A 71,765-nucleotide genomic window follows, 5' to 3' on the forward strand; every position below is an offset into this window, starting at 1 on the left:
GTAGGGTTTGGCGCTCTTGAACGAGGAGCGAAGTTGTTGGCGTCTATGGAGGCGGCAGTGATGGACGTCTCACCGAAGTCGCAGTGAGAAAGGGGCTCTCGAACCCGCGGAGTAGAGAGGGAAGCCGCCTCACGTCGGTCAAGCTCTTCGCGCACCACTTGCCGAATAACTGACGCAAGGTCGGATGGAGTTGGGACCAGGTCAACACTGGCGACGTCAGTTACATTGGCCAGGCGGCCGAACTTCGGTGTGATACGCCGAGCTTTCAAGGCTTCAAACGTGCGGCAGTGTCGAATGACGTCGCTTACGGAGTCCAGACTGTCTTTGCCGATGAGGAACTGGTACACGTCCTCGGCGATCCCTTTTAGAAGATGACCAACTTTGTCCTCTTCTGTCATCTGAGGGTCCAGGGCCTTGCACAATTTCAGGACTTCCTCGATGTACGTCGTGCATGTTTCGCCGGGAACTTCGGCTCGCTGCATTAGGGTTTGTTCCGCACGCTTCTTTTTAGCTGCCGGATCTCCGAAGCACTTCTTGATTTCATCTACGAACCGTTCCCACGTCGTCATGCTTTCTTCGTGGTTTTCAAACCACACTGACGCGGTTCCCTTGAGGAAGAAGGCAACGTTGTTAAGCTGGGCGGTGGCATTCCAGCCATTGAACCGACTTGCGCGTTGGTAAAAGCTGAGCCATCCGTCCACATCTTCCCCGGCTTTTCCGGCGAAGGTTCGTGGTTCGATGTAGGGCTGCCATTGGGAGCTGGAAGACGGCGGCGGGTTGTCGCCGTCGGAAGCCATCTCTGGTGGCAGACCGGCAATTCGGCGACTTCGGCGAAGCTCCACGGATTGCACTTCTGCGGGCGGTTGGTCGTCGTTGTTCGGGGACGCCGTTGTTGTACCCAGCACCGTCCACCAAAACTGTTACGATGGGGTGCGTTTATTTTACAGATGAATTGATGATAAGGGGCCGCGCCGACACCGAGCCGCTACCAAGACAAGCGCACTTCGTTCTCCTCTTCCTCCGTCCTTGCCGTAGCTTTTGCGTAACAATACATTTAACGCACATTACACGGAGTCTTACTGATCTATCCGCAAACCTGGTTTCAGCATAGGATGAGAGATAGCGTTCGGATTATTGAAGTTCATTGACCCCGGTGACTGACAGTTGCCGCGCGACCAGATTGGTCTCAAAGGGACTAGACGCAAATTGTCGCAAATGTTCGCTTGTCTCGAGAAGGCATCACCGGTGTGATTGAGCCTTTGTAGGTCCAGCAGAGAAAAAAAAGGGTGGTAGGGCCATTGGACCGTTCCACAGACACAATTGCCAGTGAGAATCAAAATTTTGGTAGGCTAGAATCCAGAGGCATGGGCATAATCTTAAAAAATATCCGGCTTAGACGCACTGTGGGAATAGGTGCAAGTGAACCTTTGTATGCTGTTCGCATTGATTGACGGTAATTAGAACAAAGCTGTATATTTATTCCTTTATTTATTTAAAAATACCTTACAGGCCCAAAGGGCATTGAGTAAGGGGGGTTTACTTATTACAATGAAATCACAAGCAAACTAGTATGAAACAGGGTTACAATGCCAGTGAATATCAAAACGCAACGCAACAGAGTAACTTACAAAATGCAAAACAAGTTTCCAAAGCAATTGAAGAAAAAAAAACGCAACACATCGCAAAATAAACGCAAGAACTTAAACGACGAGACCATGTTACAGCACTATTTAACAAAAAATATGTACCTCAAGCTTGTGACGAAATGTGTTCAAGTTATTATCGGAGGTGATATCATCGGGAAGATCATTCCACATGCGGATGGCTTGTGGAAGTGCGGATGTGTTAAAAGCGTTCGTATTGCCAAATATGCGCGTGTAGCTGAGGTGATTATGTAGCTTGCGTGACGTGAAAAGGGGGCGTTCAAGGTGTAACGAGGCTATTTTATTGCCGTAGACGTCCTTGTGAAACAGGCATAGGAGAAACATTTGACGACGAATGGCCAATGGTTGAAGGGAATCATCAAGTTTAAGTTTAGACACACTTGAGTGATTGTCATAGTTCTTTAAAATGTAACGGGCGGCTCTGTTCTGAACTGCTTCAAGCATGTTAATTTCATAATGAGCAGAAGGGGACCAAACAGATGCGGCATATTGAAGCTGTGTGCAGACGAAAGTTAGATAGGATAATTTGCGAACGTTTGAGGCGCAATGACGGAGGTTGCGTCGTAGATACCCTAAGGTTTGTGAGGCTTTCGCGCACGCAACAGCGATGTGTTCAAACCAGGAGAGGCCTGGTGTAAGGTAAACGCCAAGATATTTGTAACATGATGCCCGGGACAGCTTGTCTTCCTGTACGTGGTAGGAAAAATGGAAACGTCACGCTTACGTACGAAAGAAAGAATTTTACATTTGTTAGTATTTAGGGTCATGAGCCAGGTGCTACACGAGATAGAGATAATGTTGAGATCGTCTTGAAGGATCAGGTGGTCGTCGGAACTGTTTATTGCTCTGTATAACATGCAGTGATCAGCAGTGATTCTATCACTTGATGATATGTTATTTGGCAGGTCATTTATATAGATCAGGAAGAGAAGCGGGCCTAGGACGCTGTGCTGTGGAACGCCAGAAAAGACGAAGGAAGAGTGAGAGGATGTATTAATAACAATCGTGAACTGCTTGCGAAGTCAAAGAAAATTCCAAAGCCATGATAAAGTGAGAGAATCTAATCGAAGGACAGATAATTACGAAATAAGGCGGCAATGGGCGATACGATCGAAAGCTTTGGCAAAACCAAGAAATATGGAATCGGTCTGTAGGCCATTCATGTTAGAATTCATGTTGGACTCGTTCATGTTGGAATGAAGGTCAGTGGTCAATTCCAGTAGCTCCGTTTCGCATGACATGCCCTTCCTGAATCCGTGCTGGTTTGGAAAGAAGAATTTGTTAGTCTCCAGGTGATTGTAGACGTGGGCGGCTCAAGAAGTTTGCAGCAGATGCATGTGAGTGATATCGGACGGTAGTTTTCAGGTAAATTATTATTTGCGGATTTTAAAATTGCATTATTTTAGCAATTTTCCAGTCGTCTGGTAGTTGTGCAGATGACAGTGACTGTCGAAAGATGTGGTATAACATTGTGCTGGACATGAAAACGGTATTTTTAGCATTTTGGAGTTAATATCATCGATACCGGCTGATGAGGATGCCTTAAGCTGACTAATTTGACATACGATACCATCCACCATGGGCTGCATGTAATAGTAGTTGTGCTCAGGGAGATATGGCACGTCAGAATGATCTTCCCGAGTGAATACAGATGAGGAAAACGTATTAAATGTAGACGAGCACTTGGAATCTAAGAGAGGAAGGTTGTTATCATCCAGTAATGATAACTGGTTTGTGCCTTGGTCAGGAGATATGAAGTGCCAGAATTTCGTTGGATTATTTTGCAAAACGGAAGACAGATCGGTTTGGAAATATTTATCTTCGGCATTGCATATTGCAGAACAGTAACTGGTCAAGCATTGTTTGTATTGTTCCCAAGCAGAAGATGTGACAACGCGATTTGCAATACAGTACAAGCGTTTTTTTCCTGTTTCTTTGTTTGCGAAGGGATTTGTTGAACCAAGGGTTTGATTTATGGTTAGAAATTGTGGTAATTGGGATACATTGGTCAATGAGAGAGGACATTTTATCTCTGAAAAGTGCCCAGTTATCATTTACAGACCGACTGTCGAAAGACGGTAGTAAAACTAGATTTAAAAATGCTTCGAGCTCTACGTTCATTTTGTTACAGTTCGCTTTGCTGTAGTCCCGGATTTTCTTTTCTGATATTCCTTTGAATGGTAGAGGCAAGTCCAATGGTACTTTAATTAAATTATGGTCAATAAAGCGTTTTGGCAAAACACTGTCTTAAGTGTTTCCGGAGCGTTCGTCAGTAACAGGTCTAACATGTAAACACCACGGGTCGGCTGATCAATGACTCGAAACAGGTTAAATTCTAAGGCTAAGCTGATGAATTCTGTTGAAAGGCTACATGGCGACGATAAATTGCTCCAATCAATTAGCGATAGATTAAAGTCTCTGAAGACATAAATTATATTTGTGGGACAAAGATTTTTGGCATTAGTGATACTAGCACGAAGTTCATGTACAAAGGTATTGCTAGAATCCGGCGGACGGTAGCAAATCCCAATTAGGATTTATGCCTATTTAGTCACACAGACTATCCAGATGATTTCAAGGGTCGATTCCAGATTTAGCGCGTACGAAGTGAGCGTATTTTTTACACCAAGAAGGACACCGCCACCTCTTTTGTCGATGCGATCTTTGCGATATATGTTGTAGCGTTTACTATCGGCAAGAACCTCGGTATCTGCGATTGCAGGGTACAACCAAGTTTCTGTGAACGCGAGTATATTGGAATCACTGTCTTCTAGTAAAGAGCAGATGGCGTCGCGCTTGAAAATTATGCTTCGAATGTTCGTAAATGATATCAGAAAGGAAGGAGTGACCAGAGGTGGTGTGGGCCCTTGGTGGTGCTTTCGCGCACATGTGTTAGTTGCGAACTATCTTTCCAACAAAACAACGGCTTTGCTGACACGGTCCAGTATATAAGTTTTGCGGTCTATGCGCATTCTGTCATCTGAGAGTTTAAATGGTTTCTTTTGTGCTTTAGCAAATTCTATTAGCATTTTCCTTGCCTGTCGTGTAGCCAGGGAAAAATCTTCTCCGATCGAATCTTTCGATCCCTTAAGTTTTGGAGCAGATGCCAGGACTTGCTGCTTATCCTTAAAGAAAGTGAGTTTGGCTATTATGGGTCTCTGTTTGCCGTCTGTGAATTTACCTAACCTATGCACACGTTCGAATTGTGCTCCAGTCATTGAAACATTCAATTTTTCGGAGCAGAACTTCACAATTTTTGTTCAGGTGCTGCCCAGCCCTCGCTAGGGTCATCTTGTAACCCGAAGAAAAGCAGGTTTGATATTCTCTCTATATTTTCATCATCGTCGCACCTGGACGTAATTTTTGTCAAATGCCCTGAAATTTGGTGCAAGGCATTATCAGCCGTACCGGTTTCTGTTGCTGAGCGCGACGTGAAAGTTGATTGAAGCGTTTTCAATCGTTCAGTCAAGCGAGCAACTTCGTTGGCAGAGGCTGTCAGTTTTTCAATGGTGGCGCTCAATTGTTCCGACAAGGCTGCATGCGCCTCCTCAAGTTTCTGTATCGTTGATAAAGCCACAGCGAAAGCATCAGCCTCGGCCTTGCTCATGGGCCCCGGGTTCGACTCGACATCACTCGACAACATAAGCAGCATGTTAAACATCAGCAGGCAAAGGCGATATAATCGCGACAATGAGGGTTTCAAAGCATCACACCATTCGGCTGGGCACGACACCGCAATCAAACAGTAATTGCTCCACCTAACACAATTAAGTAACGCCTTTGTAGTCACTAACCTGCAAAATCAGCGGTTGAAACTCATGCATATTTGGTGCGATGCCGTGCCCGAGGCGGTCTGCTGCTGGCTGGCTTATGTATCCCGCGTCGGTTCCGTCAGGCGTAGTTGCCGATGCCCCTAGCGGCCAGATATGCGTCCAGATTGGTGTGTCTAGCGTCGGTGTGGAGAGCGTGGAAACAGGCCAGAACGGAAGCCTGCCCTCGGAGACCCGTTGGCACGTGCCAGCAGAGCAGGAGCAAACTGCCCAGGTAATCGCACCCTGCAAAATCAGCGGTTGCAACGCATGCATGTTTGGTGCGATGCCGTGGCCGAAGTATTCCGAAGTATTCGTCGTATAGTATTCACAGGAGTACTCAATGAAAGAAATTTGAGTACAGCTGGTTAAATTTTCCAAGAGCAGAAGACATGCCTAAAGGCAGAGTCGTTTGCAATATTTTGGTGCTACACAGTATTATGTAGATTTTCGGATGGGGTCAGCTGACGTGCCGCTTTGCGCTACCTTGTGCTTGGTAATTTTATTGGAAAAACAGGAATTAAACAAAATTTAGACAAGTTCTTAGAGCACTGAAATAAAGTGGTGGGAAATTGAATCAAGAATATTTATCCACAAGCTAAGTCATAAATAGTGCAACTCGTCACTTGTGTCCATTATTCTTCTAAAGTATTTGTTCAAGCGAGCGGAATCTTCTGCCGAAGTTTTTCACACAATTAGCCCAACTACTTAAACTTGAACTTTAGGTGTCCACTGTTCTTAAATAAAAATTTTAAACCTATGTGCATGCTGCAAAATTTTGGAGCCTTGGTGGGATAGACTCGAAAAAGAAAAGATAACGCAGAAAATTCTATTCTCTCGGCGCATTTTTAGTGCTATTTTCACACGTAAAGTGGCTCAGTCGTCACGTTCACAGTCTTGTATATGTTGATCTAGCACTGGATGGGCTCCCTGTGAATTTACTTGAACATATAAGCACATCATACAGGAATTTGACGAAAAAAAAAACTACGTTGTCTACACCGTGCATGCACGGTACTTAACACTATGCGTGATTAAACAGCAGACAGAGTCGCTCATATGGCGAAAAAAAAAAGGCTACCTAAATGGTCCCTAGAAAAATTTACGCCATCATAATGAAGCCGAGTAAAGTAATCAAAATGGCATGTTCCATGTGACAATATGATTGCACATGAGCGTTACCCTTGCAGGCCACTAATCTTTGTTTAATGAAAGACGCTTGTAGTGGGCGCGAAAAGGGTTAGTCCTACAAGGCAATATACCAGTGTATTTAAATTTACATTCGCACCAAGCTCATTGGTTTGAGTTCCACCACTGTACATCGATAAGCTTACACGAGATTCGTAAGTGAAATGAAATGACCAGCGGTGTGTAAAGGAGTATAGTCACATGTGCCATCGCTACATATTGCTGCGAAAATGTTTAGAAAGGGTAGCATGGCCTTTCATATCAAACTTTAAAGCATGAGCATGGTGATCAAAGAATGTACTTTCGTTTTTGAGGCGCAACTCCAGCGGAAAACCTGACCAAGTAAAATGGCCTCTTGCGAATAATCTACAACTTCTTTTTTCTTATATACTCCTCCCTAAAAAGTAAGCCGGCATTATGCCTCTCTCGGTAGCATTTTCCAGCTTGATCTCTCAGTATTTTTCTCTCTGCCAAATAAATACGCGGGTTATGAAATGAAATGGTTATGATTCTCACATTTACACAGTAGACAGGAAGAGCGGACGCAGAGCAAAAACTGCTTGACACTAATTAAAGCCCACCCGGCGCCCTTTGGTCACTTGACAGTATCTTCAGCATAACCAAGAACTCGAGCTTCGTTTAGGCTCAATAGCTAATGGGTCGAAACGAACCTGCCGGTGTGAGGCCAGGTCGGGCCGGGCTTGAATCTTTCAGGCCCTGGTCGGATGCGGGCCAGATTTTAAACCACCGGGCCGGGCTCGGATGGGCCAACTGCATGGCACTTTCGGGTTCAGGCCGGGCCCAGGACTGACAAAAACGGGCCGAGCAGTGCTCTAGCCGGAGGCAGGCATAGACACATTGATGCAGTGCGCAGTATAGTTTTCATTGTACCTTTGCTTGTGTCAATGTCTTTGGCGCTGTTCCCAACCGAATAAAATGAATACCACGTACACCAGCTTAAAGAGGAGAAAAGCAAGATAACAAAGGTGAAAGGAAAAAAAAAAACCACCGCCCAAGCACGATGTTTATCCTTGGGTTACTCCCGACGGCACATTAAAGTCTTTCTGAATTACTGGTTACGTCTTTGTGTTTCTTAAGAAGGTTACACACACGTTTGGCTGCGACAGAGAAAGCGACGTCACTGACGGCATGCCTGCAGTCCACCGTTGTCGCATTGCCAATTGCGATTCTTCAATATTAAGTTGCTTCAAAATAAAATCTGTTCGTCTAGTAAGATAATGAATGGCTCATAACCGTTTAACCAATGTCTCATATCCCCGTAAACGCGGCCTCCACCTTAGGACGATATAAAAGTGAAATTCTACGCTGGAATAATGAGCTAAAAGGAATACAAATGTCGCTAAGCGTCAAAAAAGTGCAATCATTGTTTTTCCCTTACATTTTCCTATCATTGTCGTATGGCCAGGACATTATTCCGCAGGTACAGTCTTTAAAGTATCTGGAAATGATTTACAGAGAAAAGCTTTATTGGAGAAACGCATAGAATACATCGCATCTAAAAGAGCACGTACTGTTGGTTCACTACGAAGAGTCAGCAGCAATCGTTTCGGAATGCGCAAGGCGACCTTGCTGATAATTTATTTATGTATGGCCGCTCTATTCTAGAATTTGGATGCGTGTTCTTTCCTCGAAGTCCTACTTATAAGTTACGGCCTCTGGTTCTTTTAGAACGCGAATCACTACGTCTACGTCTCGGCCTTCCAAAATTTGTTGCGAATAATATTCTTTATCGTGAAACTCACCTGCCTTCTCTTGAAACTCGATTTCGTATACTGACAGCCCAAACATTACTGAATATCTATGCTTCTCCCCAGAGACGCTCCTACTATATGTTTATTCGAGAACCGACTGCATTCCTTGCGAATCAATGGCCAAGACTGCATTGTCCCGAGGTTGTTCTTGTGCAGAAGCTATTAGAGCCGTTACAAATATCAATCCGTGATGTGGCTTTTCAAAATTTACCTATTGCGACAGTAAGCGTTGATTTCGATGATATATTTCCCAATAACGCTAAGCTCCTGCCTATTCGATACTTAAACGTTTTGTTGGATGACCACCTCGAGAACCTCCAAATAAATGCAGTAATAGCCACAGATGCTTCTGTCACTTAACAGAAGATAGGAGTGGGCATTTTTTCGGTATCATTACATTGGTCTTTTTTTCTGCGACTACCCGACTTTACGCCAATATTTCAGGCAGAGTTATTGGCGATCATCCTAGCTCTACGACAACGTCCCACATCTATTTCTTCAGCCGTAATCTTAACCAACTCCTTGTCTGTTTGCTCTGCTTTAACAGTGCCCAATTCATCTACCATTCACCGATAATTGCATTCATCCATCCCCCAAAATTTAGGCCTCATCTATCTGGTATGGGTGCCGGGGCACGTGGGGATCACTTTAAACGAGTCAGCAGACGCACTAGCAGCGGCATCTATTAAAGGCCCGGTACTGAGGATCCCAAGACCTTCGGCCTACATCACTTCTGCAAGATTTAAAAAAGTTTCCGTCCAAGAAGTTGCAAATTATGTCTAAAAAATAACACCGATTTTCAGCACCTTAGATTTCCTTGGAACTGCACATGATGTTCAACAAGAAAATTTGAAGTTTCATTTACGCGAATACGTTGCCGAATACCAAGGCTTAACTTCTATTCCCATAGGTCTGATTTGGCACCTTCTCCTCAATCTTTTTATTGTAATGAACCTGAAACTATAGATCATTTCTTTATAGAGTGTCGTAGGTTCATCGTGCATAGAAAACGACTTCTAGATGGTCCCCTCCGCCTACTTGGATTAACTATTACGCTATCTATTATTCTGTCTCTGGGGGCGTCGGCACTAGGACACTGCAACAGGAACCTATGTGATACCATATTTAATTTTGTAATGGAAACAAGGAGACTGCCATGCTAATGTTACTGCTTTACTTTCCACAACAAGAAAACAAAAATATTAACTTCAAAATTTAAGACCCTATAGCATGATAATAAATATTAACGATTATAATTCATTTATTATCTCATTGTTATGTAAGAAAATCCTATTTAAGTATTCATCCTCTTTCTATCAACTGCCGCCCGATTCATGGCCAATCCCCCGTAGTGGGTTGTGCCAAACGAAACCAAACGAAATGAGCGGCAACGGAGCCAGCTGTGGAAGAATACGACAACGCCCGAGCCATGGCTGATACTGATATTTTCGGCGTAGAGGGGATAGACGGACTAATCGGCTGGCCAAACACAGCTTCGCTGTTAAAAAAACAAAACAAAAAACAGACTAGAAGGCGCACCACAACACATTAGGCATTAGTTGAGGCCACAGTAATAGTAACAACAAAAACAGCACCGCATCAGACGCTGGGTACGAGCATTACAGACTATAGAGTAACATTATCAAAAGACAAGAGCAGGCGCGAATGCGCGTGTGCTGCAAAATGAAAGAAAGAAGGCAAAAACGATTGCGAGAAAGTAAATACGAAAAAAAAGGGGGGGGGGGGGTGCGCCTTAACAGAAAATAAAAATACTAGCAAGAGCCACTGAAGCAGGATCTGATTGCCATCTCGCACTCTGTGTTTACGGTTTTCTTACTGACATAGTGCCATAATTGCTGTTTGGACCATGCGAAATGTTGTTAGCAGCGACGTAATTATTTGTGAGCTTGAATGCAGCATAAAACTCCTCCTTGAGATACTAACAATTTTCATACAGCAGACAGATAGAAGCAACCTATAAGAAAAAGAAAACGGAAATGCCGGTTTGACTTTTATTCCACTTTGCGCAGCCTTTACGAAAAATAAACAAATTGAGTACAACTATAGCATAAAACAAATAAAGATTTATTGTGATTATTATTGAAGCAATGGAGTGTACGTTTTCTAATTGCCTATAAACATAGTGGTGCATATTATGGACAATGCGACACCGCACACTCAGTAGATACCGTCGCATCGCCAAAACTCGCACGCACCATTGGCACCAGCATGCAGAAGAAGAAAACGACAGCCCTGTCGCAGTTTCAGAATGCATATTTAAAAGTTCAGATGCTCAATTCTTGGCCAATCCCCCGAAGTGGGTACGAGCCATGTGCTGAGGACATCATCATCATCATCGCAGTCGCACTGATCGTTCGAGGATTAGTATCAAATCTTCGCTTCGCTAATAACGCCTTTTATTTGCGTTCCAAGAGGATACTCAAGAACGCAGCAGAGACGGAGGCCGCAGCAAGCTCTATGCAAGACGGCGTTCCCCTGTGCGTAAGAGATCGCCGGCGAGTCCAGTATAGGCAAAGAGAGGGAGGGACATTCGCAACATGAAATCTACAATAGCTACGACAAGTTCGCAAGGATGGAGTCCAGTGAACACTCGGGGACGGCCAAGAATCGGGACGGCGTGGTTACAACTGCCACTCTAGTGTTCCCAATGACGTTGCCCTCAGTCCAGCCCGGATCCCCGGCTCAAGTCTCGGCCTATGAAGTGGAAGATGGTCCCCATCTACAATACGAGGACGGCATGTCTGGATCACGAGCTTACCGCGAAACTGAAGGGTCTGAGAAGTCGGAGGCACCATTGGAAACGGAGTTCAGGAGACCTGCGCAGCCCGTCGATACGAGGCAACTTGGACTCTCCAGCGTCAGTGGCAGAAGGACAGCCCTCGGTGCAACCAATGAGTCTCAAGCATGCAAGCTACGCTCAGATAGCCCATGCTCCAGCAACCACGTCTGTCACCCACCCGCAAATCTCGGATCAAAGCTCCACTCAAGCGATAGAGATTGTCTCAGCCGACAAGCAACAACGAGCCTTGGCCAATCCGAGCGTTCCCTCAAACGCGGCAAGTCCATCACTGTCCGCAACGACAGCGTCCTCTCTGTTGCCTCCGGGAGGGGTGCCGTGTCTGAGTTCAGGCACGCGATCAGCCGAGAGGAATATCGAAGGTCTTCATGCTTCGGGCAGTGTCACGAAGACGTCGAACAGGAGGAAACCGCGTGGTGCTGTATCCCAATACAGCCGCTTGCAAACTCCTGTATCCACGTCTGCTGCATCTAGACCCCCTGCATCGAGTTCGCCTTCATCGAGGTCCCCTGCATCGGTATCACCGGTAAGTAAGATAATTTGTTCTGTGGAAACATGGGGAGGGACGTCGAGTACGTCCCTGCTTTGGAAGCCCAGAATTGACCGTGTAAACGAAGAGGATATTCCAGTAATGCCGTAAATATTGTAAATACCGTTCCTATCTACGCTTACTGGGGGCTTTAAGCTTACTGGGGAATTTTTGCGAATGAAACCCACAAGTACTTAACACTGTGTGCTTTGATTCATTATGGCAAAAGTGTACAGGGTAGTCTGTGTGTATAAAGTTCCGATGTCTATGGGATGGGGTTGCAGTCTTCAACATTTGCCTTTTGTTGACTTCACTACGCTTGTGAACAAGGTCACTAATATAGCGACGCGAGATCCGATGCCAGTCCAATGCCTGCGCAGCGTGAACAACCTAGAACTTTATTCAGTAAACGTAGCATGTACGGTTATTGCATCTTCAAGGTTACTGCGACCTGTATAGAATGGTTCTCATTTAAAAAAAATGGGGGAAGAAACTTTCCACTTGGGAATTGTCATGCAGTACGTAGCATTCTTTGTAATCAGTACTTTTGACGCCTGGACGCTATCCTTGAAACCAAGACTTTCGCTTCCACCAGTTGGAGATGAGGGGAAAAAGAGAAGATGGGGAAAACAGGTTGGTGCTAATTAACCGACAGCGGTAGTACTATTCAAGGACTTAAGGTGAGGGCCAAATCAAAACGCGTCAAGCGTCTCAACGCGCTCACTTGCCCGCAAGGAATTCACAAGGGTATTCTATGCCATTTGTCAATGCATGCGCCCTTGGCGCAATGGTTTCAACGCCTGGCTTCTGTACTATTCCAGACGACAAGTTTCTGTGGCAGCACAGCCAAAGCTACGCACACGCGCTCACACGTTTGGAACTTCTGCTCTTTTGTTACTACGCCAAGCAGTGCGGACGTTTTTCTGTCGGTGTACAGGTCCAGAAGAGCCACACATGGACATCATAAAGGCAAAACAAAGAACACCAAGTAACGGAATTGTTATGAAACACATCTTGAACAAAAAACAAAAACAAAATAATAATTGGTACAATTTCTTTTTCGCTACGTATCTTGCATTCGTGGACCATGTGCATACGAGCAGTAAAAAATGTGTGCTTCGGCTCTGTAGCTTTCCCTGTGCTGCCACAGGAATTTTTCTTCGGATATAGACACTGTGTGTTAGAATCCACCCGCCGGTCAGTTTTAATGGTATTTATTTAAAAATTATAATCCGGTACTTTCTTTAAAATGATGAACTGAACTCACAAAGGCCCGAAGGGCTGCAGAAGATAGCGCCAACCTATCGTTTTCTGATAACGAACCACTTATCACTCGCGGACAACGTTCTCTGGCAATGATGGGAAAGCTACGGAGGCAAAGCGGGCACAAGTGAGTGCGCTTCAAAAAAGAGTCCCACGTTTTAATCCGCGTTGGTTTAGGCTGGAGAAGAGAAAACATAAAAAGATTATTGGCAACAGGTAAATAAGACAGGACAAACCACTGAGCGCAAAAGGTTACTTATTTTGCGGCTTTTCCCGTCCGCATCTGGGCAAACGCGAAACCGTCGCACGTGGAAGCTGCGTCGATTCAGAGTCAGTTCCTAGCACCCAAAAGCACTGTCTAACGCTGCCGGACTAGTTGGCGCGGTAACACATGCGCAGCATCCGTGCGCCCGTAGCTTTCCCTTCATTGCCACAGAAAGTAGTCCGCTTTTAAAGTAGAAACCTGGGCCTCTGTCGTTTTAATCTCACGTGCCGGCACCGCCGGCGCGGCTGCATCAGCAGTTGCGGCAGATGAAAGGGAAGTGCGGTGACCACGGCGGCGCTTGTGTAAGCGTAGTGTGGTGCCGTGTGAAAAAAAATGCATGATTTCATAATGTATGCAGGCAATGTATGCAGCCTAAACAGCGTCGCTGGTATTCCATCCCCATATGAATGGTGCACCCCACGTATTTTTTTTTTTTTGGTATGCAGGATTTCCGATTTGTGAACATTTTCTTCGTGTAATTTTACTATCTCCTGATCGAGCACCTCTTGCGCGTCTATAGTCAAAGCACGTGGTAGATAGAAAAATAGAAATTCGTTAGATAGAATAGAGGGCTAGTTGGTTAGGTACATCAGAGGGGGTCATTGCGCTAGAAGACACGGAAGAAAATTGAACCGATACCGAGATGGTCATGTTTCTGTGCATTGCAGTGATTGTGGGTGCAAACCTTTGTTCAAGAAGTGTTCTATCTTGTATAAAAATGCAGATAAAGTTACGCGAGAAGCTGTTGAAGCCACTCTGATAGCGAGTGGCGGTGATAGCTGCATCAGCGCCCCTTCAGTTGCTCTGACTACAAAGGAATTTATGTTCCTGGACCCGGCTGGTTTTCATGTGCGGTGATTGGGCCTTGTCTGTGTGCGGGCCTACAAATACGCTTGTTTCTGCAAATAAACACTCAGTTGCAAGTTATAGCGCTCGTCTTGTTGTCTCGTTTTTGTCCCTGTCTTCTAGCGCTATGACCCCCTCTGATGCCTCAATGACTCCGCAATATATCTTGGTCAGGTGATACAAAATAATTTCGTTGATTTCTTCCTTTGCGAGCCCGGAAATACGTTTGTTTTGATAAGGAAGGCGCCAATGGAGGGGTTTGATGTTGATATGTTTATGAACGCGCGTTCATGTATAGTGCTTATCCAACAGGTTTACCGCGCAGCTGTATAAAGAAGCTCTACAATGGTTTCCGTGTGGTGTCAGTATAGAATGTCGTCAGTATGGAAGGGCCAGCAACACAGTCTTCGTCGTAGCCTCTTAGAGGCCGTGTGACCGGGTCGTTGCAAGACGCAGGTGGACGCCACCTTCAGTGGAGTTCGCACAGCACAGGAACGTGCGCTCTAGGCATATAGGACACAGTGTAGATGTACAGGTTTCGAATACAAATTCAAAATTCAACTTTATTTACCAGACAATAAGCTGGAAGGTCCGCTGAGCTAAAAGCCGTGAAAATGGCTTGACAGGGCCCAGGTGACCGTTACATGACAGCAGCTGTACAAGGTGCGCAGGTTGAGATGGCGGATACGCCGTGACAAAGGGAAAGTGAAAACAAGCAGATTACAGAACATATACATAAATCACACAAATGCACCTAAAATTTCAATGCACAAAAAATGGATATGAAAATTTACAAGTAACAATATACTTATCAGACACATGTACAAAAAGTAGTTGAAACAGTTTAGTCGACATCATTTACAGATAATTAATCGTCTTCTAGCACACAATAGAACAAAAGTATGAACGTAACTGTTTTTTACTCCAACTGGTTGTGTTTGCATATGTGTTTAGTATTGTAGGGACGTTGTATGCCAAAGTTTGATACTTATAGTTTGTAGGAAACCGAGGTACAGACCAAATATGGGTGTTTCTTGTGGACACCGTAATAACACGACGCTCTAGACATGATAAGACCGTAATGAATTTTAAGAGTTCTTTGTTGGAGAAGTAGTGTGTGTTCAACAATCAATATGGGTAAATGTTGTCAGCCCGTATTATATTGAGTTCTTCAAACGCTTTGCAGGTGGTTCCCAAACGTTCAATGTTTCCAATGTAGCGGATTACCTTTTTTTGTAGAACAAGAACTTTATTTATGTTTGTTTTAGTTGTTGTGCCCCATATCAACGTACAATAATTTAAATGTGAGGTAAACAACGCGTGGTATATTTGAAGTTTAGCCTTGAGCGGCAGCAGATTACGGCAGCGAGACACGACTCCTGTTACGTACGAGATTTTTCTACAGAGGTAGTTTACGTGGGCATCCCAATTTAAATTCGATGAAATGTAAACCCCAAGTATTTTATGCATATCAACAATATCTATTCGCTGTGAATCAAGAATTAAGGGCTGGTGAGTAGCGACTGTCTTATTTTTACTGTGAAATCATTTGAAGGGCTTAAAATATAGTGATGGAATTCAACCGGACGATGGGGCATTTGCAAAATCTTGTGTAGATTTCGGGCCAGTGGGAAAACCAGACCCGCCACGACTACTGAAGCATGTGAGAACACCGTTATACGGATGTAATGAGAAACGCCAGTGAAGAAAAGGTGCAAGATGACGGGACGACCCTGGATGAGACCAGCCGCCGGCCGTCTTCTTCCATCTTTTGCACGTTGCGTGTTTCGTTGCATTTTCACATGCAATCATGTACCAACTGGCGCAGCTTTCTGCCTTGTTGTCCCTTATACAGATAGATTCGCTGTCTTCAATACGTGCTTTGCTCGGATATGCATACATACCCGATGGTTCCTTTTTTTATACCCCTTTTTTTACGTGCACAGTATTTCGAATGCTTTATATCGACAATGTTGCGACTGTTTCACGGAGAATTCAGAACTTCGCCGTAAAGCGCCTCACTGGTCTTTTGTATTCCAGGACACGTTCACTTCCTAGGTGCTTTTTGAAAAACCGACCTACGCGGACCTTACTTCGGGCCACTCAACGATAGCCGAAGGCCGCTTGGCGTCCGAGGACAACGTAATCCGCCCCCTCGAGCAGCCTCTGAGCAAAGCCGAGCGCAGTTCCGGCCAATCTCTGCGCGAGCAAAAGCTGAAGTCCAGAAAGCTTAGCCCTAGCCGTGCAATGGAGACCTCATCTGTTAAACCGAGCAACACTGGTGGGCGCGCTAAGCCGCAGCTGATAAAGTCCACGCGGACAACTGGAGACCCCCACAACAAAGAAAAGGGGGAGGTAGTCGCGACGCCGTAAGTAACATTCGTACTGCTCGTACCTATATCAACAATGCTTGAAACCGGACTTGCTGGGGGAGCTCGAATGTTATTTGGCAAGCGTAAAGACGCAAGGGCAAGGACACCCAACTTAATCAGTCCTTCGTTTATGATTGCTTTTTCGCGTTCGTCTCCCTGCCCTTGTGTCCGTATGTTAGGTCGACAATCTTGGTTCTCCTCTATAGCACCCTTGCATATAAAACTATGCTCCAACTCAACAAAACTATTCCCTTCTACTGCAAGGAAAGAAGATGCTGGGTCTTGGAATTGTGAAGTTAACGTGATAATAGCGACATGCCACCAGCATGTTAAGTCAAACCTAAGTTTAACAAGACAGCTGTTTCACAGTTTACTACTTAATGAAGTGTGTCTGACACCCATGCACACATTCATGCAGCCTGAGTCGAAAAACTCGCGGCGAGGAATTGAACTTAACGTCTCACACGCTTTAACAAATCTTTCGGGAATACTATGTGTAAAGAAACAGGTCAGAGTGAACCTGTTGCGTTTATATGCCTTCGCATTCATTAACGTGTATTGCTACTGTGCGTATGTGCATTCCCATGCCGGTTTGAGGCGGGATGTTTTTCTTTGCAGAAGGGCCCTTTGCAGTATCTCGGTCTTGTGGATGTCATCGTCGTCTCTACCACATGGCAGCAGTTGCTCTGTCGCTCCGAGTTGAAAAGTGTTTTGTCATCCGAGGACAGCCTTTGTCTCTTATTCCACAACTGCTTAGTGCAACAAAGCTTGCGCAGGCAAAAGCTATTTCTTTTTCAGCTCATGAATAAATATTTGCAGTTTATTGTAACTGCTATCGATTAGTGAAACTTTCTGACGTGGTAAAATATTTCTCGGGGCTCACTGTATTTGTCAAATAATGGTTTGCTTCCACCTCTTTCTAGTGACAGTAAGTAGTGCACTCACTAGGGCATAAGTAGCCCTAGTGAGTGCTGCATAATTAGCAAAAAAAAAGCCGAGCTAGCGCCTATGAGGTTACGGCGCATTCAACTAAAACCAAAATTAGTTCATATGGGCAATTATTACGGCAAATAATGAGGGTGGATGACTTTGGCACATGTTATTCTGATTTATGGCGGGCTTGGACCTACTTATGGCGTAAAAAATGGCAAGCCTAAATTGGTATTTACTCGTTTATGTACATCTTGAGTACGCGTTCCTTCGTGGTCGCTGGACCGCTTGAGGGATTCTTTGGTTTATGTCATCTTTTAGTGGTGCCTTTTTGCCAACTGGTTTCTGCCAATCTATAGTCGTAGTCGTGTGCATGGAAGAAGGAACAGGCGTTTTTTTTTTTCGCAGATACTCACGTTGCACTTAACTTGAAGTGGGTTGGCATTGAAATTACGTCGGAAGGCTAGGGCGCACGGCGCGAAAACCATAGAAATTCTAATGCGTTACATGTGCTTACCGCTCCGGTTATTGTGATCTCGCCTGTTTTTTTTTTCTCCATGGTTCCGAATGACTACCAAATAAATCGTCTTTGCTCCACCTTCACTGTTTATGCAGGACTGGACCATCGAAGGGTTCTCCCTCTCAAGATCGGGCATCCAAAGCGCTGATCGGGCAACGAACAACAGCTGCAGCCTCTAGCCAGTCTATAGCAACGATAGCGTCTACTTCACCGGAAGAATCCCGTGATCCGGCACTGTTGCTTGGAGACAAGGGCCGAGATGTGAAGAAATGGCAGCCCAAAATGGTTGAGAATTTTGGAAAGCCTCCGAACGAAAACGAAAGCCCGCGACCCCAGGCCGTAAGCGAGCTGCGGCCTTCGCCGAGCGTAGGAGGTGTTCAGAGTGTGAGCAGTGGCACGAGTGGTCCGGACTCCGCAACACCAGCAGACAAGGTACTCGGCGTTTGTCATCGTAGCAATTGGGCCTGTTAGTATGCCATAGTAAAGGTTCTGAATAGCGCTAGAGCATGATAAGAATACGGGACATACCAAGCGCCCTGTCTATTACGTTTGCACATGGTAACTTCAGTGGTATGAGTAGATATTGAAAATATTTGAAAATTTTGAACGGTCGAAAAAAAGATTCACGCGGGAACTCCTCTGGGAGTTGTCTAACTATGCGTAAGTATTGTGCCCTTCCTGAACTCCACGCAACCCGGTGTCTTAATGAATGTTATGAACTTGATACAACCAGTATAAACGACAGTGCTGCCGTGAAACGAATCGTGTGGACGGCGGCGCAAGGTGAACTGATGAGGCAAGTAATGTACTGCAGGTGGCGGTGCCAGGTACGCTAATGAGGTTCCAGTCATTATAAGCCGGTATCGCTTAAACAGCTACCAACCGTGATGTGCCGTTCTCCGGCGGAAGCTGCGTATACGGCACGGCCTCGAGGGCCTCTATCTTAAAATAGATCTGCGATGGGGACACAGTGTGGCGAGTGCCAAAAGTTTCGTAAGCGCTGTGTTCTCGCCGCTTAGCTGGCGTTGATGCGATAGGCAGCACGAAGGTCAATTCGCTCGCTGCTGCCGGCGCTATCTTGAAAGCGATCGTGTTGCGGGAGGAATGGAAGGGCGGACGGCATTTTTCTATGCGTAAGCATAGAAATGCTTGCGCATTTAAAAGGCGGTATGTTCGGGTACTTTTACAGCGAAGCTATATATGGCTAGGCCACTCCGTTTTTTAGTGAGCGGTAACCCCTCCTCCATACGGTGAGCGAATGAGTGCTAAACCGAGAGCGATCGAGGCCGCGAAAGAAAGCACAAAGGGAAAGGGAGCGTCCGTTTTTTTTTTTTTTCACGTCGAAGCGCGGTTTTAGCGGCCAGCTGTGCCTGAGACCACGTGTCTGTGACTTAGTTGGCTCCGACCCGGAACCACAAAGGGAAAGAGAACTCTCTCGCATAGAAGCACTGGTTGTAGCGCCCACCTGTGTCTGAAACCACGTGTCTGTGACGTAGTGCCTGTCTGGTAAGGGGATAGAGGCTAATCTTCGCCCCGACGCTGCCCTAGGACGGCCGCGAATTGTTCGTACGCCCGAGGAACACTGAATGCACGAGGATCGATGACGACAGCAGCGGCGAGAATGTGACCCTCGACATCACCACGCCGTCGGCGAGAGAACAAGAACGCGCCCGTGCCGCCTAGGGAGCAAGAGCTCTCCTATTTAGCATAGCAGCTTCGCTGCTCACCCAGCTTGGCAGATTGGAATGGTCGAGGATTTTTAACAGCGGAGCTGTTTAAGCTCTTGGTTAGGCCGCGTAGTGCGAACAAAAACTGTGGTCTAAGCGCAATGGCACATACCCCTGTAAACTAGCGAAGCTGTTTAAGCTAGAGGATTGTCCATCGAGCGTGCGCCGCGAAACCTCCGACTGGCGTTGACGTCCCCATGCGGCGCCTAGCAACGCTTCGCCCCAGCCGCGCCGAGTCTCGCCACAGCTGCGTGAGCCGTGACGTCATCACGCGCACCGCATCACTTCACCTTAGCTTTACCGAGCCATGACGTCACCGCGCCGTGCGGACTGGTTGCCGCGGCTGCGCAGACACGGAACTACGCCGTGACGTCACAGGGGATATATAGCTCCGCGTCACCACGCGGGGACGCCGAAGCCTCGCCGACTCCGCGCCGAGCACATCGTCGCGAAGATGGGGCGGCCGAAGAAGAGCGTCACTCCGGAAGCAGCGGAAGCGCGGCGCGAAAGCCGCCGCGCCGCTGCTTGAGAGTGAGTGAGACAGCTTCGGTTCGATCCCGAGTATCGTGCCGCCGAAGCGGCGGCGAAACGTCGGTGATTGGCAGAAAATCTGCAGTTATGAGCCCGCGAAACCGAGTAAAAGCGTTTGAGCGTCCAGAAGCCTCCAGATACATTAAGGACTGAGTGTTCGCTGCTCTTCGGTAATCGATGATTCCGGGCTGATCTTGCGCAAAACGTGCCCGAGACTCGAAGCAGTAACCTCGCGAAAACTTGGCCGAACCAAGAGAAAGCTAGGTGGGGTCGCCAGCTTCGCTGTTTTCTCAGTCTTCGCACCACTAGTGTGAAGCGGCCCCCATTTTTTTTTTTTGCACGGCCGAAATAAAAGTAAATTTCATACTGTCAGCTACACCTATTTGTGACAGGGCAGTTATGTGTGCTAAATAGGTAAAACATGGGTAGACTGTAACTATATGATATACAACACTAAATTAAACACAAAATTATGCGGATCTGCTAATGTAAACGTGACATCGAAACATAAATTTTATACAAAGGCAGTGTAAATGTGTGGAAGCACAACTAGCGTAGAACAACATCAGCGGAGCGTAAAGAAACTGCTCCACGATTAGTCTGCTTCGTTCGAACGACGGTCAGTTCAACTACATGGTTTAGGTTTACTTTCTGCGTGTCTTTCTGCACAGAATTTAGTTAAAATTATAGATTGATTTATGGGGGAGCGGGTGGGGGGAGGGGCGGAAATGTTGGTCAATTTTAATGTGGTCAACGAAAAAAAAGCAACTAATAACAACCGCTTGTTCTCGCAATAATTTGTTTTTTAGACAATTCGCACCTCTTGGTAAGCATACCAAAAACTGCATGTTTGACCATTTACTTTTCGGTGGTGTCAACTTTTCGGCGCATCGTCTGGGTCGGTTAAACAAGCTACCCTTCAATGCCGTCACATGAGTCGCTGAAAGCCTGAACAGTTGCGTTTAAGCGTGACCACCCACATCTGGAAGCGTGTGACGCCTGTCGTATAAGGGGATAGAGCCTAATTTTCGCCCCTACGCCATCATACAGATGCCAATTAGGGAACGATGTGTAGTGCACAGATTTGATTAATCTTGTTAGTTGCGGCTTAAGACGTTTGCGTGGCGCTACTTGTTATCCTTTAAGCTTTCTAAATTTCCGAGCAATGATATCTTTAAACGCATGAACACAATAAGTAGTTACAAAATCATTGCAAATTGTTGCATTTATGAGCCAATGTATTTCTACAGAATAATCTACTGTCGCAATGTAGTTTCGAGTCAGAACTACGATGTTTGCGCCAATCTATGTGCTACCCAACACTCGCATGCAGGCTGGGAGTATAATGGTTAACCATTATACTCCCATTTTCGGTTGACCCTATTGCCAGATGCTCCCCAATGGAGCTTTTTTGGTCAACTCTATCTTCAGGAACCCATGGCAGTGCGTACATGGGCTTGCGTTAATACGTTATCCTCGATAAAAATGTGCGCCCGGTTCACTGACCCGAAACAAAGATAATGGTAATTATGGTTGTGTGACTAGCAACGCTGCGTGTACGAATCCATTTTGAAAACTAATAAGGTGCAGTGAGCACGCCACCATTAGGAACTCCAGTATCACGGGTGAATGACCAAGAGAGAGCAGTGCCAACTCTCACACAGAAATGCCTTTAGACAGGTAGATCTCGATGCACTTAGCCTGTTCCCGCGGACAACCACTTGAAGAGAGATTCTGTAAAATTCTAGATCAACAGGCAGTGTCGCAGGCTTTTTCCAAGTCCATGAATACTGGCGAGAACAATTTGTGTATAAATGCATTACTTATGTTTGACTCGATGCCCATAAAGTGATCTTTTGCTGACTATATTTACTGAAATAGTGCAGTACGGATGGAGTAATTTCTTCATTTCTAAAAAGTGGATTAGGAGCTAGTTTATTGTCTTTTCAGAGAGCTTCCAGAGACTAGTCAGTGTTGTACGCCCGTAGCTCATGGGAGAGCAAGGGTATTTTCCCTCCTTAAGAATGGGAATAAAAATGGCTTCCCTTCAAGAACATGGAATGAACCGTCTTGCCTATGTTCATTAAACACTAAAAGCAGCGTATTTAAAGTTTCAGTACCTATGTGTTTGATCATTTCGTATATTATGCAGTCGTACCCTGGAATAGACATATCACAGTACAGTGCTGCGCGCAGTTCAGCATATCGAAAGGGTTGTTTTAACGCGACCGTATTAAGGGCCTCGTGTCGCAGAAATTTCGGCGTAGGTGTCGGTGTCGCTGTCGGCGTCGGCGCTAAGTTCGGCGTCTGGAGCAAATATTGGTGCCGAACCACATCATCCCGAACCACCCCGACCGGGTGGACCCTTCGCGTGTCGCAAGGCATTAGAGAACAAAAACTGAATTTCTAAACGTAGAATCTGTCAGAAAAATCGTAAGGTACGACTTAACCACAACGTACAGACGTGAAGGCGTCGGATTGTAATTTGAATATACGAGAAAAAAATCCTCATAAGCAGCCAGGAATCGTTGAATGCTATTGCGTTCCACTCTTGAAAACGAACCTTAAGCGTCTTACAATTCTGCTGGTATTCCGCTGTACTTTGGTTCTAGGCAACATTGAGGGGAATGTTCAAAACCGATCCTTTCTAAATTTTAGCCACCGGCGTGCATTGGGGCAACAGCAAACAATTCTTAAAATAATAAACAAGGTCCTAGAGCCTTCACATTTTGATATAAGACGGCTTATATTGCCCCTGTAAAAATGGCTTTCCCGCAATGCATTTGTGTTTAAAAGTAAAGCCGACTTTAAGGGATCGGTGTAAGCTTGGTCTTTGTAAGCTGGCTTTCCCACGTTGTGGGTTGCAGTGAAGCCTACTCATAAACAAAACTGCGATGCGAACGGGTCCCGTTAACGCTATCGCGTTCCACTCTTAAAGCCGAAGCTTAAGCGTCCTCCAAATTTTTATCCTTCAGTTGGCTTGCATTTGTACTCGAGTGATTATCTTTCCATTCACTCTTTGTGCCTTAAGAATGCTTCTACGAGGCCAAAGAAGGTGTGTTGTCTTTACCAAATGACCTTAAATGTCCTATGACACTCCGCGCGAGGTCAACCCCAGTAACATATTTTCCGCGGACACGGCAAGGCCAGGCACGGCAAAGCTCGGGAGGGCCTAAGGTCTATGGGTTCCGGTCCGTTGCGTCGCAACACACCGTCTCTTGCTGCACCTACCATAAAAGCAAGAAAGGTTTTACTTGAGCAGGCATCGTGACCTAGGCTTAATAAGCAGCAGCAACTTGCGGCACGCAACGTTTTCGGCAATAAACATCATTTCTTTTGTTGACTGGAACGCTGCATGGCCCTCGGTGGAACGGCAAAGGCTTATGCATGATATGTTCATGCAGCAGGTTAAGTTGTGTCATGTCCCCTCTAGGCGTATTCTACGATAACTAACTATCAGAGCCGTATCCTTCTATCTGTGTTCGCGAGTACCACATCAATACCGAAAAAAATAGTCGTGAGTCAAGTAAAACAAATTTAATGAAAAGACTGTCTACCGACGTAGAGTGTTGCCCCCAGCTAAAGGGACCACTATGGTCTGCGACTCTCCATTCTCACTCACTGTAGATGCAAGTAGCGGTTGAAGCTATGTAAAAGCGCAGCGCATGAATATAGAACTGCGTCAGCGTGACCTACCACAACTCATCGGCTGCAATGCTGGTCAATGCCACATCTGCCACAGGTAGAAAATTGCCCGTGCTTTACACGTACGGTTCCACTTGCCCGTGGAAGGCACTGTACTTTCTGTACGGCCCGACACTTGCCTCTACTCACTCGAAAACCAGTGGTACGCTGCATAGCAGTGATGATCTGCAAGTATGACAAGCCATCCGTTGCATCAGATGACATCATCGCAGGCTGTGTCGCGCGCGGTGTATGAAAGCACCAAATTGATTGACGGAATTCTCTCCACTGTGCCTTTTCCCAGTTGCTGTTCAACCCGCACCAGTCTCAGCTGGTGTTGAGCGTGAAACCACTGAGCCCGACACCTGGAAGCAGACCCAGGAAGGCCAAGGCTGGGCGGCGGTTTCCACGAATCAAGAAAATTTCTTGGCCCTTCGCAGAACTTATGAAATTCAGGCTAAACAGCGTGAGTGCCACGTCTCACCTTTGTCCAGAACAGATGCATTGATCGGACATTACTTCTATGGGATATAGTTATGGCAGCTGGCTAGTAGGTTGGCTAGCAATTGATGAACAAAGGTGAAGAAAACCGTTTAGTGGCTGAGGTAGTGCTAGCAAAGGAATCTACACCACAGCAGAGGTAGTGCCGATAGTCGGTGGCGCTCAGATCCAATGACCCTGCACGAGACCATTGCTATTTATGCATGCGCCATCGTAAGTTGAAGCGTTCAGAGCATGGGTGGCTTTTATGTACAGTTGCATTTGATGGTTTTCTTATACTCGACCTAACTCGCAAAAGAAAAGGACACATGAAGGAAGACAAGACGAGCACTAGAGCGATAGTGACATAACGCAGGCTACGCAATCCGATAAAGCCAGCTCGCGTTGCACAGAAACGAAAGTTGTCGTAGATTTTCGCAGATGTGTGTACTTATGTATGTACGTGTGCATGCGTGCGAGTGTGTGTGTGTCTTGGTATGTGTTATTTCTTACATGCGCCTTCTCTAATACCATTGTGTTTTTCTTTGTGGTCGTAGCATAATTCCGGTAAACTTAAAACTCGAAGCCAGTTAAGGTGCCTGTGGTGTCGCCTCTTTTTTGGATTCTCCATTGAGTTATGAATGCCTTTTTTTGATGCTGTAATCAACCACTCAACGAACAAACCAATCAACCAACCACTCAAACCACACTCCTTGACATTCCCTCTGTCGATGCCTGCAGTTCACGGTTGGTTCTACGTCGCCCTTGCACCACTCGACTGCGGAGACGAGGGTACAGGAAATGCACGGCCACCGCTGTCAGTGCGTCGTGGCTTCCATAGCCGCGTTTGTGGTCATCGGCCTGGTGGGGGCCCTCGTGTCGAAATGGACCTCGGCCACGGAGACCAGACGCATTAAGCTCTGCAACTCTCTGGCCTGCGACAAATACGCTCAGCATATCCTACTGCAGGTGAATATGGATTAAGTTATGGCGTCTAGAAGTCCCAAAAGAACTTAGTTTAGCTTAGGGTCAATAAATTCTCCTGCACTTAACAATAGTGCCGCAGTGTGGTGGAGTACACTCCCGGCCGCGGCAGCTACATTTCAACATTTCTTGAATGCGAATACGAGCGTCTGTTTAAATCAAAGCGCACGTTCAAGAGCTCTAGTTGGACAAAAACTATGAGCCTTGACTATGCGGCGTCTATCGTAATCTTGAATTATTTTGAGCATTAGATAGATAGATAGATAGATAGATAGATAGATAGATAGATAGATAGATAGATAGATAGATAGATAGATAGATAGATAGATAGATAGATAGATAGATAGATAGATACATGGGTTACTGTATTAGGCGGGAAAACTGCCCTAGCGATCATGCCTATGCAGCAGTAATACTTATGCTAGAAAGCAGCCTGTTGTATACGTTTCTAAATAGAACGAAGAGCGTACGCATCGTGGAGGCGCTCTTAAATAATGTTTCACCCCATCTCCAGGTGAACCGATCTTTGGATCCCTGCAAGGACTTCAGCAAATACGCTTGCTCGGCGTGGAATCCTCCGTGGACCAGGGCAGACTACGCCACGTCAAGCATCACCCAGCTCATCCGTGCCTGGTTCGACGGCTTTGGCGTCCGTCTGCTCAATGCCTCAAAGCACGGTTTCGCTGTCGCTGACGGGCCTGCTGCCATGCTACGGGCTTGCCTGATGCACACCACCAAGGCCGGCGTGCCGGGCATACGAGAGCTACGCGAGCTGATGGCCTCTGTCCACCTCAACTGGCCCGATCCGCCTGATGATGACGCGAGCCCGCTGGGAGTCCTGCTGCGGCTAGCCTATAGTTTCGGAGTGCGTACTCAAACATACTTTGTCAGAATGGGGACAGTGATTTGACGCGTGCGCAACACTTACAATAGGCCCCAACTGCTTAATATAGGAAGACATTTTATATCGAGATTGCTAAGACATTTCTACGGATTTTAAGCATTGTCAATAAAATGTTTCGACACACCAACTAGAACATTTCGGTCATCTTGGGGAAGGCAATTTTACAGTAAACGCCGTAGATAGAGCTTGAGTGAGCATTGTAATTATTTGAAAATTGAGATTTCATAGTTGCTTGTAATTAGTACATTATACCTTTATTTGCTTTTTAATTTAACAGGATGTTAATGTGACAACCTGTTATTCGCTGGTGACTTCCATGTCTTCTTTGTTGTTTGTTTCTCCTGTCAAATCCTGCTCTTCTTTAGACTTGCCACAATGTTAACAAGCTGTCTGCACCAACCAAAATTGAATGGCCCTGTAAGTGTTACACTCGGTCTGCACCGCGTGTGGAATGGATGTTCGTCGATGTTTTCCGTTGTTTTTGCCATAGCTTCCTTATAACTGATTTCATCCAGTAATAAAAAAACAACAGATAGCTGTACATTATGGTCCTGGGGTGGCTGCAACGTACAGTTATTTCATTTTTCCTCGACTCGATTCTCATGACGTTAGATTTGCGTAACCGCCAACGAAACACGGTTGGTGTCCCGAAAAGTTTCCTCAAGAGCACAATCAAACGCTCTCCTCCTTTATAAGGGGTGACCTTTGTTTGATTCCAAAGAGAATAATGTTGCCTACCGTTACTGGTTTTATTTACCAAATTTTGGCTGACGAGAGGCCAGGAGCGTGTTGAATACGGGAGTTTTGTTGAGGTCGAGGTAGGGGTGTGAAAGTAGATAACCGATTGAGTAGAGTGGTACCGGCGTCTCCGATTGGTCCGCTTCCCCTTGCTCAGCTTGGGGTGGCTTGGCGACGATTGTGGCGGCGTGCAACGGAGCGTTAAGAATGTCGCCAACACGGATCCTCACTCAAGAAGATTTGACAGAGGGATGTTGCATGCGTGGCCGACGTGGCTCGGGTACATTTATTGCCGCGAAATGTTTTTCTTATACGCAAAGAAATTACTTCTCCCCGGCAGCTGATGGTGCACAGCACCGGATGCATCACTGAAAAGCCGTCTTCTAATCCTTTCGAAACAGGGACCCTAGTCTCCAGCTATTCAGAAAGATGTTTTCTACGGTATATTGATGCATCTTTAGTGCGTGCACGTCAGTTTGACGTGGTGAGACTCCGCGGTTTTGTGAAGCCGCTTTGAGACAGATATGACAACTAGGCGTGACCCGGAAAACTTTTCACAAATCGCGGAAGACTAATGGTGACAAAGGTTTATAATCGGAAATAAATAATTTTATTCCGTTTGGCCTAATTATGCAAAATTATTATGTACACAGTAACTTATGGTGGAAAGTTCTCACGGTTTTAGCGACGTCTCCTGACAGAGAGGCAAAGTGCACTTGGGCCGTAAAATGTTTGACAAATCCCGGATGGAAAATAAGGAAATATAAAAGAATCAGATTGGAATGTGTTTACCTTATAGCGCCCCTGCTTGAGGCATGCGATGATCATGGTAACAAAAAAGTTCGGCAGCTGTTATAGAAGTTATACAGTCGGCGATAGGCTTATTTGTAAGACATGTGCGCAATGTATTAACCTATAAAATTGGGGCTAGATTTATTGCTACACTTAAGCCGCAATGGGAAGTACACTTACGGCAGTAACATGGAAATCCTGAACACCAAATATAAGCACTTTATGTAGTATCTAAAGTGCAGCACGTTAGTGCACGCACTTGGCCACACCTTTACTCGGTGAGATCGCTGCGACTAGACATATGCAATCACGCACGCACTAAGCACACCTTAAGTAGGACTGAACCGTGGAACAGTCGTGTCTTCAAAGAAGCGTGTTCGTCTCACACCCCTGAGGCCCGTGTTTGATTCCCACACAGACCGCAATGTTACAAATTTTCTTTTCAAAGCCACTAAGTTACTTTGTTTACAGGGACCTCCCTGAGAAATGTGACGTCAATCAAATAATTTTTTGTGGCTTCGACCATTTTTCGTCACCGCGCAGTTCGTCAAGGTCAACGCCAAATGAACCGCCAACATAGGCACCCAAGGCTGTCGCCTTAATAAATCTAACTGGGAGACAACCTGAGGAAAGCAATTTTGCTCCCATTGCTTTGATCTCGGCAGCTCTGAACATCACATATGTCAGTCGTCGTTGGTCTTTATCAGCCAAAAGAAACGCGTTCGGGAAGCGCTGCAACGAATAACATGACTTGAGTTCCTTTTGCAGCATGAAGCTCTTCCTGTTTCTGAAGTGGTTGCTTAAAACTCAAATTTAGAAACATCCTATGTTGTGAGCTTTTCAAAAATGGCACCACGGGCTATCGGAAGCATCCGATAGTTTAGCGGTAATTTCTCCGATCCGAAAGCACGACATAACGCTTACACTCGCTGACACCTTTACACGTTAGCTTACGAATGACAACAGTAGGATGCAGGGGCAAGTCCAGTTTACATCAATAGTCAATCGCTATATCTGTCCTCTGACCTATGATTTTCAGTACTGGTATTAAAATGAATGTATTTATTGTTTTGGTGAGCTGAAAACAATGCTGCTTCGGTAAAGTAAAGCGTGTATCGAAGTGTGCTTATATGCGTATAATTGCTTACAAAAAGGGCACGGAAACCCTCTTGCACAGTGGAGGTCACTAGAAGTAACGACGAATGTTGCATTGGGCGCCAGACCGGTAAGAGACTTGCACCATTTCGCGTGCTACTTCACGCAGAAACGTCAATCTGATGCTGCTAAAGTGCGGTCACACAGCCCCTCGTATTGCAGGTACGAACCTGGTTTACCGTCCGTGTGTACTGGCGTAACAGCAGTCATATCCGCACCGTACATCTCAGCGCTGCCGACACCATCAGCTTCGCCGTGAAACACCACAGGCGTGTGACGACATCGAAAGCGTACGAGCTTTTGTGGGAAGCGTTCTATTACCGCTTCCAGCAATTCGGGAACGGAAGCACTTCGCCGAAGTACGCGGCCATAGGGATATCTGCGGTGATGCAGACCTTCGTCGTTGAGCATATCTTCCAGGCCAAGACAAAGGCGACAGGCGGTCCCGCGTGTTTCCCTATGTCCGCCCTGGATAAGTACACAGCTAACATTTCATCCGAGGAGTGGGTCACTGAGATGGACAAGGTGATCCCTCGGGCCCATGTGACTGCTTCGGACAACATCAGTGTGAGCGATCTTGCGGTTCTCGAGGCTATCGATGCGATCTTCAAGTCCTTCACTCGCCACGACATTTTGGACTTATTGGGCTGGCAGCTTCCGCAGTTGTACGGTCCTCTGGTTGACCCGGTGCTTAGGAAGGCGTACTTTGGAGACGAGGAGCACACCGCGATCTACCTCCCTTACGTGTGCGCGAGTCAGGTTGAGGCATCATACCCGGGCTTGCCGGCCGCGCTGCACTACCTCACACGCCTCGATCACTCAGCGCGGAATGCCGTCAGGATGACCCTGGAGAGGGTGGCCACCACCATGGCCGACTTAGTAGAAGGCGTCTCGTGGCTGGACGAGGCAAAGAAGGTTGCGGCGTCAGCTAAGCTTCGAAGAGTGAAAGTCCGTCTGTGGCCTCCTCTGTGGATGCTCGAAAAAGAAGCCCTAACTCGCATCTACTCTCACTTCCCGGTCAACGCCACTTCACTGGTAGATTTCCTGAAGCTCTCCCGAAGAACGTTAAGGAAGCTCATTGAGTCTGAGCCCGAGTTCGAGGAGGTGCTGTCGAGTCCGCTGAGTGACTCACTGCCTTACTTCAGCTACGACCAAGCCCTCAATGAGGTGTCCATATCGGCAGGCGCTGTCCAGTTCCCGCTTTTTGTCCCCGGAGGCACTGCAGTGATGAACTACGCGGGACTGGGCTTCTCGTTCGCGCTGCAGTTGGTGCGGTCTCTCGACAGCCTTAGCCGCACGGTGACGACTGAGCGGCGCTGCACAGACACCGACGACGACACCTTCTCATCGTTAACATCTGCGCTTCCCCAGAGGTCTACGTGTCTCGCCCCGGTTTACAACGGCAGCTTCTTTTCAGAGGCGGTAGCCTTGGAGGCCACTCACGCCGCATTTGTCAACACTGTCAGTGGTGCTCATGACGACGGGCGTCTAGACAAGGAGCTCTCTAATGAGCAAATCTTCTACATCGCACTGTGCTACTTCCAGTGCGGCCGTCAGGGAGGCCCACACAGTTTTTTCATTGGATGCAATAAGGCGGTTATGCACTTCCCGGATTTCGCGGATGCCTTTAGGTGTCCTGTCGGGTCTCGCATGCACCCCAGCGGCAGCTGTGGCTTGTTCTGATTCTGATGTTATAGCTTTCAGAAACTATGAATAACCCAGAACCGCTGTTAATGTTCTTTGATTGAGACAATGCTGCTTTGGTGTTGCCTAGTATTTAATTGAATTATTTTAAGACAACGCTCGTAGGGGATGTTGTTTGCGGTTTCGCAAAATAGTTGCTGCTAATGAAAATTTAATAAAGCGCCGACTAACAATTAGATGTGTGGCTATAGGTAATCGCATTCGAAAAGTTTCTCCTCTGCAACTAACAGCAGTGTAATTATTGAACGACAGTGTGTGGTATCATATGGAAGATTCAGCCTGAACTTTCCTTTTAAGGTATGTTCTATAAGGATTCATAAGGATGACGTAGAGAGTCTTCTGCTGCTGGGACATTTTCAGGAGAAGCTATTTTTGTGGTTTGTAGCTATGTATGCTTGGCGGCTAAGACATTGCCCCTTTGCAATTTATGTCTACCATACGTCTAGAATACAGCAGTTTCCGGAGCCAAATGGTTTCAGTATAGCGTTCTTGACGAAAAGAAAAAAAAACAAGGTGCGTTGGGTCACTGCGACAGTATCTTTGATATATTGCAATACAGCTGTTTCCGGAACGCAAGGGTCCACAGTATAGCGTTCTTGATGAAAAATTAGGTAAGTTGGGTTACTCTGACAATATCTTTGGTTTATTGCATGTATCGCCGTTGAAAAGTACGGAAGTTTCTGCCTGAACATACCTTTAACTGGCAAGATAAAGACTTGACCTAGAATGGTTTTATTGCTTTAGTTCTTAATTTACTTTGCTCAGATACTTACCAATTGAAATATTAAACGTTTTTTTCTAAAAACTAAGCGAGATACAGTAGGTCAAAATTATTGTTGACCACGTGATGAAAGGTAAATGTATGGTCCAAAACTGGTCTCTGGCTCTTGCTTTGGCAAGGTCGATCTGTGTTCTTGAGATGTACTTTTATGGGATTAAGAAATAACAGCTTGCATAAAAAATAGGGGCACCTTCACAACAAGTAGTGCAAAGACTGGGCAAACAGTGAAGCTGGTGGCTCTTCCCTAGCTTTAGCTTTGCTTTCCTTTGCTCAACTTGGTTTGGCTTGGCTGGTTCTTAGCTTTGTCCTTCCTTTCTTTAACTTGGTTGGCTTGGCTGGTTCTTAGCCAAACTTAGCCGACCCCGAGTATCGTGTCGATAATTGGCGCGCAGTCTTCTAAAGGCCACATAGTCCGACGTAGCGTTGACGCGCGATCGCGCTCGGCAAGGCGAGTCCACGCCAGCGAAAGCGCAGCAATCTCTTGACCCTTTTCGAGGAGCAGTTTGTGCTAGAGAAACGAGATGGCGCTTACGTCGGCGCGCCATACGTCTCCTCAGAGACCGCGCACGAATACGAAACCATTTCCGCTTCTACCTTGCTTCTGTGCGATCAGCTGCCGGAAATACAACTGAGTTTTCGCTAACGCACTGAGATCCAATCATGCTGGATTGAATCATGTGGGTTGTAGACGTGTGCAGTAGTTGGCTGCAAAAATAGTGACTGGCATGTTAAGGAATGTAATGAATATGTGCAGCCAAGTTCGCGGACCACTGCTGCACCTGTCCGTACATACTTCTGGCTGGCACTTCGAGATGTATGGCTTTCGTCGAGGATACACAAATTAGCTCATCCGCCAGCGTTTTATCGCTAACCTTCAAAAAAAGGGTTTCAGCCTTCGTACGTTGGCAAGAGTGAGTACCGCTCGTTAAAGAATGATAACGGGAGTAGCGCCGCTTCCTGTCATAGTAGGTTTCGCGCACAGTATATCTACCCACATCTACCCCAACCAGCGCGGAAACTTACGCCCACTCTTTCGCCAACGTGTCAAGAATAACTGAATTGGCGCACACTTGAATTCATGCGCACTGTATACGCACAATAAGTGAAGGTACTACACAGATAGCGTACGAATGGTCGAAGCTGAATGTTTCGTGAAGGTTCACAAGAGAAAGCGATTTACTAGCGATAATACGCAGTTGCTACAGTGTGCGGAACAGTTACGTTTGAAGAGTTGTGCGCAGCAACAACAAATATAACGGAACTGAGCGCACCCACGAGCGATTAGGCAGGAAATGATCAGATAGTGACCGCGAAGATCAGATAGTACCGTAGCCTAAAACTTCCCATTTTGGCGAAGTTTTAACGCGATGTCAATCGCAAGTGAAGTGAGTCACGTACGAAATTGAACTTCAGGTAAGGTTTGCACGCGGCTAGATTCAGGCGCACAAATGCGAGGAAATGCTTGCTTATAACTGAATTCACAGCAGCGGTAAGCAGACATCATGTGTACGGAACTGCTCGAGTGCACGGCGGTAGGCGCCGCGACGGCACCAGCTCCTTCAGCATGCCGCGAAATGGTGGGCCCTCCTGCAATATTTGTGGACTGCATGCCGCTAAACAAGTAGTCATGCCTGCGCTGTAGTAACGGCCATCTGTCCCTTTAGCAACTGATAAATAACTGGTGCACTGCATATGAGCTCCCAGTGATGTACTACGTGCGAATCGCACTGCAGCGCGAGCTCGTGCGCTGCTCGCTTGATGCAGCTTTTAATGACAGCGCTCGCACATCGATGTGCTGTAATCAATACTGCCTTGCTGCGCTGCCTCAACGTGCTGGCTTGAGGTCAAGGATGAGCACATTTAACTCTCAAATCTGTGCTGCTCATAGTGGAGTAATGAAGTTATCCAGCGCGCCCGACGCTCCGCTTCGTGAGGTCTTGAAAGAAAACGGTGGAATCTGATGTTGGGTTTCAGGCCTTCTTGCTCGTGGCAGCTCATGACGCAGCAGTAACGACGGTAACGATTTTCCGCGGCTGAGCTAGGTCTCTCCGGAAGGGCGTCGCCGATTCCTTCTGCTTCCAGCATTACGTCCCACGGCACACGGAGAGTTGGTTTTCGTTAAACTAGGTTACGGCCAGCTCGCAGCGTCGTCGGTATGGTCTATGAGAAGTGACGAGCCTTTTAGCACTCGCAACAGGACGGAACAAGTGCGAATCGACGTAAAACTCGGGCTAGGAACATGCTTCGCCACAGCCAGGGCTCAATACTACCCAAGCTGGTACTACCCAGATATAATTTCTCTCGCCGCCACCAGGTGCCGCTACTATACTTCAAACTCCAGCGCAAGACGCCCATAGGAGCATCTACATAAATGCACGGTTTTTCTTGCCTTTTACCGCACGAAACCTGATAGTTTTGTTGCGCTTAAATTAAAAGAATTCGTCGGCCCTTCGACTCCGTGAAGATGGTTAATTGAAACGTTCGGACCCCGGTGTTTATCACTGGGTTAATCCCGCAAGTTCATTAATGAATTCCTCAATTATGAGGTTACGCACACGTTCGGCTGCGACGGCGAGAACGACGTCACTGACGGTGTACCCGCAGTCCGCCGTTGTCTCTTGCGCTCGATGTGTCGAGTTTACTCGGCGCCGTGGTTAACAGCATTCGCCTGCCATTGCCGCTTGCAATTCTTCGAAATTTAATTGCTTCCAAATTAAATCTGCGAGTTCCGTAATATAATGAATGGCTCATAACCCTTAAGCAATGGCTCGTACGCCCGTAAACGCGGCCTCCCCATTTTGACGGCAGAACAGAAGTGAAAGTCTACGCTGGAATGATGAGCGGCAACGCCGCCAGCTGTGGAAGCAGACGACTACAAGCACGCAGGAGCAGTGGCACGAGCGCGTGCCGAGCACGATCACGAGCCAACGAGCCGCTCAGCTGCGGAAGAGCACGACGTCGCTCGAACCAATGCCGATATTGATTGTTTTCTGTACACAGGCGAATTCGTCTAACCACATGCGATTTAGCCTGAACATACAAACTTTCGCTTTAAAAGTAAAAATATACTGCCTGTGGGAGTAGGTTGTTATTTAAGCCATCAATCTTTTTTTTTCTTGCAAACATTGCTGCAGATTGCAAAATTTAGAAAAGAAGCTGGAAGTTTATTGTCTCTAAGCCAACAATAAAAAAAATTGGCCGCCATGCCGCGCTGCGAACGTGAATGTCCAGCGAAGCTGTATCAAGCAGCACACATGGTGGAGCATTGTATTCACGTTGTTCTTCTGGTGTCTTTAATTTCCGTGGTCTACCCATGGCAGTCTTAGAATGAACTGAATGAGTTGCTAGACAGGTCTCCCTTTTATATATGAATGCGTGGTGACGTCACTAAGTATATATATATATATATATATATATATATATATATATATATATATATACAGCATATGTATATGCTGTATGCATGATTGCAAAGAAAGATATGCCGTTTGCCTTCGATTGTTAACCTGGAGTTATGTGTTTACGCCACGAGATTTTTCGACCAACGAGGGGTATGCAGCATCGCTGTAAAACAGGGTATCGCATTTATCTGTCTGCGGACTAAATTGAGGCGTGACACAAATCACCTACATACAGAGCAGGCTCGGAAATTAAGAGAGACTGGCAATAAAAAAAAACCTACTTAACCCGTGTACAATCTATTCATGACATTTGATAAATGGGAAGCACGAGTACTCTGTGCCAGAAGTCGCGTTTCTTTCCTTAAAAGTGCCACCGAAGCTAACGCACTTAGGAGTTGCAGAATTTTCAACTGAACGGCGCTTATAAAAGCTCGCGTTCTAATTTGGTTTTACGGTGACGCTTTCGATGGCTAGGCTATGGCGTCCGCGCGCAATAACTATCATCATCAGCAATGGCTCGAGTGTCGTCGTCTTCTTCCACGGCTGGCTCGTTGGCGCCCCTTGTTTCAAACGCGCGAACGCACTTGTGCCACTGCTCACGCGTTAGTCGTTCCCTTCTTCGACAGCTGGTGCCGCTGCCGCTCATCATTCCAGCGTAGAATTTCACTTTTCTTCGGTCGTCACACAACACTACAAGCTAACCCTTAGAACATACGCACCCCCACACAAGTCGCTACCTAGAGAGCAGGAGCGATTCCTCCGACCTCTACGAGTTAATACAACTAGAAACCCCCACCCAACTAGCAATCACCTAATAGCCCCTACACAATTTTCTCAGTAATACCACTTCTGCGGAGAACACGGGTCCCTCATGCACATAGTAGGGGGTTGCAGACAGACACCAAAGTACATCCACGGAACCTTTATCTAACCAACGAACTTTGGGAGAGAACCATGGTCAGCTCTGAACTCTAGGATCAGCCACGGCTGATTGCGAGGGTCACCACGTGGCCCGAGCTCAAGGCATTCTTGAATGACTACCCGTCTCCCACGCTTCATTTACGTAATAAAGGTGTTTATTGAATAGAATGTACACGGGTTAGGAAGTATTTTACCGTACCTATTAGGGGTTTCTGGGCCTGCTGGGTGTTGCTGATTTCAGGGTGTCTTGGGCGCACACGTATATGTTATGCTGCAGGAATTTTTTTTTTCGATAAACGTTCACAGTTTACAGTAGCGCTTGCCCTCTGTGTTTCCTCCGAGGTCGCGGGATCAAATCCCGTCCACGGTGGTCGCATTTTGATGGGGGCGAAATGCAGAAAAAAACACCCGTGTGCTTACATTTAGGTGCACGTTGAAGAACTTCAGCTCTCCGACGTGCGTTCGCTCCCCGTGAAAGCGCGCGTCCCTCGCGCCTTTTCACTTGCACATACAGCGTCCGGAGCGCGGCGACGATTTCATCACGATTGACGTCATACGTAACCTCACAGCGAAAGCGGCGGCAGAAATCTGCTTTGGAGTGTCCATATAATTGCTATTGCACTAAAGTATAAATATTAATTGTGATTATTATTGAAGCAATGAATTGTATGTTTTTCTAATTCCCTATATATGAAGAATATACCCTTCAGGTAGATTACAGCGATAAACTTGTTACACTGCAGTCTAAAATCAGATTTGCTATTGAGATGACACATAGTGTAAACAGTGAAGACGTGTCACAGATCTCTGGAGAGGGATTATCGACAATGCAACACCGCACAATTAGTAGATTCAGGCGCATCGCCAAAACTCGCACGCGCCGTCGGCACGAGCACGCAGAAGAAGAAAACGACAGCCCTGTCGCAGTCGCACTGATCGTTCGAGGATTCGTATCCATTCGTCGCTTGGCTAATAACGCCTTTAATTTGCGTTCCAAGAGGATACCAAAGACTGCAGCAGAGACAGAGGCCACAGCAAGCTCCTTTGCAAGCAAGACGGCGTTTCCCTGTGCGTAAGCCATCGCTGGTGAGTCCAGTATAGGCAAATACTGTGAGAGAGCCATTTGCTGCTTAAATATACAAAAGTTACGACGGTCTTCGCAAGGATGGAGTCCAGTGAAGATTCGAGGACGGCTAAGAATAGGGACAGCGCCGTTCCTTCAGCCGCTGAAGCGTTCCCTACGACGTTGCCCTCAGTCCAGCCTGAATCGTCGGCTCAAGTCTCCGCACATGAAGTGGAAGATGGCCACTATCTACAACGCCAGGACGGCATGTCTAGACCAGGAGCTTTCCGCGAAACTCAAGGGTCCGCGCTGTCGGAGGCACCATTAGAAAAGGCGTTCAGGAGACCTGATGAGCCCGTCGGTACCAGAGGCAACTTGGACTCTCTAGTGTCAACGGTAGAAGAGCAGCCCTCGGTGCAACCATTGAGTGTCAAGCATGCAAGCTCCGCTGAGATAGCCGATGCTGTTTCAGCTGCCGCGGCAACCACGTCTGCGGTCGACTTGGTAATCTCGGATCAAAGCTCCACTCAAGCGGTAGAGATTATACCATCCGACAAGTACCAACGAGCCTTGCTGGATCCGAGCGTTCCCTCAAACGCAGCAAGTCCATCACTGTCCGGAACGAGAGCGTCCGCTCTCTTGCCTCCAGGAGGGATCCCGCGTCAGAGTTCAGGCACGCGATTACCCGCGAAGGATAGCGAAGGCCTTCATGCTTCGGCCAGAGTCACGAAGACGTCGAACCGGACGAAACCGCATGGCGATGTATCCGAATACAGCCGCTTGCAAACTGCAGCATCGACGTCTGCTGCATCTAGGCCTCCAGAATCGAGATCGCCTTCATCGTGGTCCCCTACATCGGTATCACCCGTAAGTATGATAATTTGTTCTGTGGAAACATGGCGACAAACGTCAAGTACGTCTCTGCTTTGGAAGTCCACAATTGACCGTATAAACAAAGAGGATATTGCAGTTTGCTGGTGATTCTACACTTTGTAAATATCGCTCTTTAAAGCGGGGATTTATATGCATGAAGACGTAGTCGCGGCGCCCGCAGTTCGTGCTCGTGTTCAGCGCGCGCTCATGCCATTGCTCCCGCGTTCGTCGTCGTGGTCGTCTGCTTCCACAGCTGGCTGCGTTGCCGGTAATCATTCCAGCGTAGAATTTCACTTCTCTTCTGTCGTCGCAATGGAGAGGCCGTGTTTACGGGGGTATGAGCCATTCATTGTCTTACGTAACGGACAGATTTAATTTTAAAGCAGTTTAGTTCCAAAAACTCGCAAGCGGCAATGGCGGGCGAATGCTGCTAACCACGCGGCCGAGCAAACTCGAGACAACAGCGGAATGCGGGCATACCGTCTGTGACGTCGATCTCTCCTTCGCAGCCGAGCATGTGTGTAACGTCATAATTGAAAACTCCTTTAATGAACCCTTGGAATTAACCCAGTGAAAAACACTGGCACCGCGCGTTTCAGCTTCGCTTGTTAACAACCTTCACGGAGTGGAAGAGCCGACGAACTTTTTTTTAAAGCATGCTCACCAAGTGAAGCGCCCAAAAGCGAAATTGAGGTGAAAGAATGGTGAAACAAAACATTTATAATAAAGACTGTTTGCGAAGTTTGACTTGCACGGTGTAACACTCAGTGTAACCAACACAGCTTCGCTGTTTGACCATCTTCACGGAGTGGAAGGGGTGGTGATTTTTTTTTTTTTTTCATGCCCTCGTTTTTATGTGCAGAGCATTGCGAATGCTTTTTCTCGACACGCTTGCGACTGCTTCAAGCAGAATTAGGAGCTTCGCCGTAAAGTGCCTCACCGGTCGTCTGTATTCCAGGACACGTCCAATTCGTCGGTGCAGTGCGACAATCCGACCTACGCGGACCTTACTTCGGGCCACTCAACGAAAGCCGAAGGTCGCTTGGCTCCCGAGGGCAACGTAATTCGCCACCTCGCGCAGCCTCTGAGCAAAGCCGAGCGTAGTTCCGGCCGATCGCTCCGCGAGCAAAAGCTGAAGTCCAGGAAGCTGAGCTCCGTCCGTGGAATGGAAACCTCATCTGTTACACCGGGAGAGCCTGGTGGCCGCGCTAAGACGCGGCTGATCAAGGCCGCCCAAACAACTGGAGATGCCCACAACAAAGAAAAGAAGGAGGTAGTCGCGACGCCGTAAGTAACATTGGAACTGTTGGTACCTATATCAACAATGCTTGAAACCGGGGTTGCTGGTAGAGTTTCGATTATTATTTGGCCGGCGCATAAGGACGCAAGGACAGTGACACGCTACTTATTCAGACCCTCGTGTATTGTTGCTTCTTCGCGTTCTTCTCACAGCCCTTCTGTCCGTATGTTGGTTGAACAATCTTGGTTCTCCTGTATAGCGCCATTGTATAGAAAAGTATGCTCGGACGTAACAAAATCACTCCCTTCTCCAGCCAATGAAATAAGATACGGGACCATGAAATTGTGAAGTTAACGTGATAACAACGACATGCCACCAGCAAGTTTAACAAGCCAGTTCTGTCGCAATTTAGAACTTAACGAAGTTTGTTGCGTTTATGTCCCTTCGCATTCATTAACGTATTGCTACAGTGCGTATGTGCATTACCATGCCGGTTTGAGGCGGGCCGTTTTTCTTTTGCGGAAGTGCTCTTTGCAGTGCCTCGGCCTTGTGGTCTCAGCGTCGCCTCTACCAGATGGCACTAGTTCTGTCGTTCCGAGTGGAAATGTTTGTTGTCATCTAATGACAGCCTTTGTCCCTTATTCAACAATTTCTTACTCCAACAACGCTTACGCAGGCAAAAAAACTACATCTTATCGAGCTCTTCAAAATAATTTGCAGTATTTTGTATTTGTTATCGATTAGTGAAAATTTCCGATTTAGTAAAATATCTCTAGGGTCTCATTGTCTTTGTCAAATTATGGTTTGCCTCCATGTCTTTCTAGTGACTGTTGCACAAGCAGCATTAGTGAGGGCCGCATAATTAGTACAGATTATTAATGCTCCTTTAATCGTTCATTGAGACAGCGTCCCGTCTGACCAATGTATTCGTGGCCACAGGAAAGAGGAATGTTGTAAACAACACCTACAGCGCACGTGACAAAGCGGTTATTATGGTTGGCTCTGCAGCATTTTTTTTTTGTTTGTTTAGGATTGCAGTTCACCTGCCTGCATAAGCGTGACAGCGTATGTGGTGCCGAAAACACAACATCGACGCCAGCACGCCGGCCAGCTTTCTTGAGATTATGGGACAACGTGTGAATGTAAGGGATGACGGCGAGCAACCCATATTCTGCCCCTCCCAGGAAGAAAGTCACCGTCATTCCTTACATTCACACGTTGTCCCATAATGTCAACAAGTTGGTCGGCGTGCTGGAGTCGACGTTGTGTTTTCGGCACCGCATGTGCTGTCACGCTTATGCAGGCAGGTCAACTGTAATCTTAAAGAAAGAAAAAAAAATGCTGCAGAGCCCACCATAATAACCGCTCTGTCACGTGCGCTGTAGGTGTTGTTTACAACATTCCTCTTTCCTGTGGCCGCGAATACATTGGTCAGACGGGACGCTGTCTCAATGAACGATTAAAGGAGCATAATAATCATGTTTTCAGCTCCGTTTCTGGTCATCTCGGTATTCATTGCAGAGACCACTGTTGCAAGCCCTTGTTTGATAGCCCACAAATTATCAGCCGCAACCAAAACAAACATACTAGAGAAATCATTGAAGCGCTCGAATTTCACAAATCTGGGGAGCGCTGTGTCCATGCCCCTACATTGTCACTGTGCGATAAAGAGGTGCCATATTTAACCCCATGATTTGCGTATCGTATGTTGGAAGCTGAGTCCTGAACACGTCCTACCTTTCTGCTTTTTTTGTGCCTTAGCGGGGTATTTAAACCTTGGTTATGTGCGGAATAAAATTGTAGTAAATCAGCGCTCTTTCCTATCCGTTCTCTCGCTTCCATGTACACATTTCATGTAGATGTAGATTTCATCTAGACATTTCCATGTAGCTGCCATGTAGATCGCCTCGCTGCTAACCAAAGATGAAACCTTACCAACACGCGCGTTCAGCCACCCTTGCGAATTTCATTTAAAATGTTATATCACGCGAGAAAACTATAATTTGGTCGTACGTCATCCTGAAGGGAACATCGCATTAGAAGACTCTTGCACATGAGAGCGCTTAGTGCACATGAGGGTACTTCTGCCAGTTTCACTGATTATCGCCGCCTAAAGGCGCTAATATGACGCGTGATGAACGGTCGCGCGATATAGTTAAAAGTGCGGGAGGCTGTATACCTTGGGTACGCGGTCTTTCGGAGTCACCAAACAGTTCGAGGGATTGTTCGGTTTATGCAAACATTTCTGAAAAAATGTTCCAAAAGCCAGGGGAACTCATACCTTAGCATTTTATCACTGGCTTTACTCAACAAAAGTATAACAGTACGCACATTCTTCCCACGCCGTTTGTGTACTGACGATGCCACACACATAGGTGGTGAAACGTCTATGTTTTTCTTATACTTTTATCGAGTAAAGCCTGTGATAAAAAGCATTGAAGTATGTAAAATTTGACAGGTGCTTGTCGTCGCAGCCTCATGCATGGAGGAAGGAACCGTCTTTTTTTTTTTGCAGAATCGCGCGTTGCACTTCACTTGAAGTGTGCTGGCATTGAAGTATGAAGGAAGACTAGGGCACCCGGGGCACGACCATTGAAATTCCGTGGCGTTACATGTGCTTACGGCCACGGTTATTACGATTTCGCCTGGAAGCCCGTGAAGAACACCCGATCGCGATCCAACTTATCCACTCACTGCTTATTAAGGTTCGTCATTCAGTTACAGCGCACTTGGAATTGCGGGGCAATTTTCTAGCTAATTTTATTCCCACCAGTCCTGCCTCCAAGAAGAGGCGAAATTAAACCACTACCGCCGACTCAATCAAAGCTAGGTAGCTCGAAAATACCGCTTGCCTATCAGGTAAACAGGGCCTTCATTTTCCTGATATTTTTTTTATGTCTACTCTTCAAGATTGTCACGTGATGCTTCCTCTTTGTCTTTCTTTCTTTCCTCCATGGTCACGATTAACGCAAAAGTAAATCGACTTTGATTCACCTGCGCTGTTCATGCAGGACTGGACCATGGAAGGCTTCTCCCTCTCCACCTTTTCCCTCTCAAGATCAGGCATCCAAGGAGCTGCTCGGGCAGGGAACAACAGCTGCAGCTTCCAGCCAGTCCGTAGCAACGTTACCGTCTACTTCACCGGAAGGGTCACGTGATCCTGCCCTGCTGCTTGGAGAGAATCGCCGAGATCACAAGAAATGGCAGCCGGAAATGGTTGTGAATTATGGACAACCTCAGAAGGAAACCCAGAGCCCGAGATCCCAGGCCGTAAACGAGCTGCGCCCTTCGGCGAGCGTAGGAGGTGTTCAGAGTGTGAGCAGTCGCACAAGTGGTCCGGGCTCCGCAGCATCACCAGACAAGGTACGCGGCGTTTATCATAGTAGTGATTTAGGCCTGTTGGTATGCCATAGTGAAGATTCTGAATAGAGTAAGAGCGTGACGGGAGATACGAAGCTCACGATCTTGCGCTATTCAGATCTTTTACTGTGGCGTTTGCCCTTGGGAACATGAGTTGTATGAGTAGATATTATCGCCGTTCACTGAGAACGGGAGCTTTAATTGCGAGAGGCCGTCCTGTTGCTCTCCATCGGCATACCCGAGAATAGGGAACGCAGTCTTCTTCTATTGAGCACTCTCAAGCAAATCGTCTTTGTCGTCACCATCGTGACTCGAAGCAGACAGGGGGGGCGGCAGTGGCCTCCCTCCTGAGCGAGTATGGTCCCGATGCCCGGAGAATAAAGGTTGGTGCTTGAACGAAGGCTGCCCATGTCACTCGGAAAGATAAGGCTTCATGCGCACCACATGAACAGTTTTATGCACATGCTGGCGGCGCTTTAAGCAAGTTGGGGTGTCAGGAATGACCTCGCAGATGACGTCGCTAAGGCGGCGCAGAACTGTATACGATCCCAAGTACCGCCGTACGAGTTTCTTAGAGAGGCCACGGCGGTACCCATAGCTAATAGGTGTTCATACCCAAACTCTGTCGCCGGGTTCGTAAACCACGCATCTATGGTTAAGGTTATACCGACGGGTGTAACGGTCTTGCTTATCGGTTATTCGCAGACGCGCGAGTATTCTGGCTTCCTCAGCAAGCTCTGTAATATCGGCGGCGTCAGCGTCTGTATTACTACAATCATGGGGCAGCATAGCTTCAAGCATCGTCGTTACTTCTCGACCGTAGAGAAGACCGAACGGTGTTATTCTTTGGAGTTTCCTGGCATGCCGAATTATACGCAAACCTGACATACGGCAGAAGTTTGTTCCAATTCTTCTGCTCCACATCGACGTACATACGGGGCATGTCAGCGAGGGTCTTGTTGAGTCGTTCTGTAAGCCCATTTGTTTGAGGATGATATACTGTTGTCTTCCTATGGGCCGTGCCGCTGAGCGTGAGCACACTTTTGAAAAGCTCGGCTGTGAAAGCGGTTTGTGGGTCTGTTATGATGACAGCTGGAGCAGCATGTCTTAGGACGATGTTCTCCACAAAAAACTGAGCCGCCTGAGCTGCCGTGCCACTCGGAAGTACCGTGATTTCTGGCACCTGGTGAGGTAGTCTGCCGTGGCTATGACCCATTTATTTCCGCTAGCGGATGTCGAAATTGGCCTAGAACGTCCATTCCAATTTGGGCAAACGGAGCCTCCGGCACTGCAACGGGGTGTAAGAGCCCGGCGGATTTAGTGGGTGGTACCCTGCGTCGCTAACAGTCAAGACAACTTCGGACGTAATGCTTCATCTCTGCTGCAAGCTTTGGCCAGTAGTATTTCTTTCTAATTCGTCCCAGATGGCCTGAGGTGGCTTCATCGTGGTTCACCTGCAGCATTTCTTTGCGGAGAGTATTCGGAAGGACTAACAGAGGTAGTTGCGCGATGTCGAAGAATGGTTATTTTGTAGAGAATGCCATTGTGCAACCCGACCGACGATAGTCACTTTAAAAACACTTTCGATACTCTCATAGGTCGGCCTTCCAGAAAAATCAATGAATGGAGCTCTTGATCGTGTTTTTGTGGACGACAGATCGTGGCACCATCAAGACCTGCTAAAGGACCGGCGTATTCATCATCATCTGCGCCTGGTGATTCAGTTTGGGATCCAGTTGGTGATCTTGAGAGACAGTCGGCATCTAAGTGCTGCTTTCCTGATTTATAGACCACTCTCCTATTGTAGTCTTGAAGCAGTAGGCCCCAGATTGTCAAACGTCCGAGGGGTCTTTCGTGTTTGTCAACCGACAAAGCGAAGTGATGGTCGCTAAATACTTGAAAGGAGTGGCCGTTTAGGTACGGACGAAAGTTACTGACAGGGAAGGAATGCCTCCTTCTTTGTAGTTGAGTAGTTAGGCTCCGCACGTGACAGGGTTCTGCTCGCGTAAGCAATGACTCGCTCGGCACCGTCTTGCCACTGAACGAGCTACTGCGCCTAGGCCCACGTGGCTGGCATCTGTGTGATTGATGTAGGCGCATCCTCATCGAAGTTACCGAGTACAGGCGGGTTAGTAGGTGATGCTGTCACTTGTGAATGCCGCTTCCTGCACCGCTCCACATATAATTGCGGCATATTCTCTTGTGAGGCTGGTGAGCAGAGAGGCAATGCGCACAAAACCCTTGATAAAACGCCCGTAATAATCGCACAGACCTATGAAGCGTACGCACGGCCTTCTTGTCCTTGGGCCTTTCAAACTTCACGATTAGCAGCAACGTTATCGGGATCTGGTCTAACACCTTCATGACTGACGACGTGACCCAAGAAATGAAGTTATTCAAAGCCAGTTGGCATTTCTCTGGTTTCAAAGTGAGTCCGGCGGAACGTATGGCTTGAAGAATGGAAAGGAGCCGTTGAAGATGTACCTCGTATGTGGCCGAAAAAACAATTACATCTTCCTAGTTTAGGAAGCAAATCTGCCATTTGAGGCCGAATAGGACCGTATCCATTAGTATCTGAAACGTGGCCAGGACTGAGCACAAACCGAAGGTGAGAACCTTGAATTCGTACAGCCAATCTGGCGTAACAAAATGAGTCTTCTCTCGATCGTCAAAGGACTGTGGCCAAAGGGGCTGCGGCTTTCATCAAGCTGACGGCGCGTAGCGGCAGGTGAATTTCCCGGGTAGCCAACTTGACGTAGTGGGCAGAACCGGAAAATGTGCCTCAGTTCCCCACCATTTTAGCACACCCGTCGGTGATTGGCGGTGCATCATATATCGGTCCTGCGAAGCTGCTGGGGTCACCGAAGAGGCGGCTCTCGTTGGGCCCAGGCTGTGACAGGTGGGCACTGGCGGTAGTGTTGCGTAGGTATTACAGACAGTGGACGACGGACAGCTTGGCTTGAAGCATGGTTCGGGGGGTGCGAAGGCATGTCGAAATTCTTGGCGCCCAACTTCAGCCACAGAGGCGCCTGGGAGCTCCTATGGCGTCGCTGTTTGCTTTGCAATTGAAATCTCCTCGTGCATAATGTCCCTTATCAACAGGCGTAGAGAATTTTCGTCGGTGGCCGCCAGACTGCGGCGCTTGCAGACGATCCGCCAGAGTGCTAGTCATATTGCTGGTGACGTTGCTGCAGCGACCGTTCAATTTCTGTGGTCTCCCTAATAAATTCGTCCACTATTGTCGGTTGGTTGCGTACAAGGCTAACAAAGAGCGGTTCCTTGACGCCACGCATGAGATGACTCAGCTTCTCTGGCTCGGTCAAGTTGTGATCAGCGTGGCGAAAGAAACGTGTCATGTCTTCGGCAAACATCTCGACACGGTCATTTGGCATTTAGATACGATACTCAAGAAGGCGTTGGGAGCTATCCCGTCGATTCGTATTTTCGAAGGTCTGAAGTAACCAACGGCAAAACTCTCCCCAGTTTGGAAGCTCCCCTCGTGGTTCACTAACCATATTCTTGCGCTCCCTTCGAGGGTGAAGTAGACTTTCGAGAGCTTCTGGTGGGGACGCCAGTGATTGGAGTTGGCCCCGCGTTCATACTGGTCCAGCCAGCCTTCAACGTCTACATGTGTGCTGCAGTGAAAGCAGGCAGAGATTCGAAGCTTTTGAACCGTCACTTGTGCAGGGCTTGTCAGTGCCATTTCTGGAGTAGAGATGGTCGTTGGCAGAGCCGGTCCTTACACGATGCCGAATTCAGTTCACAAAACTTCCCGCATCCCTTTTATTGCGATAGCAATTATATGGACACTCCAAAGCAGATTTCTGCCGTCGGCGTCGCCGCCGTCGTCGCCGTCGCCGTTGCCGTGAGGTTCCGTATGACGTCAATGGAGATGAAATCGTCGCTGCGCGCCGCCGAACGCTGTATGTGCGAGTGAAAGGGTGCGAGGGACGCGCGCTTTCACGGGGAGTGAACGCACGGCGAAGAAAAAACGCGCGTTCTGCGCCGTGCTCCCTTATGGGCTGCAGAAGTAGGCGTCTCTTTCCTCCTTTACAATCACCATATATGTAGAACAAACGCGCCCTCTTCCGACGCGCGAAAGGCCGTGGCGGGGAGGGGGGCGGAGGGGGAGGGAAGGGAGGCGACGTTTAGCTGCGGCATCAAGTGCCTATTATATCAGAGGCTCCGGCAACAGTCACCAACGCCGTACGCATTTTGTGCGAACGCGGGCAAAACGCCGACGGCGTCAACAACAGTTCTGCGTGTTGCCGGTGCTGCTGCATGTCCAAGGTTATACACCTGATAAAGCTACTCTCATTACTCCGAATAGCTCTACAAATTTGCTATCGCAATTGATGCTTCGCCTTTCAGGTGAAACTGTGACAACTTTTTTATTAACGTTGTCGGCGTCGGAAATTCCGGTAAAATTTCTGAAGCCCTAAATCACAATTTTCCTGGCCCATTTGGCCGAACTTTGCTTTGAATATCAAATGAAATAAATTTCAATCAAATGAGATGAGTCTAATGAAAGCATTTCTACGTTTCACTTGTATTTCAATGCAAAAAAATCTGCACGTTGTTGCCGAGTAAGATCTTCTTCCTAACTCTAGCCGCACTCTTTTTCTCAGTCACACCACCACCATGTGCTCTACTTTGATATAAAGTGGCAACTAGGGGGATGACGAAGTAGCTTGTTCCTGTCATGCGTGAATTCTAGCGGCTGTCATGTTGTTCCGCATAATCTCTGAGCGTTGAAATACGATGTGAGACAATGCTACATCAGCGCATGATCCGAGTTATACCTTAATTGGCGCGTCACTTGCGCGTCTGTGGTTGTTGATCATGATGTGTAGTGTTGTCTGAAGGGCCAGATAATGGCCCAAGAGTGGCATGCACGTCATCACGAATTGTGCATGAAATTTAAAAATAGATTGCGATAGTGAGATGTAACATGGCTGTAAGAAGGCCTAAACATCTGTCACCGTCAAGTGCATAAAATAGCTGTTAGTATTATTAAAAGTGCATTAAAAGTGCATACGGCAGGCATTGCCAAATCCTGACTGGGGGCTTACCACTGTCGTTGAAAAGAAAAGTGTATGATCATTGCATTCTACCGGTGCTAACATATAGGGCAGAAACTTGGAGGTTAACACAGAAGCTCGAGAACAAGTTAAGGACCGCACAAAGAGCGATGGAACGAAAAATCTTAGGACTAACGTTAAGAGACAGGAAGAGAGCGGTGTGGATCAGAGAACAAACGGGAATAGCCGATATTCTAGTTGACATTAAGCGGAAGAAATGGATCTGGGCAGGCCATGTAATGCGTAGGATGGATAACCGGAGGACCATTAGGGTTACAGAATGGATACCAAGAGAAGGGAAGCGCAGTCGAGGTCGGCAGAAAACCATAGAGATGGGATGATGAAGTTAGGAAATTTGCAGGCGCAAGTTGGAATACGCTAGCGCCAGACAGGGGTAATTGGAGATTGCAGGGAGAGGCCTTCCTCCTGCAGTGGACTTAAAATATAGGCTGGTGATGATGATGATGAATATTAAAAGTGTGGAAATAACTAGAGACGTGTGTTTTGACCATAAAAGTTTCGTTACGGACGAATGATGCAGTATAACAAGTCTATCACAGTAGCCTTAGCGCCTCACCAGGGCCCTTAACGCAAGGGCTTGGGGGGTCATGTGCTCTGCAAGAACGCTACCGCTGCAGCTTCTAGTGAGAGGATGGGCTACGAATCTCTTGCACTAATATCTCTTAATGCACCCATATCTTGTAAAGACATTAAAACGAAGGTAGTGTCAAAAAATGGCTTTATGTCGAGAAACATTGTTGGATGGAAGGACAGCATGCGCGCGGCGCGCGCAATGTTTGGGAGAGGGAAAGAGCAAATGAGAGCGAGAGAGAGAAATTGTAGCAGCACCAACGAGGCAACGCGCAGAGCTGCTGCCAACGCCGCCCGCGTTTCCCGGCGTTCGCGCCGAACGCGCGCGGTGTCCGTGACTGCAGCAGGCACCTCTAGCGGCGGCTCGGCAGGTTTCGACTAGCCACGCCCCAGCAAGTGTAGCAGCGCAGTTTTGCCGTGACGTCACTGGGTAGATAAAGCTCGGAGCCGCCGCGACGGCGGCACAACTCTCGTTGACTCTGTCACGAGTACAGGTAGCCTTGACATGGGACGACCAAAAAAGATCCGGACGCCCGAGGAAGCCGGTCATCTTGAAGCGCGTCGTGCGGCCAGGCGACAATCTGCGCGTCGGTGATGAGCCGATTGGGAATACCGCGCCTATCAGCACTTAGCATTTCTTAGCAAAGCTTAGCCAAACCTAGTAAAACCTGGAAGAAGCTAGGTCGATCACCAGCTCCGCTGTTTACTCCAGTCTTGCACCACTAGTGCAAGCTGCCCATGTCTGTTTGTTACAGGCGGTAACTTTCTTAAGTTGGGCTTAATAACGGTGATGTTATTATTGGTTTTAGTGTCCCAAGTACGCTGCCATTAGCTCCCAACAGCACCTGATGAAATAATTCAAATATGTGGCAAAGACAACTATGGTAGACTTGTTTTGTGTTATGACTGGGTGTAATGGTCGGCCAGCACATTACTCTCGATGCCTGTATACCCAAGGCGCTCAGCATATGATGACATGCTGGTTATAGACATATATGTGCAAAGGACTGAATAAAGCTGACTGAATATATTATTTGTGTGTTTATAAATTATCAATAAAGATCTCACGAGGCTAAATGAGTCTAAATATAACGGATGTTTAGCTGTTTTTCTAATATACTGCGCAGCCGACATTATTGCCTAGGCCTCTGCAGTGAATATACTTGTTTCAGGGTGCAGCGATGTGACTCGGAAAACGATGAACCCACAGCTGCATAAACAATGCTGGCGTGGAACTGTGATCCATGTGTATAAAATGCTGTAAGTCTAATGCTTCAAAAGTACATTCGATTTTGCATCTGAGTAGCGTGTTCAGTCATTTCCAAATCAACGTGTCACATTCTGCGAGCTGTCACTACAACGTCGGTGGCAGCTTCACAGCAGCCGTTAGATGATGATCTAGGAGTGTGACTCACATTTCTTCGCGGAGCTTGCTCACATGCAGACAGTAGGTTACCTCTCGGCAGGTTGGTCTTGGAAAAAGTGCTGCACATGACGTATTTTTATGGCTGAATATAAAGTATATGCCCAATTTGAATGTACTTTCAGAAAATATGTAAAACTAGAGTAGGACCTATGCAGATGCAGAGACCCCTCATTCGACCCCACATAGAGGCTTGGTATCAGAAATGTCATCAAGGCACCTGTTGCGAGGTGGATGACTGGATGAACAGGGTCCAGCATTTTCAAGCCACTTGGTGTAGCGGACTTGGCGCCGACGTCTAAACGCGTACGTGCGCGTTCAGAGCCATAGGCCATTGCCTGTCACTGCCGCTGGTTGCGTGTGGCAAAGCGTTCAGTAGGTTCATCGTTCTAGGCCTTTTTTAAGTAATTTAGGTGTAGGATACATGTTAGCTTGAAATCTAAGATTATACCCAGGAGTTTATAGTCACTTTCTAACAGGAGACGTTCTCTATTGAACTTGCTTAGACGGATCCGAAGTTGTCGGTCGCAGATTTTATGCTTACAAGACTTGAAGCCTATCGCGGCATCGTCAACGTAAAAGGGGAAAACGTCGTACGGGGCATGGCTGATCGGAAGCGCTGATTGCACGAGTTAATTTTGACAATGTGTGCAGCAAGCACGTCCAGCAAGCACCCCACTTTGAGGAGCTCCAGTCCCCTGGGTGAATTGCCTAGATGGAGCTATGGCAACTTTCACGCGGAATTGCGTTTCGACCGGTAAATCTCGATTACACGTAACCTGTTGCCACCGAAAACCATTTCAGGAGAGATTCTGCAAAATTTTACATGACCAGGTAGTGTCGCAGGATTTTTTCCATGTATATGAATACAGACAAGAACTATTTGTGTATAAATGCATCTCTTAAGTTTGACTCGATGCGCATAAGATGAAACCGCTCTGTACGGATCGAGTAATATCTTTATTCCTAAAATTGTATTAGGAGCCAGTTTATCATCTTTCTGGAGAGCTTCTAGAGACTAGTCCCAGCTGTCCGTCAGTAGCTACTCGGAAAGTAAGGGTCTTTTCCCATCTTAAGGATGGGAGTTATAATAGCTTCCCTTCAAGAAGTTGGAACGTGCCCTTTGGCCCGTGTTGCATGAAACAATGAATGGAGCGTATTTACGGTTTCAAGACATGTTTGATCATTTCCTATATTATGCGGTTTGGCCCAGGACCAGACTTATTAGAGCAGTCAAGTGCTGCGCGCTATGCAGCTATATTGAAAGGGCTCTTGTATCCCTCACTTGGCCTGCATTTGCACTCGAGTTACTTTCTCTCTGTTCACTCTGTGTCTTAAGAATGCTCTATGACGCGAACGAAATGTGTTGCCTGCACCGAATGGCTTTAAAGGTCCTATAACATTCAGCACGAGCTCATTCCCCCCCCCCCTCCCCCCCCCCCGACCGACCGTATCTTTGTCAGACACGGCAAAGCCTCGTACGGCTAAGCGCGGGAGTATCCAAGCGCCATGTGACCGGGTCCGTAGCGTCGCAAGGCACCGTCTCTTGTTATACCTACCAAGAAATCATGAAAGGTTTCATGTGAGCCGGTATTATGTCTTTGGCTGAACAAGCAGCAACGGCTTGCGACACGGAACGTTTTAAACATCATCTCACATTTGCGGCACTAAACAAACATCGTTTTTTTCTAGAGTACAACGCTGCACGACCCTCAATCTAACGGTAAGGTGTAATATATAATCTTATTCTAGTCATTGGGGTAGAATACCCGTATGGGCTCCCGCACATGCCTAACGGGCTACCTTGTGCAGTGTCCGTACTAGGGGTATCCTACGATACGTATCCGTCGGCACCGAATCCTTCGATATTTGTCCGCCAGCACTGCATCAATACAAATTTTTAAAAAATCGAGGAGTCAAGTAAAACTCATTTATTGAAAGTACTCTCTAGCGAAAGTACCGTGTTGTCCCCTGCTAAAAGGAAAATTCTGGTGTGCGGCTCTCACTTTGCACGCGCTCTAGCTGCAAGTGCCGGTTGAAGCTATGTAAAATCAAAGCGCATGGATACAGAAATGTGTCAGTGTCCCCAACCACAACTCATCTGCTGCAACACTGGGCAACGCCACACCTGCCAGAGGCAAAACATTGGAGGTGCTTTAAATGTAATGTTCCATTTTACAGTGGAAGGCACTGTACTTGCTTTCTTTAAGGCCCTACCTTTGCCTCTATTCGCTCGAAAACCAGTGTTACGCCGAAAAGCAGTGTCAGTCTGCTGGTTTGACAAGTGATTAGTTGCGTGAGATGACAACGTAGCAGGCTCTGTCACACGCGATGAATGAAAGTACCAAATTAACTGATGGAAGTCCCTTCGCTCTGCCCATCTCCCAGTTGCTGTTCGACCCGCACCAGTCTCAGTTGGTGCTGAGCGTGAAACCCCTGAGCCCAAAATCAGGGAGCACGCCCAGGCCGGCCAAGGCTAGGCGGCGGTTTCAACGAATGAAGAAGATGTCCTGGCCCTTCACAGAACTCAGGAAGTTCAGGCTGAATAGCGTGAGTGCTTCGTTCCATCACCGACAGATCTGATGCCTTGATTAAACATTACTTTAATGTGATATAGTTATGGTAGCTGGCGGGTACGTGGGCAGGCAACTGATGCACATAGGCGAAGAAAACCTTTTACTAGCCGAGATTGTGCGAGCAAAAGAACCAACACCACTGTAGTGGTAGTCCAATAGTCGGTAGAGTCGGAGTCTGTGGTCCTCGAACCCAGTGACCCTGCACGAGTCCGTTCAGCTATTTATATATGCGTCCTCGTAAGTTGGAGCATTCCGAACATGGGTAGCGTTCTTGTACAATTTTATTCCACGGTAATCTTATAATTAAGTTAAAGCGTGAAAAAACGAGGGCACAAGAAGGAAGACACGACAATAAGAGCGCTAGAGCGCTAGTGACGTAACGCAGGGTATGCAACTAGATACAAAGAGCTCGCGTCGTACACAAACAAAAAATTACTTCATCTCCCGCTAAAGGGAACCATGTGTGGATGCGAAGCAGCGGGAGATGGTTAGCTTGAGCGGGAGATGGTTTCGCGGCAGTGGCCCGAGCGCTCATCGCGGCGCTGCACAGGAGACAGAATGAGGCGTGCGCGCTCCGTCATTTTCATACCGCGGAACTACCGTGGCGCCCCAGCGGATTGTGCAGCTGTCGCACCACCTGTCGAGCGCGCCGCTCCGGATTCCTAGAGGAGAGAAAGGGGGGAGCGTAGGAGAGGAGAGAGGAGGACGCGCATGCGCTGTGGAGGTGTGGGACGCGGGACAACAGACAGAGCCGCCGGCAAGAAATGCTTCGCGTTTAAAAGTGACAAAGATTTTCGCAGATGTATGTATGTATGTACGTGAGCGTGCGCGTGCGCACGTGCTTGTGTGATTTCTTACGTGCGCCTTCTCTCATACCGCTATGTTTTATTTAGTAGGATATTTCTGGTAAGCGTAAAACTGCAAGCCAGTTGAGGTGCCTGTGGTCTCGCCTCTTTTTTTTTTGTATTCGCCATTGAGTTATGAATGCCTTTTTGGATGCTGTAATCAACCACTTAAACCACACTTCGTGCCATTCCCTCTATCGATGCCTGCAGTCCACGATTGCCTCTACGTCACCATTACACCACACGACCTGCGGAGACGAAGGTGCAGGAAACGCACGGCCACCGGGGACTGTGGGTCTTGGCTTCCATAGCTACGTTCGTGGTCATCGGCGTGGTGGTGGTCCTCGTGTCGAGATGGACCTCGGTCACGGAAAAGCGACGCCTTGAGCTCTGCAACTCTCCAGTTTGTGACAAATACGCTCGGCATATCCTACTGAAGGTGAAAAATTGATGAAGAGACGGCTTATGGAAGCCCCCAACGAACCGAGTTTAGCTAAGGTTCAACGACTCAAGCCTAGTTCAACAGTGTCGTGCGCAACTTTCGCGTCCGCGGGGGCCGCATTTAGATATTTCCGAAATGCGAATACGAGCGTGTGCTTAGATCTATGCGCACGTCAAAGAGCACTAGGTGAATAAGAGATGTCTATGGTCCTTGACTACGCGGCGTCTATCATAATCTCGTTTTGTTTTGTGCATTGGCTAGCCAGCCAGTCAGCCAGCCAGCCAGCTAGCCAGCTAGATAGATAGATAGATAGATAGATAGATAGATAGATAGATAGATAGATAGATAGATAGATAGATAGATAGATAGATAGATAGATAGATAGATAGATAGATAGATAGATAGATAGATAGATAGATAGATAGATAGATAGATAGATTCTGGGTTACTGTCGCATGCGGGAAACCTGCCGTAGGGATCGTACGTATGCAGCAGCTATACATTTCCTGCAAGAAAGTAGCCAGTTGTGTATGTTCCTAAAAATACGCACAACGTACGCATCGTGGACACGTTCTTGAGTGATCTTTCAACCCATGAACAGGTGAACCGATCTCTGGATCCCTGCAACGACTTCAGCGAATACGCCTGCTCGGCCTGGAATCCTCCGTGGATCAGGGCAGACTACGCCACGTCAAGCGACACGCAGCTCATACGTGCTTGGTTCGACGGCTTTGGCGACCTTCTAATGAACGCCTCAAAGCACGGATTCGCGGTCGCTGACGGGCCTGCTGCCATGCTACGGGCTTGCCTGGAGCACACCACTAAGGCGGGCGTACCAGGCATACAGGAGCTACGCGAGCTGATGGCGTCTGTCCACCTCAACTGGCCCGATCCGCCTGATGATGACGCCAGCCCGCTCGGAGTCCTGCTGCAGCTAGCCTATAATTTCGGGGTGCGTACGGAAACATAGCATGTCATAATGGTGGCAGTGGTTTTACGCGTGCACAACACTTACAATCGGCCCCAACTGCACAATATAGCGAAACATTTCGTATCGAAATTGCCATGACATATCTATGGATTTTACGCAGTATCAATACAATATTTCGAAACATCAACTAGAACCTTTTGGTTGTCTCGGGGCAAGGCAGTTCTACAGGAAATTCCATAGATAGACCTTGAGTAAGCGTTGTTATTATTTGAAAACTGAAATCGCATGGTTGCTTGTAATTAGTGCATTATACCTATGTTTGTGTTTTAACAGGATGTTAATGGGACAGCCTGGAATTAGCGGGTGCGCTCCATCTTTTCTTCGTTGTGTGTTTCTCCCGTCAAACATACTCTGCTTTAGATTTTCCTCGAATGGTAACCAGTTGTCTGCACCGATTACAATGTTACACTCGGTCTGCACCGCGTGTGGACTGGAGGCTGGTTGATGTTTTCCGTCGTTTTTGCCGTACATTCCTTGTGGTAATGCATTTCATCCAGTAATAAAGAAAACAAGATAGCTGTACATTGTAGTCTTTGGGCGGCTGTAACGTACATTTCTTCTATTTTTCCTTATTCCGAGTCTCATGACGTCAAATTTGCATAACCACGTTACGAAACACGATCGGTGACCGGCAAGGTTGCTTCAACACCACAATCAAACGCTGTCCTCGTTTGTAGGAGCGACTTTTGTTTGGTTTCAAGGAGAATTGCATCACCTACCGCTGCTGTTTTTGTTATCTATTGGGCGACGAAAGGCCAGGAGTGCACAGAAGAGAGTGTTTCGATGAGGCCTAGCTAGGGACGCGAAAGTAGATAACCGGGTAAAGAGAGTGCTACCAGCGTCTCCTATTGGGGCGCGTCCCCTTGCTTAGCTTGCGGTGGCTTGTTGGCTTGCGGTGGCGTACGACAGGGCGATAAAAAAATCACCGCATATCCACGACGTGAATGATGATGAGTGGGTGATGCACTGGGGGATCATTCGGGTAAACCAGAGCTGCGGACGAGAGAGGAAGAGAGCGCCCGTCGGGAACGAACGCTCTTGTGCACCGCAGCGCCCCTAGCTACGGACGAGAGAGAGAGAGAGCGTGCGTCGGGAATGAACGCCCTTGTGCACCGCAGCGCCCCTAGCTACGGATGAGAGAGAGAGAGCGTCGGGAACGAACGCCCTTGTGCACCGCAGCGCCCCTAGCTATGAACGAGAGAGAGAGAGAGAGAGCGTCGGGAACGAGAACGAAAGAAAAAGAGAAAGAGCACAGCTGCGCCTATAGCGGGAGCGGCGAGAACTAGCGTGGGTACGACGGCGGGACGAGCGACAAGGCTCGACCCTAAGGAGCTTCTCTCCTAAAATGTCGCCAACACGGATGCTCAGTGAATATTTGGCAGAGTGATATTGTATGCGTGCCCGACATGGCCGAGGTGCATTGTACAGCCACGCACCATTTTTATTATACGCCAACAAATCTATCCTAGCCAGCAGGTGGGGGGGGGGGGGGGTATTCTGTATGAGTCCACCAAGTGGACTGTCCTCTTCGGCTGTCGCCATTGGCTCCAGTTTCACGAGCGCAAAGGAGACTGGCTGGCACCTTCGCGCTCGTGAAGCAGGAGCCAATGGCGACAGCCGATGTGGACAGTCCACTACGTGGACTCTTACACAATAGCCCCCAGCTCACGGTACACAGCGCCGGATCCATCACTGGAAAGCCATCTTCGATTCAGCTCAGAACAGGGACCCTAGTCTGCAGCTATTCAAAAAAGTTTTTTTTTTCGGCATATTGATACACCTTTAGTGCGCGCACGTCAATTTGACGTGATGAGACTGCGGTTTTCTGAAGCCACTGTGAGACAGACATGCCAACTAGGCGTTACCTGGAAACTTTTTCGCCAATCGCGGATGGCTAATTTTTACGAATGGGTACAACCGGACAGAAATAATAATATTCCGTTCGGCATAATCATGCAAATTCAGTCTGTACACAGTGACTTATGGTGGACAGTTGTCGCGGTTTTTGCGATGTCTCCAGACAGAGGCAAGGTGGACGTGCCCCCAAAAATGTTTCACTAATCATGGAGGGCGGCCTAAGGAAATAGAAAAGAAACAAATTGGAATATATTTAGGCTATAGCACCCCTGCTTACGACATCCCATGGTCATGGTAGTAAAATAAATGTTATGGGGAGACAATCTGAGCACACCAATTTTTCTCACTTTGCCCGGATCCCGGTAGCTCTGAACATCACATATTTCAATTGTCGTTGTTCTCTGTCAGCCAGGAGAAACGCGTTTTGGAAGCGCTGAAACGTACAACAAGATTTCAGTTACTTTTGCACCATCAAGCTGTTCCTGTTTATGAAGTGGTTGTGCAAAACACAGATTTAGAAGCAGCCCATTTTATCACCTTTTCAAGAACGCCTCCACAGGCCTTTGGAAGCATTCAAGAGTTTAACGGAAAGCACGAAATGACGCTTACACTCGCTTACACTTTCAGACGATGGCTTGCGAATGACAATACTATGATACAGGAATGCGTCCGGTGGACTTCAGTAGTCAGTCGCTATTTGTGTGCATCTGACCTCATTTTTAGTACTGGGATTACTGAGTGTGTTTATCTTCTTTTGCGAGCTGATGCTATGCGGTTTCGGTGAAGTAAGTCGTGCATCGTAGTATGTTTATACGCGTGTAAGTGATTACAAAAACGCGGCCGAAACCCTCTTGCACAATACAGTCACTAGAAGTTGTGATGTAGGTTCCATTGCACGCTAGACTGGACAGATACCTGCGCGATTTCGCTTGCTACTGCACACAAAACAGTCACTCTGATGTTGTTGACGGGAATTCACACAGCCCCTGCATTGCAGGTACGAACCTGGTTTACCGTCCGTGTGTACTGGCGTGACACCAGTCACATCAGTACTGTACATCTCAGCCCGGCCGACACCATCAGCTTTGCCGTGAAACACCACAGGCGTGTGATGACTTCGAAAGCGTACGAGCTTTTGTGGCAAGCTTTCTATGGTCGCTTCCAAGAATTCGGAAACGGAAGCAGTTCACCGGACGACGCTGCTATAGAGAGCTCCGCTGTGATGCAGACCTTCATACTTGAGCACATCTTCGAGGCCAAGACAAAGGCGACAGGTGGTCCCGCTTGTTTTGTAATGGCCGCCCTGGATACGTACACAGCAAACATTTCATCCGAGGAATGGGTCACTGAGATAAACAAGATGATCCCTGGCGCCCACGTATCTGCTTCGGGCAACATAAGCGTAAGCGACCTTGCGGTTCTTGAAGCGATTGATGCTATCTTCAAGTCCTTCACTCGCCGCGACATTATGGATTTCTTGGGCTGGCAGATGGCACAGTTGTACGGCCCTCTGGTGGACCCGGTGCTGAGCAACGCGTACTTTGGAGACGGAGAGCACACCGCAACTTACCTGCCTCACGTTTGTGCCAGTCAGGTTGAGGCGTCGTATCCGGGCTTGCCGGCTGCGCTGCACTACCTAACGAGCCTCGACCGGTCAGCGCGGAATGCCGTCAAGATGACCCTGGAGAGTGTCGCAAGCACCACGGCTGCCCTAGTAGAAGGCGTCTCTTGGCTGGACGCGGCAACGAAGGCTGCAGCCACAGCTAAGCTTCGAAGCGCGAAAGTCCGTCTCTGGCCTCCTTCGTGGATCCTCGAAAAAGAAGCCCTAACTCGCATCTACTCCCACTTCCCGGTCAACGCCACTTCGTTGGTAGATTTCCTGAAGCTATCCCGAAGAACGATAAGGAAGCTCATTAAGTCTGAGCCCGAGTTCGAAGAAGTGCTTTCGAGTCCACTTAGTGGCTCGCTCCCTTACTTCAGCTACGACCAAGCCCTCAACGAGGTGTCCATATCGGCAGGCGCTGTCCAGTTCCCGCTGTTTGTGCCCGGTGGCACTCCAGTTATGAATTACGCGGGACTGGGCTTCTCGTTCGCGCTGCAGTTCGTGCGGTCTCTCGACAGCGTTAGCCGCACGGTGAGCGCTGATGGACTGTGCACAAAGATCGACGATGGCAAATTCTCATCGTTCACAGCTGCGCTTCAGCAGAGGTCTTCGTGTCTTGCACCAGCTTACAACGGCAGCTTCTTTCCAGAGGTGGTAGCCTTGGAGGCCACGCACGCAGCATTCGTCAACACTGTCGGCGGTGCCCATGACGGCGAGCGTCTCGTCAAGGAGTTCTCTAATGAGCAGACCTTCTACATCGCACTGTGCTACTTCCAGTGCGGCCGTCAGGGAGGCCCACGCAATTTCTTCAACGGATGCAATAAGGCGGTTATGCACTTCCCGGATTTCGCGGATGCCTTTAGGTGTCCTGCCGGGTCTCGCATGTACCCTAGCGGCAGCTGTCGCTTGTTCTGATTCTGATGTTATAAGCTTGCACAGACTATCAATAACCCACAACAGCTGTTAAGGTTCTTTTTCGTGGGGACAATGCTGTTTTCTTTTCAAGTTTTCTTTTAAATTTAATTCGTTTAGAACAATGTTCATAGATTATGTTGTTTGTGGTTTCTCTACAAAGTTGCTGTAAAAGAAAATGCTTCAAACTCACCACTGACAATTAGATGTGTAGTTATAGGTCATCGTCGTCGAAAAGCCTCCCCTTTGCAACGAACGGCTGTGCAATTATTGCACGAGAGCGCGTGATATCGTAGAAAAGATTCAGCCTGAACATATATTTTCTGTTCTATAAGTGTTCATAAGGAAGACGTAGCCGCTGACATTGTCGTGACAAGCTATTTTTCATAGCTCTGTAACTATATTCCTAGGCGACGGCAGAGTCACAGCGTCTTTGTGGCGGGATTGTTGAAATGGTTGTGTTTTCGATTTGAGTAGAATATAGAGCTTTTATGAACTAAATGGTCTACGGTATAGTGTTCATGGCGAAAAATTAGGTAACCTAAGTTACTGCGACAATAATTATTTAGTACAAGACTGAAACTGCAGACTCTATCTGTGGAAAAAAGTTGCAGTGGCTTAGCTCGGCTATGCCAGGATATACGTAGCGTTAGCAAAGGTTCAGCTGATTATTCTTAGCTTATTTTTAAGATTATTCTTAAGATAAGATTATTCTTATGAGTCAAGCTTCTCCGTTCTTCTGCGCTGTTGAGCAGCATTTGCGCTCTCCTTCTCCATGGCTATACCACACTGGCAAACGCCAGTCAGAAGCGCAGCGGCTCCAGCGCAGTGTCAGACGGCGACTGCACAGCGAGCGCGCGCCGGCGCCAGTGCGTCTACCACGGCTACGACGTCACTCCTCTGGAATGCGCAGACCGGCGCCGGTGATCCGCGCGCGGCGGCGGCGGAGTGCGCGAGAGGTGCCGGCTCCGGTGGCTCCGGTGCGCATGCCGTGTGACATCACTGACCCTTGCGCATGCGCAGCACGGCTCTTGATGTGCCGCGCGAAACGGGCTTGGCTAGGCCAGTGTAGCTAACGCTACAAAAGAATAGTTCGCTTAAAAAGACAGTCAGGGGCTCAAAAAAATTGAATTAGAAATGTTCTGGTAAGCCATCATTGAAGTCTCGGGTAATTGAAAGGATGATTTGATGTTTCGACAGATCAAGAATTTTTCATGTGGTCTTTTTGTTTTTACTCCCTCCCCAAAGGTTTGAATTTTCTTGTGCTACCTAGCTACTCTATGGGCTGCAAGCTGATACTGTTCATGCGATGAATAGAACCATTTTTACCAAGGAACAACGAAAATTGATTTGATTTTTGAGAATGTGCAGGTTGGCATCAAGCGAAAATAAAGTACATATCATGTGCATATAAGTTAATTGGAAGCGGACGCCCGTGTGTGCTTCATGTGTGCCTTACTAACCTCATCGTCTTCTTTCGCGCTGCCCACATACCCATTAGCCGTGTACATATGATCACTGACATGAAGAAAAAACTTCGATAACTACGTAGAACCTTCGGCCACAATATACTCCCATTATGTGCAATATTTAGATTGCAATAAGCAACACTGTCATTCATATTTGACAAGAGTTTCGTTGTAATGGGATAAAAAAAGGCGTGCAAATGCCTCTTCGCAATCTGCACCGTCAAAGAGCATTTTCTGTTATCTTATCAATAACAGTCTGTCGACTTCAACCCGAAGGCGCCGTCTACTCGAGCTCGTTGACTGGAAACGCTTGCCTTCTCAAACAGTTTTCTCAGTCTCTAGCGAATTTTCTTCTCTATTGTTTTCCAATGATCTTGTTATTTGTCTTGCAACACCAAAATTTATACTTTGTAGCCTTTCGTATTATCTTTAATCGCAAACTGTGTTATTGAGCCCAAACGTACCACTCAGAAGTAAAATTCCTAGGCTTACTTTTCCTTTGTCGTAATGAAAACGTTCGCTTTGAAATGTCTTGATTTCTCAAACTTTTGTAGACGATTTCCTTAGTAGACATGAGGCTTAATTAAAACAAAAGATATGCAGCAGCGACCAATTTGTTTCTAATGAACCCCAAATGAGGAGACCACTTTTTTATGCTCCTGCAAGGATACCTAGTTATTGAAATAATTATACATTCATTTTCTTCCATTATGATCTGCTTCCCCTACATATGCCGTGTTATTTCTTTTGCTCATTGCCACGTTAAATTTTTCTGACCACGAAAAAAAAAAGACTCCCGCACACAACGTCGGCAGACGTCGGACCAGGGGTAGAGCTCTACTCGAACATGTCCGTAACAACCACATTGAGGCAAGCTTCGTGGATTCCGCGGCATATATGTCTAACAAGCAGCATTCGTTGTCTCCATCGTCGACTCTAATTCCAGGATCACTTGCTGCGCTACAGTACGCACTTCGAAGCCATTAGTAGCCGAACAGGTTGCAATCGCGCTGACTGTGCTCGATGGTCGCAGAGAGGCACTATATAGCGATTCTAAGGCGGCCATTAAGGCCTACCATACCGGGATGGTCTGCCCTCAGGCCCTTCGCATTACCAAAGCTTGAAAAGTATCTCTCCGCATTCTCTCATTTGGTTTCCCGCTCACTTGGGGTCGACTGAGGGCTCTCCCTCTAACCCTAACGAGAGCGCGCACGAGGCCGCGCGAGGACTCACTGACCGCGCCGCCTCCGCAGTCCCATTACCCCGCCGGGGAACCATTGATGACGTATAATGAGATCACCAAGCATTATTATCTGTCAAGACGGGTATTCCCCCTCCCGCACCCTGCCTTATGCAGGGCGCGGGTGGTGACCCTTCGACTTTTAGAAGTTCGTGCCTATCCTAACCTTGCGGTTCTTCACGCTATATACCCTCAAAGGTATCCCAGTGCGGACTGCCCTGCCTGTGGACTAACGGCAACGTTGAACCATGTGTTATGGGAGTGTGAAGCCATCGGCTCCGCCTTCAGCGAGGATAAGTGGGCTGCGCTTTTGGGCAGCCCCGAACTCAACGACCAAACCCTGGCCGTCCAGAGTGCCCGCGATCGGGCCGTCAAGCTCGGCTTGGCGGTCCCTACGTGGGACTAGCCGGGTGGCACGGGGTCTCCCCTGCGTCTTCTCTGGGCTTCAATAAAGTTATTTCACTCACTCACTCACCTTTTGAAGCCTTCAGTAACACTTCTTTTATAATTCACAATCATGGTTAATATAGCATACATTACATCAACACAAAGTTACGAAATGGTACTTTGAAATGATGTAAACCTATAAATGTTAAGGAACAATTGCCGAGGTTATTTATATTTCAGAAAAACTAAGTTTCTGTAGAAGTTCAGGACATTTGCACAGTTACACGCTGTTACCCCTGTCTTGCGCTGAATCATCTAGCGCAAGAAAGGGGTAAGTGGAGATCACAGGGAGAGGCCTTCGTCCTGCAGTGGACATGAATAGGCTGATGATGATGATAATGATGATGATGATGAACATGAAAAGAAGAAAAGGTTTTGCATAACCAATCTAACGATGATCGTCGACCGAAATGCGCATAATATTGAGTTAATATAGTGACGCAACGTATTGCCGCCTTCGAAATGTCTTAGATACATTTGAGGCGTGTACTGCAGCAGTATTCCTTTCTCGGGCTGCTCTATGAACGGTGACGATGATGATGAGGCTGATTGACATATATCTCTCTGATTTAGTCCCGGTTTTACTGAATCTATTGCTATCTAGCCTTTTGCCAATCTGATCTCGGTCTCAACTTTCACATTTCAAATCCATATTACTACACTACACTTACAAGTATTATTGGGCGCTATAACGTGAAGCTCTTCCAAACTGATTTTATTCCAATCTCCTGACATCAAATTTACGTAACCACTGACGCAAGCATCGGGCGGTGACCCGCAGCGTTGTCTGAACAAACCAATCAAACACTCTCCTCGTTTATAGGAGGTCACCTTTGTTCGCTTTCAAAACGAATAACATTGCCTGCACTGACAGGCGTTTGCTATCTAATTGGCTCACAGGAGGTGAGAAGCACGCTCTAGTGGAGAGGGTTTCAATGGGGCCGAGCCAGCACAGTGAATATATAGGTAACGACATGAACAGGGCGGTGCCGTCTTCTCCGATTGGTCCGCTTCGCCTTACTTAGCTTGCGGTGGCTGGTCAAGAAACGGCAACGTGCAACGAAAGGACTAGAATGCCGCTAAAACAGATCCTCAGCAAGGAAGAGTTGGCAGAGCGATGTCGTATACGTGCCGAAAGGGCTCGATAACGTTTTACTGCCACGGAAAAAAGGTTTATCATGCGCAAATAAATGCATGCTCACCGGCAGGTGCGACTAGCGAGGAGCTGAGCGATCGACGGGCAGCCGTCTTCTCTTCCTTTCGGAACGGGTCTGTCTCTGGCTATTCAGCGAAATTTTCAGTTTTGTTCGGCATATTATTGCGTTTTTTTTTTCGCGTTCACGTCACTTTGACGCGGTGAGTTTTTGCGGTTGTGTGAGATCGCGTGACAGACAGGCGAAGTGGGCGCAGCGCGAAAACATTGGACCAATAGCCAAGGGCTAATGGTGAAAAGGCGTCAAATCAGAAATAATTATTTTTCTTTTGTGCGGTTTAATCATGCATAATCAGTGTGTACACGTTATAGCTGATGGGGAGCTATCGCGATTTTGGTGACGTCGCGAGACGGACAGGCGAAGTTGGAAGTAGCCCGAAAATATTTTGACGAATCGTGGTGGGCTGATTGAAGAATTGGAATAGAAAAGCTTGGAATAGCTTTACGTTATAGTGCCCTAATTCGAGCAATCTATCCCCTACGTTTCTTCCACCATTACTCTAATCGTCTGTAACTTATCTCGACTGCTTGTCATTGAATCCTTCTATGCTATTTAGATCCCAACGCTTCTGACAGGTGGACACTTCCGAAGGGTCTCGCAGGGTCAATATATTGGCATTTAAATACGATCTGCCAAATCCTTTCCGGCCTTATTATTGTTTTATTGCGATAGCAATTATATGGACACTCAAAAGCAGATTTCTACCGTCGGCGTCGCCGTGAGGTTCCGCATGACGTCATTTGGAGATGAAATCGTCGCCGATAGATAAGTGGTTCTTGAGGGAAAGGGAAAGGTTGGCGCTATCTTCTGCAGCCCTTGAGGGAGCACGGCTCAGCGCCAACTCGTCGCCGCGCGCCGAGCGCTGTATGTGCGAGTGAAAGGGCGCGAGGGGCGCGTCTTTCATGGGGAGTGAACGCACGGCGGAGAACAAACGCGCGTTCTGCGCCGTGCTCGCTTAAGGGCTGCAGAAGTAGGCGTCTCTTTTCTCCTTTACAATCACCATATATGTAGAGCAAACGCGCCTTCTTCAGACGCGCGAGAAGCCGTGGGGTAGGGGGAGGGAAGGGAGGCGATGTTTAGCTGCGTCACCAAGTGCCTATTTATATCAGAGGCTCCGGCAACAGTCACCAACGCCGCACGCATTTTGAGCTAACGCGGGCAAAACGCCGATGGCGTCGACAACAGTTCTGCGTGTTGCCGATGCTGCTGCATGTCCAAGTTTATACAGCTGATAAAGCTAATATCATTACTCCGTATAGCTCTCTACAAGTTTGCTATCGCAATTGATGCTTCGCCTTTCAGGTGAAACTGCGACAATTTTTTTTGTCAATACGTGCCTCATGTGGTGGTGCATATTTGCGCCGCTATGGTGTTTCCTTAGACAGCCAGCTCGGGCATCAAATTGCAAGGTAAATATTGCATATTGCAATAGCAAGGTACAAATTTCATGGCAATCCCCTTTGCATTATCACACAAATTTTCCCTGCTTATTACTTTCTTGATGTTTTTGTAGAACTCCATGGTATTTTTAGGTGCGAAGCACCTTATGCGCTCGGGCTGTCGGCGTCTCCTGTCTTCGTCGTCACGGTAAAGCAAGCGGCCCGTGCTCGCGCTCGGCTCGCGCTTGGCACGCGCTCGTGCCACTGCTCACGCGTTCGTCGTCTTCGTTGTCTTCCACAGCTATCTGCGTTGCCGCTCATCTTTCCAGCGTAGAATTTCACTTCTCTTCTGTCGTCGTAATGGCGAGGCCTTGTTTACGGCGTTGTGAACCATTGCTTAAGAGCCCATTGGCGGTGCATCACTGCATTATTCGCACCTCCCCAGGTTTCACGTTAGTGGAGCTGCATTTCGCTCAATGGGTCATTTGACACTTACGCATAAAACTTAATTCACCACTCTCACGTTAGTGGAGCTGCATTCGCTCAATGGGTCATTTGACACTTACGCATAAAACTTAATTCACCACTCAACCGAGCCTACGACTTAACTCGTGCTAACTGTAATACAAAAAAAAAAACTAAATGAGTAAGAAAGGCGTCCATAATAGCCAAATTTCTGAGGGAGTTAAAGAAAACAATGATGTTTTTTCTTTCCAACCTTTACATACAACTTGCTGTCACCGGTTCTCTCACTTTCATTTTTGAGTCCTGCTTGTCTATTTACACTTTCAATGAACCCGTACTGGGTTGCCAACTTTCTTGACCTTCTCCATTACGTGTCCACGCTTTTTAGGTACAGGTATTTCTGCACTTTATCTGGCCGTTTCTTTTCATCCATGTTCCTGAGTGGTTCTTCAAAACTATTATTTCTCTGTGCTTCTCGGCCTTCGAAGAAGCCCAGCCCATGTCACCTTGCACTGCCTCATTTGTGGTTTTACCGTGGGCTCCGAAAGCTAGTCGGCACACCACCTTCTGTTTAATTTCCAACTCATACCAGTGTTCTTATTTAAATCACACACTTGCATTTGCAAAGGTTAGCGCTAATTAAACAATTTTGCACTAGCGCTTGCATCATTACACTTGGTATTAATTGTAGCCCCAAAGTGTGTTTCATTATTGCTTCATTCCGCTTACCTTTAATTTTTATATTATCTTGGTGGACGCTTGCGCAATCCTTTCCTTGACATTGTAAGCATTCAGGTATTTATATTCCTTTACAATGGGCATGATTTCCTGTTGAATATATACAACGTAACTACTCGTCTTTTCATTAAAGAATAAAATGAATGATTTTTCAGCGCTAAACTTGAGGCCTACATTCGTCTCTGCATGGCCACTAATATTCGTAACTCTTTGTAAATCCCTGGCATTGTCCTCCAGTAGCACTATGTCATCCAGCATATATCAGCCCAAGCACCTTATGTTTCACATTTTGCCCGTTATAGATGTAAGATAGATTAAACTTACTTTACCGCTTTATAGTTGTCTTTTTATGCACTTAACATAAAGCATGATCAACAACGGAGACAGAGGACACCCTTGGCTTCAGTCCCCGGTGAACTTCCACAACTTCATTGCGTCTCCCGTCTTTCGATACAATTTTAACTAGGTTGTCTCTATATATCTCCCTCAACATCTCTACGGATCGTCGTCCATGCCCTCGTGCTTGATAATATCCCATTGCAATTCCCTGCCTACGTTGCTGTAAGCTCCCTTAATACCTAGAAAATCTGTCCGTAAAGTCTATTCCGAGACATTTACACGTGTACTTGTTTATTATTCTTGGGTGGCGGCTCTTCAATGGCTAAGAAATGTTCAACAATATCGCTCAGCGCAGGACGCGCCTGCGTGTATCAGACGTTTCTGGAATGTTATCGATGGTTCTACCCGTTGTCTGTTCTCACCGAAGCTTGTGTAATCTAGTTGTATGCGCCACGCGAATATTACAGTACTTACTGGAAGGCACGCCGGCACCAGCGATTCCACTGGAGCCTTCGAACAGTCATGTATAAAAGCGGACTTGCTTGATCCTCTGATCAGATGTTCGACGATCGCCAACTGTGCTTCCGGTTGTCGTTGTGCTCCGAGCATATCCTATTTTCTGGCACACGTTCGCACAATGATGCGCTAGTTTCTTATTCACAGTTTTTGCTACCGTGTTTTTCACCATCATTAGCTACAAGAAAACATTGAAATTTCAATGCAATGCGTTAGTTAAAGGACATCACCTAAGCGTCTGCGTGGTCTGAGCCCATTCTCCCAGTATATCTTTTTTTTCCATCCACTTCAACAACTGTAATTTTGTTGCTTGCGTTGGCATTCTATAAACGACCCACGTTACAGAGACTGGCCTGTGCGAACTCGTCTTATCCTTTTCGCTTTTTCCCTTACAGATAAGCTTCATCCTGCTTTCACGCCACCCACACGGAAAAAAAATTAAATTATGGGGTTTTACGTGCCAAAACCAGTTCTGATTATGAGGCACGCCATAGTGGGGGGACTCCGGAAATTTGGACCACCTGGGGTTCTTTAACGTGCACCTAAATCTAAGTACACGGGTGTTTTCGCATTTCGCCCCCATCGAAATGCGGCCGCCGTGGCCGGGATTCGATCCAGCGACCTCGTGCTCAGCTGCTCAACACCATAGCCACTAAGCAACCACGGCGGGTGCCACCCAAACGGAGTTTTCTTCGTTTTAATCACTGGCTCCGTGGTATCAGTGAACAGTGTGTTGCTCAGTGGGAGTTCGTCGGGTTCTGCGGCCGTGTTATTAGGGAAAATTTGTGCTGAATTTTTTTCCAGCAAACGCTTTCTACGGAAAAGTTTAATCTCTCAGGACTCTGTGTTGCGGGGTTTTCTTGAGTCTGAACTACGCTCTCTTTTTTTTGCCGAAGTTATCTCTAACAATAATCTCTGATGTACCGCAGCGCGTCGTCTCCTTTTAATATCTCACAGTCTCTATGCCTCGTAGCCACTTTCGTATTTTATTTGGAGCTCCGTGCACTCTTACATGGTCCAGAATATTTATGGCCCGCCTGTATCTTTTTAGAGCGCAGTTTTAAGGCACCCGTTCCTGCGGGGGAACGTCGGCGTCACTTGTAACCGAGCGAACGAGCACAGCGAAAGATGAGAGCGAACGCTGCGCGCAGCGGGGGATAAAAAAAAATCGGCGAGAGCGAAGAAGCGCGAGGAGGGTACGGCGAAAGTGTGAGAAGAAAAGCCTAGTGCGGCGATGAGGGCGCCATAGTAGCGCGCTTCGTCTGGGCGCTCTGTCGGTGGTGGCTTTTGTGTGTCGCGCCCACGCATCCCCCACGCGCTGACCCCATTCGCTTGCACCCGCTATCTCCACATTAGCCAGGCAGTCGCGCCGCACTTCGCTCAGTTAGCATCGCGCAGCACCAGACCGATTGTCCGCGCTGGCCAATATATCGCGAAATTAAAACACGTACTGAGCTGCGCTCAAATTTAGCTTTGGGGTCTATCGTAATCGTCGGTGACTTTTTTTTGCGAGTGTCATACTCCCAACTTTCCCACCTAGGGCTAGATCTAGTAAACATAAATACCCAATGATGATGATGAGGATGATGTGTGGTGTTTTATGGCGCAAGGGCCAGTTATGGCCAAAGAGCGCCATGCCAGTGTTTCTGAGTGTGCAGTGGAGCGATGAATTCTGAGAAGTAGATGAAGTGTGGCTGTAAATTAAGGGGCCTAAAAATATACGCTGTAAAGTGCGTAAAATATACATGTACTAAAATCATGGCAATGAATAATGAGGTGTACTATGCAATGAAGAATGCATTGAGAAAGAATGACACGATATTTAAAATATTTAAGATGCAGTAATTGGCAAGAAGCACTACTGCCTAGACAGAGCCCTTGAACCACAAGGGCCTGGAGGCATGTGCTATAAAGAGCTACTATCACAGCGGCATCCTCTGCAGAGAGGATGCGCTACGACCTTAATGGGCTAATAACATACAGGACCACATCGTTCAAAAAATCGACGACTGCTTTGGCGTTAAAAAGTGGTTCTTCACCAAGAAACATGATGGGATGAAGAGGCAGATGATACCGGTACGCTTGAGGAAAATATTTCCTTCTCCCTGTTTCAGCTTCCCGACACTCCACGAGGACATGGAGGACGGTCAGCCTCTCACCACATCTACCACAGGTTGGTGGTTCATCACCAGTAAGCAAAAAATTGTGGGTGCCATATGTATGTCCTATTCTTAGACGACAGAACAGGACATCAGTTCGTCGTGTTTTTGTTACGGGGGGCCAGAAACCTAACTGTGGTTTTATCAAGTGAAGCTTATTATTTCTTTCCGCATCCCACAAGCGTTGCCAGTAGCTGCGCAGTTTATTTCGCAGGAAAGGTTTCAAATCTGTTGCAGGAACAGCAGCTGTAGGGAGATGTAATGCCTGAGATGTAACTTATGTGGCCATTTGGTCTGCTCGAACATTACCCTCAATGCCTCTATGGCCCGGCACCCAGCATATAATGACATGCTGGTTAGATATATACGCTTTACACAAAATGGAATAGAGCTCATTAAGTACAGGGTTTTTGTGTTTACAGAGTGATTGCAATGCTTTCGCAACACTTTGCGAGTCTGTAAATATGATAGTCTTTTTAAGTTTTGATTTCATTATATACTTTACAGCGGATAATAATGCATAGGCCTCAGCCGTAAAGATACTCGTTTCCGGGTGGAGTACACCGGATTCCGAAAAGGATGGGCCGACAGCTGCATAAGATACCCCGGCATGTGACTTGGAAGCATCTGTATAAAACTCTGTACACGAGTATTTAGATTGGAGTTCTAAGAAATGCATTCTAATGTGTGCCTCTGGCGCGTGTTTAGTGACCTCTACGAACGATGTGTCACACTCTATGAGTTGCCAGTGCCACGGCGGCAACAGTTTCGCTGGAGCCATAGGACATTGTTCAAGCAGCGGAAAACCCATTTCCTCACTAAGATTCCTCACACGCAAAGAGAACGGCTTTCTCGCTGCAGGTCGATTATGGAAGAGTGTGGCAGCGGTCACTTCATTTATAGTTGAATAACAAGGATGTTCAATGTTTGCTTGTACTTTCAGAAAATACGTGAAACTGTTGTATGACCGCTGCAGATGAAGCGACCACTGATTCGACTCTACGTACAAGCTCTGGATTGGACTTGTCCTGAAAGCACCGGTCGCGAGACGGATACCCAGGTGGTGGACGGGGTCTAGGATTTTTAATGCACTTGGCGTTGCTGAATTATAAATTATAGACCCATAATCAAGGCGTGAGAGGATAAGACATTTATACAAGTTAAGCAAACACTTTCGATCACTACCCCAAGTCGTACGCGAGAGAAGCTTTAAAAGGTTCATTGTCTTCAGCCATTTTGCCCTCAGATACTTAAGTTTAAAATCTAAAATAAATCCTAAAAACTTGTGCTCGCTGCTCACAGAGAGCGCATCTCCTTTGATTGCAATGCTTGGAACTGGCGTTACGCCTCTCTTGTTAGTAAAGAGTACGCAAGTGCTCTTCTGGGCATTTACTTTAAAACCATTTTCATTTGCCCATTTGGACAATTTGTTTATTACAAGCTGCACTTGTCTTTCGCAGATGGCAATATTGCATGACTTGAAGGCTATTTGCACATCGTCGACATAAACGGAATAAAACATTGTTCGTGGAATGAATATATGCAGGCAGTTCATTTTTACAATAAATAGTGTGCAGCTAAGCACGCCCCCTTGTGGTACACCGGTCTCTTGGGTGAAGGCCCTAGATAGGGCGTTACCCACTCTTACATGGAATGTACGATTAGAGAGATAACTTTCGATAGTGTTCAACATGTTGCCACGGACACCCATCGCCGAAAGATCTCGGAGGATTCCGTAGCGCCATGTCGTATCGTAAGCCTTTTCTAGGTCCAGAAATACTGAGAGACAAAACTGCTTATGTATAAAGGCATCTCTAATATAAGACTCAATACGGACAAGGTGGTCTGTTGTGGACATACCTTCCCTGAAACCACATTGGAAGGGGTCTAAGTTTTTGCCACTTTCAAGCACACAAATGAAGCGCCGGTTTATCATTTTTTCAAATAACTTGCAAATACAGCTTGTCAATGCTATTGGTCTATAACTAATGGCTAAGGATGGGTCCTTGCCTTGTTTAAGTATAGGGATGATGACACTTTCCTTCCACGAAGATGGAATGTAACCCGCTGCGTACATGGCATTGAAAAGACTTAATAGTATTTTTAGGGTTTCAGGGTGCAGGTGCTTAAGCATTTCGTACATGATACGATCGCCACCTGGTGCGGAGTTATTGCAACAGTTTAGAGATGCCTTAAGTTCAGCGAGAGAAAATGGTCGATTGTAGGTATCATTTTGCGTACATTTACGCTCGAGGGGCTGTCGCTCTGCGCGTTCTTTGAACTTCAAGAAGTGTTCTGTGTAGTGTGATGCACTGGAGATGCGTTCAAAATGTTCACCCAGGAAGTCAGCCTGATCTTCCAGGCTATCACCTTCTGTGTTTACCAAGGGGAGTGATTTTGTGTGACGTCCTTTTAATGTGTTTACTCTGTTCCACACTGATGATAAATGGGGTTTAACGGCGCAAGGGCCAATAATGGCCAAAGAGCGCCGGGCCAGTGTTAATGAGTTTAAATTGATGCGATGGATTACGAGTGGTGGGTATGACGTGGCTGTAAAGGGGCCTAAAATTGTCGCTGTAAAGTGCATAAAATCTACAGGTAATAAGATTATGGGAATGACTAATGGCGTGTGCTATGAACATTGAATATGCATTGCAAATAAATATTACTATTTCCAAAATATGTCCGATGCGAAAATTGGCATGAAGCACTATTGCCTCAACAGAACCCTTGAACATAAAGGCCTGGAGGCATGTGCTATACTAAACACTATCGCAACAGCATCCTCTGGCGGGAGGATGTGCTACGAATATCTAGGGCTAATTACATGTAGTACCACGTCATTCAAGAAACCTAGGACTGCTTTGGTATTAAAAATCGGTTCTTTGCCAAGAAACATATTGGGATGGATAGGGATATGGTATCGGTATGCAAGAGGAAAATGTTTCCTTCTCTCTGTTTCGGCTTCCCGGCACTCCAGGAGGACATGCAGGACGGTCAGCCTCTCACCACATCTACCACATGTTGGTGGTTCATCACCTGTCAACAAAAAACTGTGGGTTCCGTACGTGTGTCCTATTCTCAGCCGACTGAATAGGACATCAGTTCGCCGTGTTTTCGTTACGGGGGGCCAGAAACCTAACTGTGGTTTAATCAAGTGAAGC

General features: G+C 47.2%; 3 protein-coding genes across 3 annotated transcripts; all 3 read left to right on the top strand.

The window, feature by feature from the left end:
* The first annotated feature begins 24,590 nt into the window (after window positions 1-24,590).
* LOC125941142 (membrane metallo-endopeptidase-like 1) lies at window positions 24,591-30,654 on the top strand. Its single transcript, XM_049658095.1, has 4 exons — window positions 24,591-24,632; window positions 25,140-25,367; window positions 25,897-26,247; window positions 29,134-30,654. The coding sequence occupies exons 1-4, from the start codon at window positions 24,591-24,593 to the stop codon at window positions 30,652-30,654; spliced, it is 2,142 nt and encodes a 713-aa protein (XP_049514052.1).
* Window positions 30,655-36,943: 6,289 nt separating this feature from the next.
* LOC119431894 (mucin-6) lies at window positions 36,944-51,992 on the top strand. Its single transcript, XM_049658096.1, has 4 exons — window positions 36,944-37,708; window positions 38,673-39,001; window positions 41,966-42,317; window positions 51,798-51,992. The coding sequence occupies exons 1-4, from the start codon at window positions 36,944-36,946 to the stop codon at window positions 51,990-51,992; spliced, it is 1,641 nt and encodes a 546-aa protein (XP_049514053.1).
* Window positions 51,993-52,028: 36 nt separating this feature from the next.
* LOC125939673 (phosphate-regulating neutral endopeptidase PHEX-like) lies at window positions 52,029-58,638 on the top strand. Its single transcript, XM_049658097.1, has 4 exons — window positions 52,029-52,042; window positions 53,041-53,269; window positions 53,874-54,224; window positions 57,118-58,638. The coding sequence occupies exons 1-4, from the start codon at window positions 52,029-52,031 to the stop codon at window positions 58,636-58,638; spliced, it is 2,115 nt and encodes a 704-aa protein (XP_049514054.1).
* The last annotated feature ends 13,127 nt before the right edge of the window (window positions 58,639-71,765 follow it).

Source organism: Dermacentor silvarum, chromosome 10, assembly GCF_013339745.2.
Source record: "Dermacentor silvarum isolate Dsil-2018 chromosome 10, BIME_Dsil_1.4, whole genome shotgun sequence".
NCBI lineage: Eukaryota > Metazoa > Arthropoda > Arachnida > Ixodida > Ixodidae > Dermacentor > Dermacentor silvarum.

Coding starts and splice junctions, on each gene's coding strand:
- LOC125941142 (XM_049658095.1), top strand. CDS start 24,591: ATGACCCTGCACGAGACCATTGCTATTTATGCATGCGCCATC. Junction 24,633..25,139: donor CTATTTATGCATGCGCCATC/GTAAGTTGAAGC, acceptor CGATGCCTGCAG/TTCACGGTTGGTTCTACGTC. Junction 26,248..29,133: donor GGCTAGCCTATAGTTTCGGA/GTGCGTACTCAA, acceptor CTCGTATTGCAG/GTACGAACCTGGTTTACCGT.
- LOC119431894 (XM_049658096.1), top strand. CDS start 36,944: ATGGAGTCCAGTGAAGATTCGAGGACGGCTAAGAATAGGGACAGCGCC. Junction 39,002..41,965: donor AAGGAGGTAGTCGCGACGCC/GTAAGTAACATT, acceptor CTGTTCATGCAG/GACTGGACCATGGAAGGCTT. Junction 42,318..51,797: donor CCGCAGCATCACCAGACAAG/GTACGCGGCGTT, acceptor CCCATCTCCCAG/TTGCTGTTCGACCCGCACCA.
- LOC125939673 (XM_049658097.1), top strand. Junction 53,270..53,873: donor CTCGGCATATCCTACTGAAG/GTGAAAAATTGA, acceptor ACCCATGAACAG/GTGAACCGATCTCTGGATCC. Junction 54,225..57,117: donor AGCTAGCCTATAATTTCGGG/GTGCGTACGGAA, acceptor CCTGCATTGCAG/GTACGAACCTGGTTTACCGT.